The sequence below is a fragment of the Pinus tabuliformis genome, chromosome 3_1, assembly GCF_031772625.1.
Source record: "Pinus tabuliformis cultivar Carrire ecotype Pingquan chromosome 3_1, CPIR1, whole genome shotgun sequence".
Classification (NCBI taxonomy): Eukaryota; Viridiplantae; Streptophyta; class Pinopsida; order Pinales; family Pinaceae; genus Pinus; species Pinus tabuliformis.
In genome coordinates, this window is record NC_142301.1 from 412,950,661 (window position 1) to 413,022,749 (window position 72,089).

General features: G+C 40.2%; 1 protein-coding gene and 1 long non-coding RNA gene across 2 annotated transcripts; one reads left to right on the forward strand and one right to left on the reverse strand.

Annotated features, from left to right (window-relative positions):
- Positions 1–7,869: 7,869 nt before the first annotated feature.
- On the forward strand, positions 7,870–10,059 carry APPR6 (Tetratricopeptide repeat (TPR)-like superfamily protein). Its single transcript, XM_089411383.1, has one exon. The coding sequence runs from the start codon at positions 8,124–8,126 to the stop codon at positions 9,609–9,611; it is 1,488 nt and encodes a 495-aa protein (XP_089267509.1). The 5' UTR covers positions 7,870–8,123; the 3' UTR covers positions 9,612–10,059.
- Positions 10,060–10,164: 105 nt separating this feature from the next.
- LOC149187487 (uncharacterized) lies at positions 10,165–32,192 on the reverse strand. Its single transcript, XR_016255777.1, has 3 exons — positions 31,883–32,192; positions 31,640–31,752; positions 10,165–10,536 (listed from the first exon to the last, which is right to left on the reverse strand). It is a non-coding gene; the product is annotated as an uncharacterized LOC149187487 (long non-coding RNA).
- Positions 32,193–72,089: the final 39,897 nt, after the last annotated feature.

A 72,089-nucleotide genomic window follows, 5' to 3' on the forward strand; every position in this document is an offset into this window, starting at 1 on the left:
AAATTGGAAAATTACCAACAAAAGATGAAATCCATGTTTGACAAAAAGGCCAAGGATTGACCTCTTCAACTGGGATATTTAGTTCTCTGATGGGACGTCCGACGGGAAGAAAAAGGTAAACACAAAAATTTTGATTCCCTTTGGTTCGGCCCTTTCAAAATTTCAAAAGAAAAAGGAAATAATACGTACCTACTCGAAAATATGGAAGGTGAATCGTTGGAGCTACCAGTAAATGGTCAGTTCCTCAAACTCTATTTCCAGAATTAAAAGGTATTGTCTTGCACTCATTGTAAATACCGGTGTGTGTTATAATTATCATATGAAATTTCCAGTTTTCTGTTTAAAGTTCCATTCTCACAAATTTTTCACTTGTTTAAAAAGACTCCATGCCCAAAAAAGAGAAGTTCACAGTATGCAGGTTCTCAGCGCCTTGCTATCAAGGCATTGTCCCCATGTGGAGCCAATGTTGTCACCTTCTGAAAACAGAGTTCCAGTTGTACAAAGAGGACAAAATAAATGAGAATTTGCAGCCATCTTCCAAGCCACAAAATCTCTCAAAGCAAAATCAGACCCTCTCCACTGGATAGTGCTCAAAATAAACTTTCCAATGGTACATGGAAGTCCAATAATGGACTTCTCGATCAAAAGTTAGAGCATATTGAAGCTACCCTTTGAAAGCCATAAAACAAAGAGAAAATGACCAAGGGTAAGGCACATTGCAAAACGTACTCAGGGTTTCCAGCAGCAGCAGGGGAAGGCTATGAGATCAACGATCGTCGATATCGCAAATCATAGATCGGAGGTCCTGACAGTCAAGAGATATCGTCATATTGGCATATCAATGATCAGCTATCCTCAATATCGCATACCGATGATCAGGGGTTTCAGGGTCCAGGCATATTGGCGATCGGCAGGTCCAGGGCATCGCACATCGGCGAATCAGCGCACCAGCAGGGTTACAACTCCAAAAAGTTGTGATATCGTGATTTGCAATATGTGAGTGGTAAAGCACTGGGAAGGCCAAAAACAATTTTACAAAGGATGGCAACGAAAAACCAAGGGCAGGCACGCCCTTTCTCTCTCCTCTGGGGGGCCACGTGACAGAGCACTATTAGTCCCGATAAATCCATGTGGCGCTAACGTCATCATGATGTGGTAGTACGGAAGACACGTGTCATGTTGATCTGGCATTTTCAGGGACCTATGGGGGCTTATCCGGGTGACACGTGTCATCAAGAAGTGACACATGGTAGTGATGACATCATCAATCGGCCATCAACCATCAACGAAACAACGCACCACTCTGTAGTGAAGCCTCCGATTGCGATCCTTCGATACAGGGACTAGTTACAATGCAATATATCAAAGAATCGACCCTTGTCCCAGCTAAAGGAATTTTAGCTCCAAAAGGCTTAGGCCTTGAGTCTGCACGTTTCTACCATGCAATTTTCACCTAAGTCCCCGGGGCTAAGGAGATCATTGATCACAAATTTATGAATCTTGTTCAGTTTAAAGTTCCCGAACTGCCTGATCCCTGATACACTTGCATGGTTGTTTCACAAGGCACGATTGGTTTCGTTGGTTTAATAAAGGATGTAAGAAGTGACAGATGAGTTGGCAGTAGTGTTATGAATCTGTTAGGGCCATTACAAGTGATCGCTCCCACCTCCTGAAAGAGAAGAAGCAAAATTGTTAAGACCGAAAGCGATAGGGAACCAACCGAGAGAGCATGAGTTGTGATTTAGTAAAAACCTATTTGGACCAGAGGCTAACAAAGAAGAGTGGCGTGGAGATATTTATAGGACCATCATTTCAGTTCACTTGTGAATTCTATTTTGTTGTTTTTGATTGATATTGTTATGTTGTTTTATTTCCAATAAAGGTATCTTTTTGTTGTAATAATTAGAGGTGACATAGCTAGCATGCGGAGATAGCTAGTCATGTAGGCATCTGGAAGTTCAACTTGAGAAATTTTGTAATTTTCCTGTTCTCCCTCTCCTTATAAAAGGGATGAAGAAACACTTAGAAAAGGTTCTTAATTCTTAAGAATAACCACATGTTATTTCTGAGACTTTGTCATTTCTAGATTTGCGTCCTTTTGAATATTAATGAAATGGAGGTGATTCCAACCTTCAACTACTACAGTATGTTATCCCTCTGTTAAATTCCATTATGTTCATATTTCCTCTCTAATTTCATGTAATTGTAGTTGCCAAAAATGTTTAATATGTTCTTACAGATTCATTTGTGTTCACTGGTTAATGCACATGCATGTATGTAGCTTTGAGATTGTATCTTTAAATTGTGCTCCATGAATCATTGCATCCAATTCTCCTTCATCCATTACGTCTACCTGTAATTTAGATAAGTGTAGAACTCTTGACGCTCCAAGCTCTATGTGATGAATGTAGAATTCTTGAGGTTTCAAGCTCTATATGATGAGTTATTCTATCTCACTTCCTTCTTTCATTTCTTTGCTAAAGTTGATTAAACTGTAGGTCCTCGAATTATTCGGCCTCCACTAGTTCATACATATATTCATGTGAGTTGTATATGTGAAAGAGCACCAGAAATACATGGCTTATGTCCTTGGATGAATGAACCAACCCATGTTGTTTATTGTATGTATTTACATGTGTATAAAATGTATATGATGTCTCCGGTTTCTTGAAGATCATATGAGACACATAAAATCTAGATGTTACTAGGTACTGGTCTTGTAAGAAATTTGAGGATGTCTCTGGAAGTGACAACAGTAACCATCGAAGAATAACCCAATGTTTGCTTAGGTTGGGTTGAACCAGGTTTGATTCTTTAATGCACACCATCAAAACCCTCAATCACTGGCCCTTTCGGCAACAACCTGCAAGCAAGTCGCAGTCTCACCCGAAGTGACTATGGGAGGTTGCAGAACCAGGATTCTACAACATTGAGGGATACTGTGATGCGGCAATTTTATATTTTCTTATGATTTAATACTTATAAACTACTTCACATTCATGAGCTACTTCGCACTTATATATTACTTCACACAATTACATTCATCACTTAAACATATTATAAACATCCATAAACTTCACAACGCTGAAATAAAGTGTAGATAATAAGCGAAACAACGCGTGAAGACACAAATTTTACTATGGTTCATCCCAATGTGGGACTACATCCACAAGCACTATTTCTTATAATAGATAATTTGATATAACAAACAGTACTTGGCCTGTGCACTCAACTTCAGGCAGTCCACACACTTAGCTGCAGAATTAGGCCTTCTCGCACTCAGCTACAAAGCCTCACCTTCTTACCCAAACCACAACTCACAAAGATACAATCATTCAATACATAACATGTTTCTTCAAGACTATCTCCTTCTTTATTATTCATCCCTATATATACTATTACATTGAGGGATTACATTGCTACATTACCATGGACCTAATACCATGGTTTCTAAAATACAAGGGACTATGGTCCAAAACCCTTCAACTTTTACAATATAGTATTCTTTTAAAAAAAGGGAGGGGATTTGCCACGAAGCCCTTATACTACGCGGTGAGTTTTCTGTGCTGTCCATTTTGTGCTCCACTCCTCTGCTGCACGATCCACTTCGCACTCTGGAGCATCCTTTCTACTGCGTGCTCGACCCACAAAATTTAGATTCCTTGCCCAAAATCTCACCAAGTTGGGCTACGCCCAATAGGCCCCCAAAACTCACATGTCACTCGTCCCAAGTCACTCAGTTGCTTTGCCTCTGATCTTGTCTGAATTGTTGTTGTATGCCTTGTTGAATTGTTGCAGAATCTCTTCCAGGTTCTTTTCCTCTTTGCACACTTCTTTCAACAATGCTTATGGGACATGTTCTGCAACCTTCTTTGTCAATTATGTCTCCCTTTGTTGAAGTTGTTGAGTCTTCTCACCCACTACCTATGATAGCTGGAGGGCCTCATCCTGGCAAGGCTGAGTCCTTTCTATCAAACTTTGCTCCTCCTTCTTCAACTCTTCAATTTCATTTTGTAGCTACTTCAACTCATTAATTTTTGCGAGCCTCTATGAGATTGGCAAAGTTTTCGCAACTTCCAGACTCTCCTCTAATTGATGCTACTTTTGATGCATTTCCTCCTACAGTTTCTGAACATTTGGATCTTCCTGCAGCGAAGTCCAAATTTGCATCCTCTCATCCAACAATTTTCCACAGTCTGCCAATGCTAAGGAGATGCTGGCCATCCCATTCTTTAAGTCAATCTCCTTCTGCTTGCATACTTCTGGTGCCATGGCTGGCAACAAATTTAATTGCAGCTCACTGATATTTGCCTCATATGAAAACTGTACACCTATGATTTCTTCTTAGATTCTTTGAATGCAAGGCTGAGCTTTGCGACATTATCTTCCATGGATTCCTCCTTGCGAACATCGATGTCTAGAACTTCCCTGAAAGTGGCTTCGATCACCTCTTTCAGTCTCTGCTGTTGTAGCTCTGCTTGTTCCTTGTCCTTGATGGCCCGGTCGAGATGTTTCTTTAGTGGAGTGTGCTCTTGTTCTATTTGAATAAGTGCAAGGTGCATTGTTCACACTCCTTGAGCTCATTTGTGATACCTTGGTACAATTCATGTAGGACTGGAGTGGGTAGTGTTGCCATGCTCATATTGACATTGTCCCAACCTTTTGCCTGTTGCTTGACTTTGGCGTAGTTGAACTGTAGAGCTCCGACATGTATCTGCATTATCCTCATCCCAAATGTTGTTTCTATTAGTCTTTCTCGATGGAGTCCTTGACCTATCTGCGCTAGTGGTTTGGATGTTTGTACTCAAATCTTCAACTCTGCAATACTCTGCTGCACACTTGTGATAAGCTTGCCATAGCAATCTTCCACCCTATTCTAAGATTACGTTGTTATCTCTTGGACCTTGTCTTTGATTTGATCTAGGTCACCTTCAGTGAGAACCATTGGTGTGATTTCATTTGTTTTATTTGCCTTATGCTTCTTTCTACTCTTAATGGTAGCTTCGCCTTGGCTCTTTCTTTTCTCAGCGACAGTTTTCTTTGTTTCTGCCTTTTCTGTCTCCTTACTTGTATCCTCGCCTCCTTGAGGTTCCTCATGGTGTTCTTGATCATAGTGTTATTCTTCATGGTGCTCTTCTTCCTCTTCCTCTACTTCCTACTCCTTGTCTTTTCCACTGGCTTTGTCATGCTGCGAAGTGTCCAACTCTTCTTCTTCTGCCGCGTCGTCTCCTGCTTCCTCCAGCGGAGTCATCCATTCTATAGGCCATGTATGTACTACTTATACCAGATCATCCTCTTTTACCATATATGGCAATGCCTACCATTTCTTCGTCATGTCTTTGCACGCCTGTATGTACAATTTATGAAAATCTGCCTTGAATCTCTCCATAGGGTTGTACTGTTTGTGTAAAATTGGCAAAAGGCATGGATGCTGGTTTACTAACATGTGTAGATCCATTTGATATAATATGAAGAGTATTCTATTCTCCTGTTCTTGTGATGCTTGAGTGGTATGCCACAACCAAGCATACCTCATGTCTCACATACATCTGCTTCTATAGAAGGAACTACGTATCCTCTGACTCCTTCAATGCCAACAATGCTATGATCAAAATCGGCCATGTGTAGTGAAAAAATGTACCTTTCTCCTGGACCTCGCGGTAGTCATCCAGGAATTCCTTGCATAAATATCTAGTCCAATTAAACAAGACTCCATTTGCACACTGTGTGGCTAAAAACACTACTGACGTGGGAACTTCATTTGCGCGACACTTCTTCATGCTCAGATCTATTATTTACACCTATAGGTTGCATATTTACTAAGTGTTTGACAAAATGTCTGTCATGGTTAGGCTTGGTTAGGTCAAGCCCTTGATCAAGTTTTGTGTTAGAGGCTTTGCCTTGGTGTCATTTATTGTCTTGGAAAGTCTCATCAAGTTCTAGGCATTGGTTTGGAGACTAGCCCTTAAAAGTGGCTTAAATATTGTAGTCTTTGGCACAGAACTGGCTGAAAAAGACTATAGTCTCTCCCTTATAGGCATTGTGGGAGTGACTATAGGGTTCTAGTCGCATGCATGCCTTGTCATGGGAGTGACTTTGGGTTTAGTTCATTGAAATGCTAGGTTAACTCAAGGGTTGGGCACCTGGAGTGGTGGATTAGCTCTTGGGGGTCCTAAAGCACTTGAGGGAGGTCTATAAGGTCTTGTTTTGTCGACTCCATTTCCTTAAGGTTACCTAGGAGGTTGAGTCTTATCATAGTGGCCTCTAATCGCATGTTTACCCTGACTGACCAGTTGCTTGGGAAGATGTGGGAGGAGGGTGTTACAAATTCATTATTGCCATAGCAATAACCTGCTAAATTAATTAATGGTCAGAAGAATTAGTTCCAGTTGCTGCAATATAATTTCAGTAGTGAAAATTTCACATTGGTCCAAGCTCCGAGGCCAATTCTAAAATGAACTGCTTTGTTTCTTAGCAACTTTATCAACCCCCCTCCTCCACAGATATTCCTTTGAGTTGCCCCATCAAAAAAACCTACAGGAAGATCTTGTGGGGTATTTGGATATCAAACTCTTCTTTGGACTTTACCATTCCGAAGAGGGAGATATTCGCCGAAGCTAGAAATGATCTTAGAGGATTCTAGAATGATGCAAATACTTTCATGTCTGAAGATGACACTATTCCTAAGCAACCGTATGCCCAAAGCAACAAAGATAGGTAACACACAAAGATGTTTATATTTCTTTGCCTAGAAATGTAGCAGTTCTTCAAAGGTGATCCATAACACCTTTTCTCTAATGTCTAGGACCTGTAGAACAATAGACCAAATTTCCTAAGAAAAAATGCATTTCATGAATAGGTGGTCAATAATTTCTTCATTCTATCTACACAGGACACACTCACTTGGTCCCATAAAACCTCTTTTTTGCAAATTTTTTGAGGTCAAAGTTTTATTGTGAAGGACTAGCCAAACAAAGCATTTTATCTTGTTGGGAAAGTGCCCTTTCCAAATGAGATTATTCCACCATCTAGAGTTTGAAACTACCTCAGAAAGTGCATTTGCTTTATAGGCAAGGCAAGCTTTTACTTTTCTGGACAAGGAGTCCCAGCTCTAGACCAACATGTCCTTGGAATGATTTAATCTCACCCCATTGAGATTTATTTCATTAATGAAGAAATTCCATTCCATCGCTAATGAACCAACCAGTCCAAGCTTAGTAATTTGTGGAGGACAATGAGGAATCCACTCTTTTAACATTGTAAAAGTAGAAAAGACCCTTGGAATGTAAGAGTTGAACCAATTCAAATGATAACTTATATACACAGGGACTGCTTATAAAGAGGTCCTTACCGAGGACTATTTGACTATTTGCTTTCCATCCCCATCTTTCCATGCTAACTAGTTGAAAAAGATGGGGAAAGAGGCAATGAGAGTTTTCAAGACTATGAAACCTTACCTTTTTTTGACAAGTTTTTTGAAATAACTTCTAAGCCCATCTACCACCAACGCCCTATTTAAATACTTCCCTTTACTAACTTGACTCCAAAAACCCTAACCAAATAGTGCTCTCCATAGATTTCTCATTCCAAAACTTTTGCAAACCAGGCCAGATTTTTAAATCCCCATCCTCCGAATCTTGTTGTAACATATAGAGAGGACCGGTTAGCTAAATGAAACCCTTCTTTATTGTTTTTACGCTGAACATCGTTTGCTTGATAAATGTGAAGGATAGCAATGGGGATCTTGGCTAAAGACAACCAATAAAAAAATATTTTTTAACACCGATTTAACTAATATCATTACCACGTGACAGCCACAAGTTTATCTGTTGCTCCACTTTTCTTGTAAATGTTTGAAAACGCACCTATAATCGAACTCATGAAGTACTCAAGACCCAATACCTTCTAAATTGAAATCACAACCATGTACCTGGACCTTTGTTATGGTTATGGGTATTAACCCATAATGTCATATTTGAAAGTTCTAAGTTATTGGACTCTGTAATGCCTTTCACTGCAAAATCTTCATCAACGGCGATGGATCCAATCTAATTCACAGTCTGCTAAACCACATTATTCGGTCGTTTGTGTTGAAGTTCTTCTAGGAACAATGGACGGTGGATATGTCTACGCGTAATGTCCACCAACAATTTGTGGCAATGTTGAAATTTCTATCAGCGAAAACTTCTACTCAAAAATGGCGGAGACTCCTTCACTCATCGGCCCAAACCCGGACCCCAGGCGGAGATAAATTACAGGCCGCGAGCCTGAAAAAGATATGCAAAATCCTCATGTCTTCACCGACGGCCGACGTCTCAGAGGTCCTCCAGAAATCGAAGGTGGAAGCGTCGCCAAAATTAGTAGAAGAAGTGCTGAAGAGATTCGAAAACGCAGGGATGCAGGCTTATAGATTCTTCGAATGGGCTGGAAAACAGCAGGGTTACGCGCACAGCGTAGAGGCTTATCACATTATCATCGATTCTCTGGGCAAAATTAGGCAGTACGGACTCATGTGGACAGTGGTTAATCTAATGAAAATAAAGGGAGTTTTGACGAAGGAAGCATTTGCTGTAATCATTCGAAGGTACGCCAATGTAAAGAAAGTCAAAGAGGCCGTTTACACTTTCGACACCATGGAGAAATTTGGAGTGCCGGCTGATTTAGAGGCATTTAATAGCCTCCTCAGCGCTCTGTGCAAGTGCAAGAATGTGCGTAAGGCTCAGGAGATTTTCGACCGGATGAAGGTAAGATTTAAACCCGATTTGAAAACTTACAGTATTTTGCTGCAAGGATGGGGCAACGAGCCTAATTTGACTAAAGCCAGGGCTATATTTAACGAAATGAGTGATCGTGGTTGTGAACCGGATATGGTGGCGTATGCCTTGCTTATGAATGCTCTTTGCAAGGGGGGTCAAGTGGAAGAGGCCCTTGCCCTAATTGACACTATGAAGACCAGGGGTTCGAATCCCAACACCTACATATACAGCATTCTGATTCATACTTATGGTGCTGAGAAGCGCATTGACGATGCTGTGGGGGCTTTCACCGCCATGGAGGAGAGTGGCTGTGAACCCGATACCCCTACTTACAATGCCCTGATCGGTGCCTTTTGTAATGTTAGGAAATTTAATGAAGCTTATACGGTTTTGGATGAGATGGTGAGAAAAAGAATTGGCCCTAATGCCAAAACCTACAATGTTATCTTGCATCACCTTATATCTCTTGGGGAGATCGAAGAGGCTTACTGCGTTTTTCGTAGGATGGTCAAGGAACACTGCGATCCAGACATCGACACATACACGATGATGATCAAGATGTTCTGTGCAGAGAACAAGGTGGACATGGCTTTGAAGGTGTGGAAGCATATGGGTGGGAAGCGGTTCTGTCCAACCATGCACACGTTCTCCGTGCTTATAAACGGGTTGTGTGAAAGGGACCGGATGAATGAGGCTTGCGCATATTTTGAAGAGATGGTCGAGAAGGGAATCCGGCCTTCGGCCGCAACCTACAACAGGTTGAGACGTGGGCTTATGAAAGTGGGTAGAGAGGATATACTTGAAGATCTTTCGGAGAAAATGAAGGAATTGACAAAGGAACCTCGGGAGGATTGAGATTGGATGCATATTGCTGCATACTGAAAATAGGTTCCTTGAGGTGAACTTCATACGAGGGAGTTGCATGAAGCCCTGACGTATTACTATTTTTAACTCCAAAAGTTTGTTGTTTGCAAAGGTGGGCCTGTAAGCTTCCTTGCACATGCTGCTCAGTTTTTCATTTTTTCCGAAGGAATGCTGATTTTTATATGCCAAAGCAAGCTTGTCTTACCAATAAGCTATATTGCAGATTCGCTAGCAACTCGCCCTTGTTGTAAATCAGAGTGTAAAAATTGCGGCGATGATTAAAATTGCAGACCTTTATTTCCATTATAAAGGATTAGTGCAATTAAAAAAAGGATTTGTGTTATCCTTGAATTCTGTCATTGTATTACACTGAAATCTGATCCGCAAACACAGATGTTAATTATAAACACTATTTTTGCCGTTAGGATTTATTTTTAAATTGCACTTTATGGACTTCATTAAATTTAGTATCGCCTGAATTGCTTTTGCATTCTAGCTTCCAGCAATCTTTTTAATCTTTTGAATGCAATACTTCCTTTGACTTTAATGTACTCAGAATATATACATAGTGTTTCACAATACAAAAACAGGGCCACACATGTATCTGTGACAAGCATTATAAAAACTTGAAATAAGGCTAGCGTCCATCAATCTTGAACATTTGGTAGTGTCGTGTATTTGCGGAACTAGTATGTTCTGCAGCATGGCTACTCAGATACAAGACTTCTTCATTATCAAACGTTTCGGAGGCAGCATCATTGGTGAGTCTAAACTGTTCTTTATTTATTATAGTAGTGTTTGTGAGGTGATCTAGTAGCTGTGAACTCCTTGATGTGTGCTCTGTAGACAGAATGTACCTCTTTCACAACTTGTAATAATCTGCAACAGGAAACAGCTACATGTACCACGAAATTGGCTGTTAAGAGTTACCACAATTTAGCATGAGATGGAAAATGGTGTTGCAATGTTGCATAGATAAGATAGCATAAGATAAGATAATTTTATTAATGTCCAACAAATGACCATAAAAGTAGGTCAATGGGACTAAAAGTACAACCAATGTGAATAAAGTGCGGGAGTCTGAAAGCATCCGATATCAATGTTAAACGTAAAAAGAGGTGAAATAAGGAAGCAATTTGCTAAGCTATTATTAGCTAACAATCTAACAAAGATACAATAGTATAAGTAAGTGATACAGTAGAAAGGCTAGATATTGGAGATCCTAGGGCTGAGTGAGTAAGAGAGAGGATGTCAAGAAATGCTGGACATGATGGCTAAGGCTCAGGGTGTGGGGGGCATTGAGACACTGGCTCACTGTTGGGTTTGTTGATTGTTCTGAAGGGGCTGATGTAGTGGTGGATGATGTTCTCCAGGGAGTGACTGCGGTTGAGGGGACTCGATTGTATGATCTTGAAAAGAGTGTTGGAATGAGGAAGCTCTGCTCTCCTACCATCCAAGGTTGAAAGAAAGAAATGCTAGACGGAACCTTTGGTGACTTAACTGAATCTAGGGTGTAGTTCTATGGGCCAGAGTATTCAAAACTGGAACTAGTGACTGTACCGGTCCACCTATTAAAATGGTTTTCGATCTGGAATCGGAAAAACCAGACTTGTCAGGTCCCAATAAACTGATCTTTAAAAAAATACATGAAATAATTAATTTTTAATGAAAAAAAACTATTTTTAAGATTTAAAACCATGATTCCAGACCAATAGAGACAAAATATACAATGTTTGCTCATCGATATACCTTGTAAAGGTGAATATATCAAAATGGCACCAAGTGCAATGCATATCAGCAAAAACTTACATAATTAACGAGGCTCTAAATGGCCTTTAGAGCAAAAAACAATGCTACAGGATATGGGGCCATTGGCCTGCAACAAGTTTATATATCAGTGATCAACATGATCACTCCTTATCACAATCGAACTCATCGCCACCACTAGACATGGGATCATTAACATGAGCTACATAAACATCATCTGGCTCATAGTCTAAGGACTTCTCATACTCCTCCACAACCTCAGTAGTAGTAGTAGTAGCAACAAAACTAGACATCAAAACTAGAAATCATTGTTCAACATGATCACTCATGAAACTCATCATTGATTCAACAATATTAGAAATGCGATCATCATCAAGAGCTACATAAACATCATCTAGCTCAATGTCTTTTGACTTGGATTGCTCAACCTTATAATATGATAGAAATTGCAAAAGTTTAACATGCCTAACCAATGATTGTGGTTTAAGTAAAGGGTTCATCTCCTCAACCTTATAATATGGTAGAAAAAGATTACCATGCCTAATCAATTATTTTCCTTTCAGTGAAGTGTTAGGGTTGTTGGAGTAAATTTGACTTGGTCAAGTTACCCATGGTTTCAGGGTCTAGGTATACGTGCACCCATGGTTTTATCCATGGTATTCATCTTCAATGTAGTCTATTTAAAGGCCAATCAAACTCATGTTAAATTGTCTTAGTGGCCACTGAGAACAAACAATGGTGTCTTTAGACACCACCATCTCTTGGTGCTTTGTGATCTTAACAATTGGTTTCAGAGCTGTGATAATGAAGAATGATGCACATGAAAGACAGAGTCAATTTGGCGAGTGCAAATGAGGTTGAAATGGCAGATTAAATTATGGATTGAGCAAAATATAGAAGCCAAGAGAGTGGTCATATGGATGAAAAAGGAATGAAGATGGAGATGAAGTAAATGGTGTCGATGTTCAATGAATGAGCCAGTGTGTAATGTGTGAGCATTCTAAGGGTTTTGGTCCAAGGCATTTCCCTAGGAAGTTGTAAGACCTGATGTTCAGTCATACATGTTGAGCGAGAGTACACATAGATGTAAGGCCTTAAGAGCTTGCTCAAGCATACATGCATGCAAGTGGCGCAAGGAGTCATCAAGTTGTGGAATGGACCACTCGAAGAGGTACCGGGGTGGTAGGTGTACTGGTATCTTGGCTTGAGGGGGGAATGTGAAAACTCAAGTGAGATGGTGTTAAAATTGGCAACTAGGGCCAAACTCCATGTGGGTCATCTTATTTATGGCAACTGATATTTTTCTTGGATCCCTCTCATCGAGAGGTGTATGATTGATCTAAAGATCATCTGATTCTAATAAGTATTCATGGAATTATGAATTTATTTGTGTTATAAGTCAATTCGTCAAGGTCGGCCAACAACCAAAGAAACCCTACATGTGCTCAACGCTTTAGTATAAAAGGAGATGACTTGAGAGTCATTTCTCACACACACTTCTATCTTGATTTCTTTCCACTTGTTTTGTGTTTTAGTGGAAGAGAAATCTAGGAGTGGAAGCCCTAGACATTGGAGGAAAAGAGGCTGCCCTAGATGTAGATGGAAGGCAACCCTAGACGCAGATGGAAGACAACCCTAGACACATACTAAAGGCTGCCCTAATGCAGACCTAAAGGTTGCCCTAAAGGCTGGTCTAATCCAACCCTAAACGATGATTTAATCTAGACCTAAATGCTGGTCTAATTCAGCCCTAACCGCAGTGAAACAAGAGAGTCTTAGCCGCAACATGAAGGGTCAAGGGGACAGCGTGTAGGCTGCCCTAGATAGCGTGAAGGGCTGTGTGGACAACAAGGTCTTAGCCGCTGTATATAGGGTCAAAGGGACAACGTGGAGGTTGCCCTAGACAGCGTGAAGCGCTGTATGCACAACAAATTCTCAAGGGAGGTAAGTGCACTCTTTTCAAGGATTGTTACAGAGTTTAGAGGTGGTTGTTAGGTGTACTATTGATGCCCTAAGCAGAGTTGCTGAACTGCAATAGTGCACCAGCATTCAAGTATAAGTATGAGGATAATTTGATGATGAGAGTGTTGCTAGAAGAATCAGTGTAAGCATGTACAGCTTGGCAAGCATGGCTAGACAACATGGTAAGCATAGCAAGCTGTGATGGGACAACAACTGTGACATGGCAGCAAAGGTACATGGTGCTGCAAACTCATTGGACAACACAATGATGGGACAACAACATATTGGGACAATAGCATGTTAGGACAGCAGCATGTTGGGACAATAGCATGTTGGGACAGCACAATGATTAGGACAACTATGACATTGTGCAACAGTGGCACAATAGGACAGCAGCAACAACAAGTACATGGTGGCAAGCATGGTGCTGCTAACACATTGGGACAACTTGGCTATGATGCTTGTTGGAGCATAACAGTGGGACAACAGTATGGCACATGGGACAACAGTGCAACATAAGGTGCAACAGTATGATGTGTACAACATGAGGTCCAACATTGTAATGATGGGTGCAGCATGGTGCAGCACGGTGAGGTGCAACATGATGACGAGATGCAACACAATGATAGGTGAAGGAGTCACCTTGGAGAATCAGTTGAAGCAGCATGTCTTCAACTGATCTCATGTATCATCTTCTTAGAGATGATCTATGCTCTTATCTAGATAAGTCAAAGTGTTGACTTCTGTTGTAAATGTACTATCTCTCTCTCTCTCTCTGCTGAACTATTGAAGAACATATAAGAAGAATTGATCAAGGGTTTCCCCACATTGGGGTTTGTCCCTGGCTAGTGCCACATCTTATGTCCTCTTGTCTTGGCTTGTCTTCTACGATTTATGTTTATGTTCTATCTGTAGTTTACTTTAATGCTGATGTGATTGCTAATCTGGAAAAGATATTGAGCTAACTGTGAAAATTGAAATAAATTGCTCTAAGCATAGAACATACCTAAAATTAACATAGTATCAGAGCTAAGGTGAAGACAAAGCCCAAGCAAGAGTGAAAGAGCAATCATCGAAGATAGTTGGGAAAGGACAAAAGGATCAATGGATTCCTCATCCCTTTTCAAATTCACCAAGGGTGAAGTCGAACAGTGAACATTGTCAGAATGGCGCAGCAGAAGCTTCTGATGGCCTACCTAAAGACTGTTGACACCTAATCCTTGTGATTGGGTGAATTTATGTAAATAGATAAATTAGAAATATGAACAGTTATCGGGAGATGAATTGAATAGTCTCTCCCTCATGTATATAATGAAGACCTACCTGATGGAATAATACATATGAATCATTTTTGCCTTATGGAGTTACTGCCTGGTCTGACATGGTATCAGAGCCAGCTCCCAAAATAGTTGTAACTCCACTGTCTACTGCTCTCTGTCCACTGTCTACTGTGCCCTCTGTCCTCTCTGTCTACTGCGCAGTGTGTTCATAGTCTGTTCACTGTTCTTACTGCCTAAATTCAGAAAGCGTTGAGAGAGGGATGGCTTCTGGAATATTTTTTGAAGACGTTTCGGTGGAATAGCTCTTGCTGCATTTTGTTCTGGTTTCAAAGGACGGTTCTCTTGCTGCGTGGCCCCAAGAGCCATCGTGAGGCTGTCATCGATGTTGCAGTAAATCGCAGTGAAATTTTCCTACCTGGAAATGTTTTAGCGATTTAAAAGTGCATATGAGATTAGCAGCGATTGTGAAGAACGCTGCTCCGCTGATTTGAACGCTGCTCCGGTGGAGAACGCTGCTCCTGTTTTGAAGAACGCTGGTATATATATATGTTGAGTGTTTTTTGGCTATACGCTGTTTTTGGCATATGCGTTGAATGCTGTGTGATTTACGCTGCCTGAATATGATATTACGCTACCTATAATATGAATTAACACTGCACCGAGAGCTTTTAAGGCCCGATTTTCGTGGTAACCTCGCAGACCTTGCAAATCCTCCATAACGAGCTGACATTGTGCGAGCTCTATGATGAGAGCGGTCAGAGATAATCTGCGAATGGCTCCAATGGTGATTAAAAAAACTGTATTTTTGTGTCAAAGCTGAGATGGTTTCGTACTAGGGTTATAATGGTTTTGTAGGACTTCAGTCATATAATGAGCTTGTCCTATCAGAGCCTTCACGTGGCCTGGTTCTGTATTAAGTAATGCGCCTGGGTTTTAAAGTTGGCAATTCTAAATTTTTCATGAGGAAACGCGGACATACAAATATTTAAACGTCCAGACTTCAATCTTGAGCGAGGCTTACGACAGGGCTTGCAAATACCCAAATTCAGTCATGCACAAAGCCTATGTATAAATAGAAATGAGTAGTCAGTCCTGTCTTGTCTACTTGTCTCATTAATTTTCGATTTATGTATAAATAAGACGTCAAAGCTAGACCAATAAAGGACTAATGAATGAGTCTGAATACAACAAATCTCTGGTCTGCATTTGATACAGTTTTCTCAGCAGAAGTATTTTTTTATCAGTAGAAGTAATTTTTACAGAATGCATTCAATCATATCCATGGTGGGAATAGTTCTCACTGGCAAGGAGAACTATCCTGAATGGTTCTGGATGATAAAACACACCCTCATTTTCAATGAGTTGTGGAAAGGAGTGTGTGTTGGAGACGGAGACAATGAACCAGTACAGCCTACCTCAGACAAAGAACTCGTTATTTGGGAAAACAAGAACAACAAAGCTTATGCATTAATCGCATCATTTGTAAATGAAGAGGTGAGTCGCCATATTTCATCATATTCAACTGCCTTTGAAGCCTTACAAACGCTGAAATAACTCTATGACTCACATTTTGCACTTGAAGTTGTTCAACTCATGATTAAACTCTTCACTCTTGAACTGCAAAATAATGATCCTCTTGCTCTTGCATCTGAAGTAAAGTCTATAATGCATGATATCAAATCCACTAAGGTTGAATTGGATATTCCTCTTATTGCTTTTCTCAAGGCACTTTATCCTACTTACTCCAATTATCTTGAATCATTGCAAGCAAATTGAAATCTCAAAGATATAATCTTTGACTTTCTTGTGAAAAAGTTTGCTGAAAGAGAGAAAGCTTTTGGAAAGAAGACAATCCATATCTTTTGAAGAGGCTGTGTGCCTTGCTCATAAAGAAAAGCATCCTGCTCAAGATTCTACAAGAGGAAGAGGTGGTTGAAGAGGAAGATATTTCAGAGGCAAGGGGGGCAAACATTCTCAAGGAGAAAACATTTGCATTGCATACGTTGCAAAAGAAATGGATCACATGATGCCTCTACATGCAAGCTACCATGGGACAAAATTGAGTAGAAAAGAAACCAACAAAAAGGTAAAACTGATGATACAGACAAAGGTAAAGCACCCAAATCCGCTCACTATGTTGTGGCACAATGTAACATTGGAGTAAATGAAGATTTATTTAATGCTTCACCTGCTTCTTGGAAAAATGATTGGTTGCTTGATTCAGGAGCAACCTGCCACATGACTCATAGAAAAGATTTTTTTGAAGATTTCACTGACAATGTTGATGGAGCAGTATACTTTGCAGACCAATCAAAAATCAAGCCATCAGGGCTTGGCACAATCAGGCTTAAACTTCCTGGTCTTCTAGACTTTCTTCTGCATCATGTTCTATATCTCCCACAGTTGAAGAGAAACTTGTTGTCCTTGGTCCACATCCGCCAGCAAGGTCACTCCATTCATATGTTTGATGGCAAGCTTGAGGTAAGAAAAGCATCTGACCACTCACTTGTCAATGTGTCATGAGGGGAATAGAAGAAGAAAGGCTTCTCAAGCTGCAAGGAACCTCTGCTCATGCACAACATTTCTCATACAATTCTCATCATGAAGAAGGTACACTTCCATCAAGTTTATTATGGCATGCTAGATTTGGACATTTGAACTATGACAGCCTCCGCTTGTTGAAGAAAAATGGTGTTGCTGGTTTGCCTACAATTCCTAGGAAACTTAAGCAATGTGATGCTTGCATTCTAGGAAAGCATAACAAACAGTCTTTTCATGATTCACATTCAAGAGCACATAGAAAACTTGAACTCATTCATTCAGATTTATGTGGTCCAATGCCTGTTCCTTCTGCAAATGGAAATAAATATATCATGACATTTATTGATGACTACACCAGAATGTGTTGGGTTTATTTATTGAAGAACAAATCTGATGCTTTTCAAACATTCAAGAATTTTCATAAATGGATTGAAAATGATGCACAATCTCATATTGGGTCTATTCACACTGATAATGGAAAAGAATATACATCAAATGAATTTGAAAACTATCTTCGCCAACATGGGATCAAACATCAAACAACTGTGCCTTATAATCCCCAACAGAATGGTGTAGCTGAAAGAATGAATAGGACAATCTTAAATATGGTACGATCCATGCTCTTCTTAAAAAATGTAAAGATAATGTTTTGGGCTGATGCTGTTCTATGTGCTGCATATATAAAGAATAGATGTCCATCTAATGCTATAAGAAACAAGACTCCATATGAAATGTGGTATGGACATGTTCTTTCGGTAAAGCATCTCAGGGTCTTTGGTTCCACCTGTTATGCCTTGATACCAAAGGTACATAGAAACAGACTTGGTGCTAGAAGTCGTAAGTGTATCTTCCTGGGGTACTCAAACACCGCCAAAGCATACCGTCTCTATGATGAAGTAAATAAAAAGTTTGTTGTAGCTAGAGATGTAATTTTTCTTGAATCATCCAAAACTGACAATGTTGTTGAGCGGCAACTTGATCGCTTGGATAGATTCGCAAAAGCAAAATCATTTCAAGAATTTGATAATCAGATTCCACATCTTGAAGGGGGGATTCCTATACTAGATCAACATGTGGAATCTTCTTCTGAAGAACACTCTCCCCCGCATGAAACTCCAACAACGGATGATGCTTTAAGTGATGTGATTGATAGAATTGGGAGACTCAATCTTGATTCAGTGCCAACTTAATCAACGGAGCAGCCTGGACCATCTGAGAAAGGTCCCCCAAAGTGGCTGACAAAGACACTTGAAAGTGTTCATCCTGATGAAGTTGGAAAGACAGGAACTAGAAATTCAAACCGGCAAAATGGAGGTGATGTAGATGACTCTAATTCACCTGTTGATATGGATGTTTCTAATGATTGTGAATTGAACTTGTCTACAGATTTTGAACCAACTTCCTTCAAAGAAGTTGCTTCTCATGATGAATGGAAAGAAGCAATGGAAAAGGAGTATGATGCCCTCATAAAGAATGACACTTGGAAGAGGAGTATGATGTCTTCATAAAGAACGACACTTGGAAGCTGGTTGATCCTCCACTAGGAACCAAACCAATTGGCTACAAGAACAAGTATAAAGCTGATGGCTCACTTGACAAACACAAAGTTAGGCTTGTGGCAAAAGGTTTTGCACAGAAGGAAGGGGTCGATTATGAGGAAACTTTTGCCCCCATAGCAAAATGGGCTACCATCCGGACACTCTTTGCACTAGCAGCTCAGAACGGTTGGAAAGTCCACCAAATGGATGTAAAAACTGCTTTCTTAAATGGAGATCTAAAAGAGAATGTTTTTATGTCCCAGCCTGAAGGATTTGCTGCGAAAGGACATGAACATAAAGTATGCAATTGCAAACTGGTAAAGTCCTTGTATGGCCTCAAACAAGCGACGCAAGCCTGGTATGAAAAACTAACTGAGCATCTTCTGAAACTCAATTTCAAACATTATGATCTTGATGATGCAACTTTATTTGTCAAGAAAGTTGGCAAAACAATTTTATATTTTGTGGTATATGTAGATGATCTTTTGATGACAAGGAACAACGAAAGCTACATTGCATCCATAAAGAAGGAATTGGGGAAAAGTTTTGAAATGACTGATTTGGACTATGTTCATTACTATCTTGGCATTGAAGTAACCCAACATCCGAAGTCCATATTTCTTTCTCAAAAGAAATACATTGGAGATCTGTTGAACAGGTTTGGCGTGACACAATGCAATCCTCTTACTACTCCAATGGAACAAAACTTAAAGCTCACATCTATTGAAGGAAAAGAATTTGAGGATGCAACAAAGTATAGACAACTTGTAGGAAGTCTCAACTACCTAACTACTACCAGACCAGACATTTCGTTTGTTGTTGGAATCCTCTCTAGGTTTATGCAAAAGCCTTGTGGGGGACATTGGTCTGCTGCAAAAAGAGTTCTAAGGTACTTGAAGGGAACTCAAGACTTTGGAATCAAGTATACACAGGTGGACAACTTCAGCTTGATTGGATACTCTGATTCAGAGTTCGATGGAGACAAAGAAACTGGGGTATCAACATCAGGATATGCTATGAGTCTTGGATCAGGAGCTGTCTCCTGGAGATCACGCAAACAATCAGTTCCAACAGATTCCACAACAGAAGCAGAATATGTGGCAGCAGCTGAAGCAACAAAAGAAATTGTGTGGCTCAGGAAAATTCTTGAAGATTTGCAGGTAAAACAAGTACAATCAACTCCACTCATGATTGACAATACCTTTGCAGTAAAGTTGGCCAAGAACCCAAAGTTCCATGATCGAACGAAGCACATCAATACTAAATATCATCTGATTCGACATCATGTTGAGGCCAAAACAATCCATCTCCGTCATTGTTCCACAAATGAGCAAATTGCAGGCATCTTCACCAAAGCGCTTGGAAGAGAAAAGCTTGAACGATTCAGAATGATGCTTGGACTCACCAACATACCTTCAGATTAAGGGGGGGAATGTTGACACCTAATACTTGTGATTGGGTGAATTTATGTAAATAGATAAATTAGAAATATGAACAGTTGTCGGGAGATGAACTGAACAGTCTCTTCCTCATGTATATAATGAAGACCTATCTGATGGAATAAATTATAATACATACGAATCATTTTTGCCTTATGGAGTTACTGCCTGGTTTGACAAAGACCACTTCATTAGGAAGTCCGGATCTAAGGGTGGAAAGAAAGACAGATGCCTTGTTTGTAATAAGTTCATCCACTATGCAAAGGAGTGTTCGAATGGCAAGGACACATCTCTTGATGAAGATAACAATCATTCCAAGGACATCTTCAATAATCGAGGGAATGACAGGTAATCTCGGAAAGGGTGTGGGGAATATTACCTCTCAATTGAATGAGGGTAATTTGATTCATAGAATCTCTTTTATGTAACTGATCGCAAGAAGAACTCGGTTTCCATTTCGGCAATGGAAGTTAAAGGTTTCAGGGTGGAATTCATCGATGGAAAGGTACGTGTTTGAAAATAGAATTTTCTAAGCTGCTTTTACTCATGGGTTCAGGGTTGAAAATTTGTATCAAGTTGCAGAATGGTCCATTGGGGACCATGTTAGTTGTCACATCTCATCTATAGCACTGGGGGTCTACTTATTTTGAGGCCCTATCCGGTGTGAGTGAGATGGTGATATGGATGCCTGAATTCAAGAAGAGCATGAAGGTACATGTCCGAGATGTATGAAGGAAAATCTTACAAGGGACCATTTCCCTCATGTAACAGGTCCACAGGTTTGGAACAACCCGAGGGGTTTGAGATTTCTGATCGGGAATCTCATGTGTGTAGATGGAAGAAAGCCCGCTATGGCTTGAAGCAAAACACCTCAGGAATAGTATGAGAGGATTGATAGCTGTTTGATGAAGCTAAGATTCACTAGGAGTGTAGCTGATCCAAACCATTGCTTGAAGGTTGCGGATGATAAACCTCTCATACCGACACTTTCTAAGGACGATCTATTTCTAATAGGTGCAGACCCTCTCATTTGCAGAAGTAAGAGGGAGTTGGATTCCAGATGTGGAATGGTAAACTGTAAGCCCGTGACTGCCTCGAGGATCTTAACTTTTAGAAGTTATATGGTAGTGATGACGGACCAGATTTGGGAATGCCTCCGAGTTTCATAAACTCATTTGCGTTAATGTTCTTGGTGAAATTCCGTCCAGACATATGTTTTGCAGTTAGCTTGATGAGCTCATATATGGTTGAGCCTCACTGGATTGGTGCCAAGAATCTTCTGAGATATCTTCGGGGCACAATCTCTCATGGATTGAGATACACTGCCGGAAATGTGAAACTGCATGATTATTCGAATGCTGACTGGGCAGGCAGTGTGGAGGATCACAAGAGCACTTATTAGTGCTGGTGCTCTTTGGATTCTGCTTCGATATCATGGATGAGCAGGAAGCAGAAGTTGGTTACTATAAGCACTGCTGAAACCGAATACATAGCTACGAGTATGATCTCGTGTGAAGTTGCCTGGTTGTGGAAGCTCTTCAGCAAGTTGTTGGTACACATGATGGATACCATTGTGATCCTCTGTGTCAACCAGGGGGATTCGAGTGTTGAGGAATCCCGTATTCTATGATTTCTCCAACAGATAGACATCAGATACTACCTTATCTGGGATATGGTACGTCGATGAACGAGGAGGCTCCATCGCATTGAGACTGATGTACAGGTTGCAGACATTTTGTCAAAGCCCCAGGGAAAGGTCAAATTTGTGGCTTTCCCGAACGACTTGGAGTTGTTGAGAGACCCTCTTATGAGGGTCTTGCATGTTGCATGCATTGAGCTCTGGGAGCTCCGGGGGGCTTGGGGTACTTATTGGAGCAACCAGCGACCATAGGGCGACTCACCCTCCCAGAATGGTGCCTTGTGTACAGGGTGAATGGCTCAGCCTTCCCCTGTGATACCCCGAGGAAACTTAGGGACATGATGAATGGTTCTCTTGTAGAGGCATCCTACCCATGTAGTCTGAGACTTATGGGAAGTACCTCCCATCTGGCCAATGAGCAGGGAAATGGGGTTAGGGACCGTAGTAGTACTATTGATGGACGCATCGTTGTATCTACCATACTCCCTATGCTAGGATGACCTCCATTGATCTGGGATCAATGAAACTGATCTGGGATCAGTATGAGTGGTTTGAGACTCTCTTGTGATATTGATTTGGGATCAGTAGGAATGGTTTGAGACACTCTCTTGTGATATTGACCTGGGATCAGTAAAATTGACTTCAGGTCGGTAGAGAATGGTATGAGACATTCTCGATCAATTCTTCTTCTTCATGGTTCAGCAGAGCAGAGCAGTGCAGGGCATTGATGGCAGAGATAGTACAGTCGGACATATGGATCAGTGGATAGAGTTCTCCCTAGTTGAGAGGGAGTGTTAAAATTGGCAACTAGGGCCAAACTCCATGTGGGTCATCTTATTTATGGCAGCTGATATTTTTCTTGGATCCCTCTCATCGAGAGGTGTAGGATTGATCTAAAGATCATTCGATTTCGATAAGTATTCATGGAGTTATGAATTTATTTGTGTTATAAGTCAATTCGTCAAGGTCGGCTAGCAACCAAATAAACCCCACATGTGCTCAACTTTTTAGTATAAAAGGAGATGACTTGAGAGTCATTTCTCACACACACTTCTATCTTGATTTCTCTTCACTTGTCTTGGGTTTTAGTGGAAGAGAAATCTAGGAGTGGAAGCCCTAGACGTTGGAGGAAAAGAGGCAGCCCTAGATGCAGATGGAAGGAATCCCTAGACGCAGATGGAAGGTAGCCCTAGACACAGACTAAACGCTGCCCTAACGAAGACCTAAAGGCTGCCCTAAACGCTGGTTTAATCCAGCCCTAAAAGATGATCTAATCCAGCCCTAAACATTGGTCTAATTCAGCCTTAACCGCAGTCAAACAAGAGAGACTTAACCGTAGCATGAATGGTCAAAGGGACAATATGTAGGTTGCCCTAGATAGCGTGAAGGGCTGTGTGGACAACAAGGTCTTAGCCGTCGTATAAAGGGTCAAAGGGACAGCGTGGAGGCTACCCTAGACGGCGTGAAGCGTTGTATGCACAACAACTTCTCAAGGGAGGTAAGCCACACTCTTTTCAAGGACTGTTGCAGAGTTTAGAGGTGGTTGTTAGGGTGCTATTGATGCCCTAACGAGAGTTGCTGAACTACAACAGTGCACCAACATTCAAGTATAAGTATGAGGATAATTTGATGATGAGAGTGTTGCTAGAGGAATCAGTGTAAGCATGTACAGCTTGGCAAGCATGGCTGGACAACATGGCAAGCATAACAAGGTGTGATGGGACAGTAGCTGTGACATGGCAACAAAGGTACATAGTGCTGCAAACTCATTGGACAACACAATGATGGGACAACAACATATTGGGACAACAACATGTTGGGACAGCAACATGTTAGAATAGTAGCATGTAGGGACAACACAATGATTATGACAACTATGACATTGTGCAACAGTGTCACAATAGGACAACAACAACAACAAGTACATGGTGGCAAGCATGGTGCTGCTAACACATTGGGACAACTTGTTTATGATGCTTGTTGGAGCATAACAGTGGGACAACAGTATGGCACATGGGACAACAGTGCAGCAGTATGATATGTACAACATGAGATCCAGCATTGTAATGTTGGGTGCAACATGGTGCAACGCGGTGAGGTGCAGCATGACGAGATGCAACACAATGATAGGTGGAGGAGTCACCTTGGAGAATTAGTTGAAGCAACATGTCTTCAATTGATGTCATGTATCATCTTCTTAGAGATGATCTATGCTCTTATCTAGATAAGTCAAATGTTGACTTCTGTTGTAAATGTACTATCTCTCTCTCTCTCTACTGAACTATTGAAGAACATATAAGAAGAATTGATTAAGGGTTTTTCCACATTGGGGTTTGTCCCTGGCTAGCACCACATCTTGTGTCCTCTTGTCTTGGCTTGTCTTTTGCGATTTATGTTTATGTTCTATCTGCAGTTTATTTTAATGTTGATGTGATTGCTAATCTGGGAAAGATATTGAGCTAACTGTGAAAATTGAAATAAATTGCTCTAAGCATAGAACATACCTAAAATTAACAGATGGTTAATGATCGGGACCAGGTCAATCTCCTGGAGTCAAGTTTAAGGGGGGGATTGTTAGGGTTGTTCGAGTAAACTTGACTCGGTCAAGTTACCCAAGGTTTTTGGCTCCAGGTATATGAGCACCCATGGTTTTTCCCATGGTATTCATCTTCAACGTAGTCTATTTGAAGGCCGATCAAACTCATGTTAAATTTTTTTAGTGGCCACTTAGAACAAACAATAGTGTCTTTAGACACCACCATCTCTCTCGGTGCTCTGTAATCCTAACATGAAGGGTACATTTTTGTTAATGCCATGGTAGAGAAGTTCAACAAGCAATACCCACCAACATCAATGAAGTTCAACAATCAATGTCACCAACATCAATGTACTTAAAGGGCTTCATGCTCTTGATCAAATGCCAATCTCATACCCTCACGCATAATAAAATCAATTGGAAACATTGCAATCCTTTAAATCTTGAAATCCTCAAAACCATTTACTCTATTGGATTTTGATTGATATCTAAAAATCTTGTTTCTCCATATGAAATCCAATGAGGTTGAAACCACTCTCAAACATCCTGAGTCATTTCATGGTAATGTTAAAAATTAAAGCAAAAGGATGAAAATGAAGGATAAAGGAAATGTCATTTTTACTTTAAGAATTTAACATTTCCATTGATTGCTAGCATTGCTAGGGTTGAGATGTGTGAGGCAAATGATAAGGGAGGCATGGCTTGGAGGGGCTGTTTTTGGAAGGAAATAGCCCCTAGTTTCCCTCAAAACTGCTCAAAAAAGTGAAAAACAACTCATGTGGGGTCCGTGACTGAGTTGGTAATGAACTGGCCGGTTTATGACAAAACCGACTGGTTTATGGGAAAACTGGCCGGTTTATGAGAAAATTGGCTGGTTTATAGTAGGTTAATGGAAAACTCTAGCCCGCAAATCAACCTAACCCTTTTTTTCAACCAGTTCATCCCCTTAAGTTCAGTTAATGAACCTGCTGGTTTGACTGGCTTTTGGTTCAACCGGCCGGTTTTGAAACTATGCTATGGGCTGTAGGTTCCCTTCTCTAGGTCTGTCTATGTTTATGTTGGTGCATGGCTTGTGGCTTGGTTTGACACCTTCTCACAAGTTTTGAAGATGTTAGTTTTCCACTTGTGGGGAGGTTGAGAAGAGGTGCAAGGCCTCACTATTCTATGATTTGAAGTATCTCGGTACTCTACCAATTGCTGGTTGCTTTGATTTGTCTGGGCAACTTGAAAATGGAGGTGATCCACCTAGTGGTCTTAAGATGGGGAGGGGAAAGCAAAAGTTGAGATTTGTGGTAGAGTATTCTCTTATGAATAGAGATACGAATCTCTGGTCGTGATACTGAAAGAAAGTGGGGAGGCAATCCTCTAAATATTGATATAGGCAATAGTAATGACCACTAATTGTCTGGTAAAAGGGGCACCTGGAAAGGAGATGCATCCATCTTAGGCTTCTGTAAGTGACACATTTGACAAATCTAGTTTGGTCAAGATGTGGTGGTCAGTCCTTATTTAGAGTATGTTGGAGCCCACCTGAAACTAACCAAGGGGGAAATGGAGTGAATGCATCCAATGTCTTTATGTGTATTGGACAATGATGCTGTTCCAAAAATCCAAGAATTGCTCAAAATAGAAAGGCAGCTTAGATCCTAGTCTCTTCGAAGATGTTGTCCAAGTGACTTGGGTGTATGGTTTGCAAATGTCCTCTCTGGTGGACTAACTCAGCTTTTTTTAGTTGATGGGAGGTGACTTAGTGTGTTTAAAGAATCCCTGAATGGGGTAAACAGAATGGGGAGATGACTGGAAAAGTTGAGATACCTTTGAGTAGCAGATTCAAGCATGTCTTATGGGGTAGGTTAAGGCTGTGGCCTTAGAAGAGCAGAGAACTAGGTAGGGGTACCTCTTTCTCTTGAAGGTTGAGTCCACAAAAGGCTTAACCTTGTGTAGAAATGAGGCTAGAGGAAATATAACCTCAAGGTGAGAAGGATGGGCTTTGAACTCAGCTTGAACAATGGGTCAGGGAATTGTACGTCTGAGTAGGTTTTGTACTCTCTCGTTTAGGCCTAATAGATCTGCAACAAGCTTGGTCCGTACATCTCTGAACCACAGAGGATTGTAGGTATGATGATAGTATCCAAGAATTGCAGCTTGGAGGTAAAGGAAAAATAAGACCATCGTTTATACGACATGCCAAGGGGAAAGATTCTCTCAAGCAACTTCTCAATTGAAGTAGTTTATATTGTAGTGTACCACTTGATCCATTAAGGCTACGAAAAACATCACACTTGCAGAGGTTTGGAGTGGTAAAAAACTATATATAAATCACCTTAGAAGCTTTGTTTGGTATGCATAAGCATGCCCTAAAATATTAAAAGGGTAGTTAAAAGAAAAAAAGGTGCTTCTTTTAGGGTACAGTGGAGAGTCCAGGGCATTTTGTCTCTTTGATTTAGAAGAGAGAGACGTATTACTATAATAGTCAATATGGATGTTTTTATTGAAGATAATATGCAAAAAGAATCATATCAGATTATTGAACTACGGTTTGTATAAGACAAAGATGACACTAAAGAGGTTGTAGAACAACGGAGGTGAGAATTCAAGAAGGCCTTCACATAATATAAATGTTGCTTTGTGACCATAGTTTTAATCTTACATGAGCCTACTTCATTTGATTGACATGGAAATCAAGAGTGGGAAAAGACAACATAGGAGGAATGTAATGTTGTATAGAGGCAGCGCAAAACCTTGGTGCATTCTAGTCTGATGAGCGTTATACATATTTTAAACATTTTAAGCAGTTTCATGCTGATGTGCACTGGGTGGCAGCACATTTTGCTCAAAGAATAGGAGGAAGTGTCTCCAATAAAATATAGAGCGATGAGCAAGTGGATGGATCTTGTTCACCTTGAGTTTCTCAACTCTTTGTGCTTCACTTTCCAAATTCCAGATGGCATGCCTTACTACTTTCTCTTATAAAAGCTAAAGATAGAATGAAAAGACAGTGTATTCCCAGTGTATCTAGGTTTAAACCCAAAACTCTGTGACTCAAAGACATCTAATCCTATAATCAAGCCTAAAACCTAGGCTCTTCTGTACTTGTAACAGACATAAAGCACTCACAAACACTCACAATTTGAATGGGCACAACTGTCATATTCCAGACCCTAGGTGATATGATTGCTGACATAATATTTACATCATTGGTTTATTCAACCTACAGAATCCAGCATTAACCAGCATGATATAGAACCTTTTCACACAATCATATCAAGCGTAAGAATTCTACAAGACTACAATGGTCTACAATGGTCTTTCCTGTTATCACATAACAGGGATAACGATACATTGAAGCAGTTTGTAACTTTGTATCTCATTCCTAGCCTTTGTTCTTACCCTGCTAAAAATGTAAAGAAGACAAGGAGGTAACCATCCATGCTGTATCTGATGCCATATAACATCCACCATTTACCTGCACGAAAATATGCTTATACCACGTTTCATGGTTGTAGCTTTGAAACAATTGGCTTTGCCTGACTATAAGTGTGTAGCAGTACTGTTGTACTACTTGAAAATACCCACGGCAACATGATATCCTTGTTATTGTAATGCTTTTCATTTTATCGAAACAATAAAGCCTTGTAAACAATATTAGAAATCCACATCGTTAAATGCCACCTATTTGTCATGCCAATTTCTTATTTCCACTTCCACTATTTTTGATTTTTGTCATCTGTCAAGGAGGAAAATGGATAACTAACTTCATTGTCGACATTAGAAAATTTTTTTTTTTTTGGTAGTATAGGAAATTGCTAATGTCATCTCGCTTTTTGATGGCTTGGCTTTATTTTAGATGTAACTTATTATACACAAACACACACACACACACACACACATATATATATATGAAATTCTACTTTATCTACATGAAGTCCAATGAGGTTGGAACCACTCTCAAACATCTTGAAACAGTTAAGGTAATGTTAAAAATTTAAGTAAAAGTTTGATAGAAAAGATAAGATAAAGGATAATCTCAACTTTCCTATGGATCCAATGCCCCTCTCGGGCACTTAGGTGGACCTGGAAACTTCCAAAAAAGTGCATGAAACATCACTGGAAATGGCGGAAACAACTTGAGAACACCATCAGTTGTACCGTACGGCATTTCTAGATTTGGAAACACAGTATGGTATGATTGGTGATGTTTCTAAGCTGTTTTATACCCATTTTGGCGTTTCCAGGCATTATGGGTATCGGGACATGCACAAGTAGGTGTTTCCTTATATATATATATATATATCTCAGATGTTTTATTGCGTATTATATCATGCCAGTGAACTGGTAAAAAGCTTTACATACTTATTTGCATAGATTTTGAGGATTTTCAAAACATCCTTCTTATAATGGCATACTTAATTACAGACTGAAAGGATACTATAAACTGTAGTTGGTTGTACTTGGTCCTAGCCTTATTTCCAAAAAGATATATACTACTAATAGGTTCTTCCTATATCGGAACAACAAAGAAACTTTTAGAGTGAACAAAAGTGTTAGTGATGCCCGAGCCACATAAAAAGCTGGAAAGGAAGGCTTATGTGTATCAGGCTTTGCTTCTTTTCAAGCTTGGAATGTGCTTCCTTCTCTCACTATCCTTGGAAGAGGTTCTCCATCTTTAGAGAACAATTTGGCCTTAATAACGGTCATATAATCTTGTATTTACCTTGTGATGGCTCTGCCACTTCCTGGGTTTATTGAAAGACATGAGTTGTGTTGTGCTGTCACTTCCTGAAACCTTATTGCCTCTGGCTACGAACATAGAGATTGGAAGAGTTTGAAAGAGTGTCAATAGAGGCTCCAACAAACCAACACTCTGCAGCAATGCACCTTAAAAGCTTTTCAAATATGCCTGTGATTAGGTACCACGTGATGTTCTCTGGATACTTATATTTGCAAATAATATGGTTATGGTTGCTGAGGTGTCTCAATTCACATTCTCCTAACCTCTATAGTTATGGCTATTGACGTGTCTCGATTCACATTCGCTCAACCCCAAGAGATATGAGTTGAAAGACACATTAGGGGTTGCCACTTGGGAAGCAAACCTAAGGAGTTCAGGGATTTGACATTTTTGTTGGGTGTTCTTGTTTCTTGAAAAGCAGGGTTTGTTGAGGTTGGGGGATTTGAATGAAAATGGTCCCCCTAATTTCTAATTCCCTGGCCTCCCGATGGGGTAGAACTCACCAAGATTGAAGATGCAAAGAACCAGTGAGCAAATATGAACTCTTGTGTACTTCGATCTTTGGGTGAGTAGGATGGTAGGACCTAGGTTGTAGAAAGTGTGGGACATGACAAGAAAGAAGATGCATCTCCGAGGGATTAGTTTTTTACTAAGTAGGACCATTGAAGGCATCGAGGAAGAAGGGGAGGTGACCAATTGAGTTTTGAAGACACTGCCTCACCAGTGGGTAGAACCTTCGAGAATGAGGTTATTGAAGTTATACAGTCCACGAGGAAACCATCCTAGTGTTTGGGTTCCTGATGAGGGGGATGCACTGGTCGCAAGGAAGACTAGGTCAAAACATCAACAACAACGTCGTTGGATTTTAGACCCCTGGTGTTTGTAGTCCTTTTGTGATATTGTATATCTATGAGAGGAGAACAGAGCATTCCACCCTTGATGGCTTCAGCCTTTTGGTGTGTGGGGTCGATTGGGGTAGCAGGGCATTGGAAGAAGCCCTACCCGCTCCCTTGCCCTTTAAACTTCTGATGAGTGGGCCATACTGGGGACGTCGGGGTTAAAAAAGTCGATAGGGAAAATTATGGACACATTTCTCTAGGCTTCTTCTGTTGTGGGTTTTCCATATCTTGTTTAACTTCAATTTTCTTGTCCCAAAAGTCTGGGAGGGGATGCACCCCTTGTCTAGGATTTTTTAACTGTGGCTTTTCCGCAACTTAATTCTTAGACTTCAACTTGCTATCGACTTGTTTTGACTTGCTTTGATTCAACTCTAACTGCCTTTACATCATTTATGTTTTCCATTGTGTTCCATAGTCTTTTCTATAGATTCTAAGCACGTTTCTACTGTCTCTACTAGGTCCCTGATTTTATTTTGGATTTGTTCCAGGGAAAGTGCAGGGATTCTCAGATTCTTCTCCCTATGCACAGATAGAGTGTGGGTCTCCATTGCACTCCTCAGTCCCATATGCTTGGCCATCATGTGAGAATGAGGGATGGAGATGACGAGTGCTGTTAAAGAGAAGAAAGGGTGGCCCTTTGCCATCTTCGTGATACCCCAAAACTTTTTACCCTTAAGATACATGAAAATTTGTATTTTCCAAGAATGTCTGAATCCATGTGATGTTATCATTTGTCATTCGTTATCCATAATTTCCTTGGGTTGGACTGATAACTTGGTACAGTCTATTTTCCTATCCTTTTATTTCTTTCACTTGGTCATCTTTTCAATTATATTAGACTTCTTGTCTACTCCTCTGTTAGCTAGCGAGTGCACTTGTTTTGGTTGATCTTCTAGTGTGGGTAAAATTGAATTTTTGATCCCTCGTGATCCCCTATCTCAGTTTGTTTTGCCTCTAAGGAACCAGTCTTGGTTTGATGCTTTTTTATTTAGGATGTAAGTTAGGACCTTTGAGCCTGCTTCCACCCCTACTAATTGGAAGTCATGAGATATGCATTGTTCGATTTATTCAACTAGGGGTATTATTTATGCCTGGTCATTTGATGCTTTGCCAATATATCTGGATTCTGAAGTATAAGAGGAGAATCTCTCCTGCTTGTTTCCAACTGCTCCTTCACTTGCAACTTTGCTTGGTTTTCTACTGGCACCTCCTGTAATGTGCCACCTCCTCTTAAAAATGCAATGTATTTCAGCTTCACTAGGCCAGTTTCAATTTGCCATAACTTATTTGTTTCTCAATGAAAAGTGGGTTTCCAATATTTGAAATTGAAGCTCTTGGAATGAACTTTCAAAGGAGCTGGTTTCCCCAACGAACTCTTCACCATTTGTCCACAGCAATTGCTGGAAATAAATGGATGTTTTTTTTGCCCCCTCTTATAGATTTCAAATCCAGCAGACTGTAGTTTTTATGCAGAGGGAGGATAAGCCTTACAGCAGCAACATTTTTCTCTCAATAGTACATTCTTATCTAAGTAGAAAGGCATATGAATGCTTTCAAATTCACGTCAAGAAAATGTAAAGAATTATGTGCATATATTTCTGATTTGGAAATTGAAGAAACCGTAGTCAAAACTGCTATTGCTTACTATAAATTATGGATACAAGCTTTCGACAGATAATTATATACCTATATTCATATTAAACACTGATTGTAGGGATGCAATTTGTCCTCCTAGCCATAGAAATCTGAAAATTACACCTCCATGCCAAAGTGCGAGGAAGTGACCAGGGAAAACAGTCCTAAAAACAACAACAATAGGGAAGCCAACTGAAAAATAAATAGAGAGTAGGCATTGCAATCAAACAAATGATAGAGAATCCAATCTCATTACAAGGAGGTCTTTTATTCATAAAAATATTCCATCGACACCTTGTGAGACATAGCCATTGGCAAGGAAGGAGTGAAGTTTGGCATATGCGGTAGCAGAAAATCCTCCCACGTAAAACATGGAGTGTGTGCTCCCTATATGCTTCTTGGCATGGCTTGGGACAGTCCACCCACAGCAGTTGCGGGTCTTCTCCCCATGTATTGCCGCACAACCCCGTCATAAACCAAAAAGCCACACTGAACTTGGTGGTGAAACTTCACACTAGATGCACAATATGTTGGCAGCAAAAGGCTCAAGTGTAGCCAAAATATGAGAGAGCCAATGAATGATGGAGATGTAAAATTCTGGACCCGAAGCTCTCTTTCCTCTCTTTACTGTAAGTCAGCAAGTGAGGTATATGTAGCTTGTCAGGAAAAGGAGCAAGGAGGGTGACATCCAACTACCAAAGCATATGCAATTAATGAACATTGTTAGTCATGTCAAGTGTAAGGTATATGGAAGATGGCAGCCAACTAGTAAAACCATGTTCAATAAATAGGCGTGGGCAGACATGGCTAATGCAAGGTACATGGAAGATGGCAGTCAACTAGTGAAGGCATGGGTAGTCATCCACTTGTCACATCACAAGGACCTCCTTCTTCTATGCCTCAAAGTAATTAACCCAAGACATGGCTAATGCAAGGTACATGGAAGATGGCAGCCAACTAGTGAAGGCATGGTAGTCATCCACTTGTCACATCACAAGGCCCTCTTTCTTCTATGTCTCAAAGTAATTAACCCACATCTACCTTTGCCTCTAGGCCTCCATTACAAAAGTGGAAATGTCACATACTATAAAAATATATATTAGCAAGCCAAATACAATATACAAGAAAATAATAACATATACCATGCATAGGTCTTAGCACAATTTTATTCCTTGAACAAATATAGGTACTGCTCATGCATAGCATCCTCCATTTCTCAAGTAACCTTGTTAGTTATGTGGTGTCTCCATTTGACATTTTCTTGCATGCTAGCTCGATTCCTATCATCATGAATTTCTTTTCAAGGAAGTAGAATGACTTTACTTGAAATTGCTCCACCAGTGCCACCTTGATCATAGGCCAATCAGGGATATGATTAAAATCACGTATATCTTTTTCTAGCAAAGAAACATGAAGACATAATGCACTCTAATGCTAGCAGGTAAGTAAAACTTGTATGCAACTAGTTCACTTTTGTTTAATTGTGTTGAGAGGTGCTCTCCAGCCCAGTATCGAAGAGATGGTGTAATGTCATGTCTTGTCTTGTTATATAAACACGTTGACTTGATCAAATTACATAAAATAAAAATAAAATAAAATAATAAAATTAATAATTGAATGTTATCAGACTTTGGAGTTTGACAATCCATGGTCTTTCCCATGTTATTCTTAACTAATGTTTTGCCCATGGTATTCTTTAGCCCTCAACATGAGTTATGCTAATTTAACTAAAAACTTTCTAAACTGAGGAAATTTATAATTAAGTTTATGAAACAATTGATTTATAACTCGAAAGTCATTGCCTATAAGCAACTATTGCAGGGCAGCCAGTGTAAGCAACTGTACATTTCCTTCAAACATTGAAGATAACCTCCTTGGCAGCAGAGCTTGATCTTGCAAAAAATGGTTGCTTACTTCAAAGTTATGGCAAGCCATGAGAATTAGGTTCCTTTTTCTTCCATCATTGTATTCGTGTTCAAATGGTAATTTCTTATCACATTTTATAAACCAGTAAAGTTTTTTTTGGCAACAAAAATGTTACATTAGGGCATATAACTCGTTCATTTTGAATCTTGCTCACTTTCAATCTTTTTTCTGCGTCAGGGCCACTTCATAATGGATGGTAATTTAATTAGAAAAGCAGAAAATTTTATCATGATGTTGTACTCTATTAAGAAAATACCATGAATGTAATATGAATGATTTAATATTTTAAACTTAGACTTGAATTTCAAACAATTGCCTATCTACTTTTATATTTTAGTAAAGGTAGACGCTGACTAAAATTACCTACCTATCTATTTATTAGAGAAATTTTGAGGTTTAAAATGGGTCTCTTAAGGAATATTATAAAATAATAGTGGAATAATAAAATAATTAGATTACATTATCAAATTTTAGAGGGAAAAAAAAAAAAAAACTATTTTTTCAATCTATTTTCAACTAATCTCTCTACGATTTTACTTAAATTTCGAGCGAGAGTATTTATTGGATGTAGAATTTAATTCCTCATCCAAGGAGTATCCATGTTGCATGCTTTTGATAGATTTTGCTACACGAAAAATGAGAAATACATGAAAACGTGATTGCAATTATGTTTTTCATATATTTTTTATTTTTCGTTTAGGAAGGCTCATCTAAAGTATGCAACATGGGTACTCTTTGCATGAATAATTAATTTTTGCATCCAATTGTAGGGAAAAAAATTGAAAATACGAGTTGAGAAAATAGTTTTTATTAATCTTTTTATTTTTTTTTTACTTCAAAAATGGTGAATCACCATGGATGATATCATCATTTTGAATCATATTGAGATTTTAAAGATGATTTTGGTTGTACATTTTTTTTGGGCCCATTTTAGACTTTAAAATTTCTCTAATGTTTTAGTTTTGAAATGAATGAGTATGAATAGTATATTTGTAGCGTGAATGGATAGAGTAACATCATGTCAACTAAGAAGTATCAGTTTTACTAAAACAAAATATATTGTATTTGTAAGGTGATTGGATTGTGTAGTATTATGTTATTTTAACTTATGATGTTTTTTTTATTTATCATAATTATGTAAGGATGCAGGGTGAATTTTAAGTTTTTTTTTTTGAAATTTCATTTGAAGTATATGCTAATTTAACTAAAAACTTTATAAACATTAAAGAAATTTTGAGGTTTAAAATGGGTCCCAAAACAAAAATGTACAACCAAAATAAACTTTATAAGAACCGATAAGATTCAAAATGATGATGTCAACCATGGGGGATGATTCACCATTTTTGGAGTAAAAATGTAGAAACATTAAAAAATATAAAAAACTACTTATTCAACTTATTTCTTTACAATTTTACTCAAAATTTGTGTTGGAGCACTTGTTGTATGCATAATTCAATTCTTTATCCATTTCGATAGACCTTGCTAGCAGGGTTCATCAAAAGTATGCAACATAGGTACCTTTGGATGATCATCCTTGAAATTTGAGTAAAACCATAAGGAGATAAGTTGAAAATACAAGATGACATTATTTATTTATTTCTAAAATTTGATGTTATAATTTAATTTAATTTTATAATTTCCACTATTATTTTATAATATTCCTTAGAAAACCCATTTTAATCTTTAAAATTTCTCTAACGTTTAGCAAATTTATAATTAAGTTTAGAAAATTTATAATTAAGTTTATGAAACATTTAGTTTATAATCTAAAAATCATTATCTATAAGCAATTATTGTAGAATGGTGAGTGTAAGTAACTATACATTTCTTGCGGATGATTAAGATAACCTCCTTGGCAGCAGAGCCTAATTTTGCAAAGCCTAATTTTGCAAAAAAATTGTTGCTTGCTTCAAAGTTATGGCAAGCCATGAGAATTAGGTTCCCTTTTATTCTATCATTTTATTCGTATTCAAATGGTAATTTCTAATCACATTTTATAAACCAGTGAAGGATCTTTTTACAACAAAAATCAGTTACTTTAGAGGAATATAACTCCTGAGTTTGAATCTTGCTTTCAATTTTTTTGATCTTTTTACAACAAAATCAGTTACTTTAGAGGAATATAACTCCTGAGTTTGAATCTTGCTTTCAATTTTTTTGAAAGCATCAGGGCCACTTCATATTGGATGGTATTTTAATTAAGAAAACTCACAATTTGATCTTGATGTTGAACTCTATCGAGAAAATACCATGAATGTAATATGAATTATTTAATATTTAAACTTAGATTTGAACTTCAAGCGCTTGCCTATCTAATCTTAGTAAAGGAAGATGTTCGACCAAAATCACCTGACCATCTACTTTTACTTTTAAATCTTAGTAAAGGTAGATGTTCTACTAAAATCACGTGACCATCTACTTTTATTTTCGAAAAGAATGAGTAGGATTAGCGTATTTGTAGCGTGAATGGATAGAGTAGCATTATGTCAACCGAAAAACACTGGTTTTATTAAGGGGACTGGATTACCCAGTGTTATGTTATTTTGTTGTACGGTAATTTTATTTTATTTTTTTTATAATTACCTCAGGATAATAGGTGAGTTTTAAGTATTTTTGGTTTAGGTGAGTTTTAAGGTTTTTTTGGTTCAAATTTCATTTGAAGTATTAAAGTGTTTTTATTTTTATTTTTATTTATTTATTTAGAATTTTGTAAAAATGTAAGGTTTTTAAAAAGAAGTTAAGGTTTTGGGTAATTTAAGATTTTGTGTTAGAAATTTACTATTTTTATGTTTTAAGTAAGATTTAAAGTTTTGTGTAGGAATTTTACTATTTTAATTTTTTTTAAATTATAAAATTCTAGATAAAGAACTTAAATTTTAATGTTTTTAATTGATATATGAAAAATGTGTTGAAAATGCAACAAGAAAATCTTAATTTAATTTTGTCTTTAAATTAAATTGGGAATAAAATTGTAGTTCCACATCTCATGACAACTCGTATTAGTTAACTAAGTTAATTTGATTTAGTTGGCTCAGTTAATTCGAGTTAAGGGAGTCATGTAGAGTTTCTCCAACATTATAGGAGCCTTGGTTGAACTTATTTTGACTTGCAATTGATTAATTCAGTTTAACTGAGTTAAAGCTAGTTAAAATAGTTCCAACTGTTGGAGGAACTAATGGGAGGTCTAGTAGTGTGGTGTTGCCTATAGTGTAGTGTGGCGCTGTTTGTAGTGATCAACCAATAAATTAATGATTCACTCATAAATAACTCATGCATGTCAGATTTGAGAGTTACCCAGTTGAGATTGGAGTTCAGAGACAATGTACTATCAGTTGTATAATCATTTGAATTGTATGGGTGGTGCATGCAGTTAGATGAAAGGTTATGATGGATTGCGTAATTCCTTTGAGGAATTTCCCTAATTAATAAGGGGATAATTCCCAAGGAAACAACACGAGGAAATATGGACTTGGGCAAGTAGAAAATTGGTTAAATATCGGCATGGGCTTGTCTAGGAAGCTGTGAGACAGATAGAGATAGTGTAGAGGTTGCTCGGGCTTGAGAAAAACATTGTAATCTCCTCATATTTTTTGACTAATGCAATATATAGATAGTAGGTGTTTTTTAGCTATGGCTTTTCCCAGGAAATCATTGTGTAATGTGTTGATTGAATTATTTCTCTTGTATGCTTCGTGATTTCGCGATCATTTAATTGTTTCCACTGATGAGTAGAGTAGATTCAAGTCTATTGTTTTAAAATATTACAATTAACAGTTTGAATCTACAAGGAATTTCTATATGGTATCGGAGCATAAATCACTCTAGAAGAGGAGAATACGAGTTTGTCTTTTGCAGGTGAAATTGAATTTGCAGTATCATACTTCAGAGCCAGTAGGATGTCGTTCTGCGGATTGAGACTCGAATATGCCCTTGAGGGTAGTTCTAACTATATTGCTTGAAAAGACATGACAAAGATAGTGTTGGAAGACAACAGTCTTAAGGAATTCATAGACAAAGATATTCCTAAGCCTCCAACAGTTGATGCTCAAGTTGTGGCAGAGTGGAGAAAATATGTTGCAAAGGCAAGAAGGATTATCCTAGAAGGAGTTCGAGATCATATTGTCTCGAACCTCCATAGTGAGGAGACTCCATATGAAATGTGGAAGGCCTTGACAGACTTGTTTCAAAACAACAGTGACCACAAGAAGCTGGCACTGAAGGACAAGCTCAGGGAAATCAAGATGGAGAAGGGTGACATAATGCCGAAGTACTTGACCAAGTTCACCTAATGTCGTGATGGGCTTGGAAGTGTCGGTGTTACAGGTGATGAAGATGATCTGATCAACCTATCACTTCTAGGCCTTCCCAAGAGCTGACACAACTACCAGGACTCAGAAAATGGGAGGGAGAAGCTACCAGGGTGGGAGCGTTTGTGGTATGATTTGGTGCAAGAAGAGATTCAACAGAACACCAGAGATGGATCCTCATCCAAGCATGATGATGAGAAGAACTGTGCTTTAGCTGGAAAGGCAAAGAAAGGGAAAGGGAAGTCATCCCATTCCAAATTAAATTCCAGTCAGGGCGACCAAAAGAGGGACATGTTGAAGATTAAATGTTTTCACTATCACGAGATGAGACACTATGCCACAAAGTGTCCACACAAGAAGGCCGACAAGAAGCCCTCAAGAGGAGCGGCAGATGAAGCTCTTGCTTCACAATTCGAATTGGATTTCACCCTCATTGCTTGCATGGTGACATCTGTGATGGGTAGTGTGTGGTATCTAGATAGTGGAGCCTCATTCCATATGATCGAAAACAAATAATTCTTCATTGACTTGCAGGAGAAGGGCCTCCAAATGCACATCGAAATGGGAGATGATGAGATGTATAATGTGATCGACATCAATACTGTTACCTTTCAGAGGGAGTCTGGTTCTCCTCTCACATTAAAAGATGTCATGTATGTTCCGGGTTTGAAAAAGAATTTGGTTTAAGTTGCCATGTTGGAGGACCGCGACTATGATGTGATATTTAGCAAAGGAAAGGCCTTCCTTCTTCACATAGCCTCATGACAAGTGAAGTGGATTGAGGTTTAGGTAAATAACCTCTACAAATTGGATGTAGAAGACTGTGCTGCTTTGAGCACAAAAGCAAAGAAGGTGCAAAGCCAAGACATTGGTGAATTGTGGCATATAAGATTGGGTCACTTGCACCACGGAGCTTTGAAGATCATGCAAAAAATTTCTATAGGAGTTCCCAAGGGTACACTAGAGCAGAGAGACACATGCAAATGGTGTACATTGATGAAGTACACCAAACCTACATTTCATGATAATGACAACTGAGTGCAAGAAATGCTTGAAAGAGTTCACTCAGACATGTGTGGACCATTCTCAACAGCCTCCATGGCTAGGCACATGTATTATGTAATATTTGTAGATGATTTTTCTCGTAAGACATGGATTTGCTTCATGCAAAAGCTAAATTTTGTGGATTTAAAGCTCTTGTTGAGAAGGACACTGACATGAAAGTTAAAGCTCTTAGGGACGACAACGATGGAGAATATGTGTTGAATGAATTCAAGAACTTCTGTGCATCAGAAGGCATTCAACGGGAGTTAATAGCACCCCATAACCCACAACAGAATGGGGTGGCTGAAAGGAAGAACAAAAGTATTGCGGGAGCTGCATGGGAAATGTTATATGATCATGGCATATCGTGGTAATTGTGGGTTGAAGCATGCAACACAACTGTATATGTGCAGAACATAATTCCCCATCGAATTCTCAAGATGAGTACACGAGAAGAAGGATTTTCAGGTAAGAAACTAGATCTAGGACACTTCATGATCTTTGGTTCATAGTTTTACTCTCATGTTACCAAGGATGCAAGGGAAAAGCTAGAATCAACAACTGAGTTAGGCATATTTGTAGGGTACACTGATACACCTCACAACTATCGGGTATATGTGCCATCTCACAGGATGACATGTTAATTTTCCAATTGTTCTATGCTATATCAATTACTTTAGCCCAATTCCAAACTTCAATTAGCAGTATTTCCAATTACAATTAGTATTTCCTTTCATCAACAATAATTGAATATAGAACAATGTATACAATGACAAAGAAGACAATCGATACATCAACAAAAGACACTGGATTTGGTTGAAGACCAGGGAAAAACCCCACTAGGGGAAAACCATTTGAAATTATTCTTTTATTAGATTTTCATAAAATGGTCAACATAGAGTACAATGAGCCCAATACAATATGATCATAAATACAACCCAACAACTTTAGAAACCAGTTTACAATGGCAGAATATATCAGAGGCAACTTGATTAAGACTTCAGACAACTTCATAAAACTTCAGATGATGGTCAGCTGTAGTCAAACCCCTGAACGCTCCCTTTAGGTTAGCATGCGAGTGTCTCTAGCTCCCAGATGCTACCTTAGCCTTAGCATGCACGTGTCTTTGGACGATATTTCCGTGCGGCCTGAACATAAAACCTAATTTTTGTGTGAAATTCATATCTGTGACTTCAGACCCCTGTACGACCTTTCCTCCATCGATCTTGTCGAACCAAATCATATAGAAGAGAAGAGGATGCTTTGATTTGATTATGTCCAAATGAGATTCTAGGTCACTTGTATTTATAGGCTTCTAGGGGTGTCCAACAATGTCCATTTGATGTTGAGGCTGCCCTGTCCAAGTGTGCATGAGAGTGAAGCTGACCTGTCTAAGTGTGCATGAGAGTGAAGCCGACCTAATCCAATATCCTGGGTGCACAAAATCAAAAACCAACTTCTGCTTGTCCGAACGAGGTGTTCTTTAGGTTGATTTTGGTCCTCTTGGAAAGAGGAACTCAATGTCATCATCATATCCATCAAATGAGCAGTCCAAAGTGGAATTTAAATGCAGTTGCATATTTTTTAACACTCCCTCTCAACTAGAGAGAATTCCACCTGTAAAACCTATCCATCGATCAATGTGTCATCCTGTCATCATGTGTAAAAATATGATCAAATATATCTACTGAAACATTATCGAATCTAAAGAAGAATAATCATGGGGAGAAAAATCTACCACCCTCTATCAACGGGCTACAACCAGGAATATCTGTTAGTGGGCTACTACTTAGAAATAAGTCACCAGGCTACTACCCAAAAATATGTCATGGGGGAGCTACAACTTAACCCATATCGAGAAATAGGTGATGTAGGGGAGATACTATTCAACCCATCTTATTACCTACCGATTTTCCCAACAATGACCCTTAAGAGTCATGTGGTAGAACACTTGCATCATAATACTAGCTTGGGCAAGATAACCAACTTACCAAAGGTAAGGATCTCACGCCCCCAAGCCTCCTCACCCGTTGTCCAGACAGGGAGGGACAATCCTAGCAAGCCCAGTTTGTAGGTATGATGCCAACTGGGGTATACTTGTCAAAGACCAAGATAGGGTGAGCTACTACTCCAAACTGTTGAAAATGCAACAAGATGATGGAGCTTAGTGAAAAGAAGTCGCCTTCACTAAGTGGGCTCGTAGGCCATTTTTGGCACAAAGTCTATTTTTAGACATATGGATCATGGTCTATGAGTTGCAGGATGCTATTTGTGGATGATTGGTCATGTTGGTAAAAATAGATGGACTTCTATTTTTAGACATATGGGTGGAGTCTATTTTTAGACTGCCAGGCTAAAAATAGAACAGTGAAATATTATTAGCTCTTAATAATATTTGGACTATAAACATTATCTTATCCTCTTGCAGCACTTCAGTTCGAGCTACGGATGTGGCACATGCAACTTCCAGAAAGAAATACGTTTTTCTTATGGGTTAGTTGAGCTATTGCATGATGGACTTCAATTAGAACTCAAGTGATTGAGTTTGGTGGAGTTGATGGAGTTGTGTTCAGTTTGACTAAGTTGAACTAGTTGTATTTAAGTCTAACTGCCAACTACACTAGTGATGAGTGATGTGAATTAATTATTAATTAATTCACTAATTATTAACTCATAAAGCAACTAAAGAATACATTAGTTAACTTAGTGCATGGACAGTTCAGTGGAGACAAATGTTAGAGGTGGGTGAAAGAGTGAGACTGCTATCAGTTGTGACTACAGCTGTGCATGACATTTGCACAATCAATGATTGAGATTGCCAATAAGGATTGCGCAGTACAAGTCAAGGAAAATGAGCTTGGATCATTCCTATTCTCACATTGGATTGCGCAGTAGAGGCAGGCAAACAACAGAGGAGATTTGAACCTGTGACTTGATTTAGATCTGAGCTAGTTTGTGTGTAGCAGGTGGAGATAGTACTGAGTACTTGTGAGGAGTATTTTACTATGTATTGTTACATGTTCTCTATCATTATAATATACAGATAGTTGAGGGTTTTCAGCTGTATGCTTTCCCCAGTACATACTGTGTTGATATGTGTGGTTGATGTTTCAATGTGCGCATGTGATTGTTTTTAATTCCACAAATTGATGATAAACGTAGAGGAGGTTATGTATTATGCATGCATTCCGCAAATAGTGTATAATTAGGATAATCTCTGTGAATAAGTGTTATATTATTCAAAATTTCTACACAAACCTGTGGGTAATAGATAGGGGTAATACCCTATTGTCCATAGTTCCCTCAACCCTAGGAGCCCTCTATCTCAATTCCTCATCTTGAGAGCTCAAACAGGGGGGAAGAGTATGACTCAATGTCCTCATCAGTGGTGCCTCTTATTAGGAGGGGTCACATCCATCAGTCCAAGCTACTCTCTAAAGACCAAGAAATTCCCTTTCGACAAAGCCTTGGTGAGAATATATGCAATCGTCTCATCTGTCGGTATTTGAGTCGATATGTGATGGAGTTAAACATATTCTATTTGCACCATGTCTCGAATAAAGTGATATCGGATCTCTATGTGCTTGGACTTGTCATGAATCACAATATTCTCTGCCAGACGGATCCCACTCTTGTTGTGACAATATATCAGTGTAGTGGCTAGGACCTACTCAAATAGCTCTCCAAAGAGCTTCCTCAACCCTCCTGCTTTGCAACTAGCCATGCTAGCAACAATATACTCTGCCTCTACGATACTCAATGCTACAAACTTCTGCTTCCTGCTCATCCAAGATATCATGGTAGATCTAATAATAAAACAACATCCTAACATACTCTTCTCATCGATACATTTCTTGCCCAGTCAACATCTGTGTATCCACGAAGTCGAATATCTCCAACAAAGTATCTCAAACCAAGTGTGATCGTCCCTTGCACATATCTCAAAATGTGTTTGGCAGTGGTCCAATGTGCATGGAGAGGATCAATCATGAATTGAATCAACGTGTTCTGTGCATATCATATGTATATACGGGTGTTCACAAGGAACATCAGAGCCCCAATCAATTGTCTATACTCGGATGGATTCGCCAAATCGGGTCTTGCAACTTCTCCACATAACTTATTGAAATTAATTTCCATCGGTGTGGGTAGAGACTTGCATTCTATCATTCCAAAATTTTCCAACAACTTCACAACATATTTTCCTTGTGAAAGGAAAATCTCACCAGGCCTTTGCCACACTTCAAGGCCTAGAAAATAGCTCATGCGTCCAAGGTCCTTCATCTCAAATTTAGATGATAGATACCTCTTACACTCGATCATCATAGGCTCACTACCTGTCAGGAATAGATCGTCAACATATAAAACCAAAATCAACGACATACCTTGGACTACCTTGAAGTAGAGGTTCGGATTGAAATTGCATCTTGTGAATCCCAACTTCACCAAATAAATGTCTACGTGGGAGTACCATGCTCTTGGGGCTTGCTTCAAATCATACAATGTATTCTTTAATCTACATATGTGTGTCTTTTGATCTTCTACTTCAAATCCCTGTGGTTGCTCAATGTATACTTGTTATAGACATTTTTGTGCCTTACAGCTATAAGCATGAAATGTCCATAATTCAAGGGATCCAAAGTCCCTAAAGATGTTGTTACAACTCCTAAAGGAACAAGGTCAACCAATGACAGCTTCTCCCAGAAGTTCTCCACCAAAAACCACTCAGAAACAGTCAATTCAGGATCAATTCAAGTGCTCCACTAGCTGCCTGCGTTGCAAAGCACCCAAATGCACTGGCTAGGTGCATTGCAACGCACTTGGATACACTACCCAGGTGCGCTGAGCGGGAAATGACAAATGGAAAGCTCATTCAACGAGGTGGAAAGACCATGGAAGCTTCCAGAATCTTCTCCAATGACACTTGCCTCAATGAATTCGACTAGTGATGAGTAAGAGGCTCTCAACCTCCAAGTGGAAGCAAGAACTGACAGAGAGAAGCCACAAGTCAAAACATAAGCTGACTCATCCTCTCTGCTTACATCTATATATGGATCCCTCATCCCAGAGATCCAGAGGCTGGAATTTTGTACTTTGCAGAGAATTGCTGTTGGTTTGAGATTGAGATTAGTACATTGGGTGATTTATGCTTTGTTGGAGGAGAGGAAGGGATTCCTTTGCTGGGAGGTAGGTGCTGGATCGGAACTCACTTGGTTGTATCTCCTCTTGGACTTTCTTATTCTATCAATAAACTATTTGAGTTTCTCCTACATGCTGTGTATCAATGATGTTTTGTTATGCTTACATGTTTAGCTTAATCTGATCTTGAGCTTTTTATGAATGTATATCTGTATCTTTGTGTAGTTTCTCTCTCTTGTGATCTTGAAGGAATTCGGTGAAGCTGGGCCGGTAAGGGAGCAGGGAGCTGGGAGCTATTGAAGGGAGGAGCAATTGGATCAATAAACTAGCAGAAGACACAGATTAGTCACATCCTTTCTCCTCATTTACATTTCATAAAGAAGAAATAGTCAAGTAGTTTTCCTTGTTTGTTGCTAAGGCACTATCACACCTTAGAGTGGGATAGGGGCATTCCGAATGGATACTTTTCCCAACAACAAATTGGCGACTCCGCTGGGGATCGTATCTAGTTAGTTTATTTGTGTTTCTATTGTTGTTCTTCTCATAAACTCAGGAGTGCCGAATCGAACTGCATTTGCCATTTACAAATGCAAAGTAGAGATCTGCTACTCTAGTCCATTCACTGGGCCTGTTTTTATGATCTGAACAGCTGATCCACAAGTGCTCTAACAGCCCTTTGTGATAGATCTTAGTCCTCCTTTAAATCATCCCTCTAATTGTACCTAATTGATAGCTTTTATCCGGCCAAAAACTGTAGATTAAACTGCAAACCGTGACCCAGAACCCAGAAACAACTCTCGTTTCTGCTTCAGCGCAGACTCTGTGAAGAGGTTCTGCATTTCAACGCAGGTCCCGTGAAGGCTACCTGCGCTGAAGTTCAGTTTCTCTGTGCTGGGGGTGCGCTGATCAGCCTTTGCCTTGTGCAGCTGTGGTTCCCTGCTTCCTTTTGCTCAGTTTTATCTATGTTTTTTGCAGCCTGTTATCAGTGTGTGTACCTATCTGAAACCCCTTTTCTTTGCCTCAATTCCGCCTCAGTTGTATAAAGAAACTGTATTTGTTCTTTGTGTATTTGTTACATCATTTGCAGTTTCCCATCACAAAAGTAAACTAGTCATACTGTCGCCCTTAGATCTAGACCTGTCGTAAGTGTCGTTTTGATCTTAGGAGTGAGTTTGTTTGCTGTTCACAGTTGATTACGCTTTTACTTTTGTCTTTTGGTTTGAATTTATGCATTTCCAGTGTCGAAACAAGTAAATCATAAAGTGTCGTAATCGTCTTTTTGATTGTGTTTTTCACTTGAAATCGAATTCAAATTTGTACAACAGCTTTCTTTTTAGGCATCAATATTAAGAAAGTGAAAACAAATACATGCATATGTGCATTTGCATTTTGACAGTTTGTATGTGTTGATTTAGGAAAAGTGCATTTACAGTGTGCTCTTTGCTCTTTGAAAAAAGATTGTGTCTTTCTTTTCCCCTTGTAGCTAGGATTTTCATTGTTGAAAAGAGATAAATGCTTGCTTATCATCTTTAGACTGCATTTAGGAATTGTATATACATCTCGTGGTGATCCAAAAAGGCAAACTTCTAAGAAAGATCAACCTATAATAAATTGAATGAACTTAACAACGCTTTGTAACTTAACGCACAACATAGAGGTCTAGGCTAGAGACGTGTTTCGGCGTCGTAAAACCTGGTCACTGGTCGCCTCACTGATGGTTGGGTGATTCCTCCTGAGAGACGATAAGTGCCAGTACGGATTGTGCTCCCACGTACCGTAGAGTATATGTTGGGAGACCCCTATAGGCATAAAACATTTATCCATAGGAAGCCGTGTCGGCCGCCCTACTGATCGCAATGCACTGAACACAGCATTCGGGAAGATTGACCGCCCGTACCTTAAAAAGTATTATGCGGTTTTGCGAAAAGTTTGGCACACCCTCTACCTAGAACTCCAGAGCAGTCCTTTTCGTTCCTTTTCAGACTCCTTAACGGAAAAGGTCCATCTGAGCACTTGTCACTTCAGGCTCATTAAAAATCGAAGGAGACTAGAGTCATCTTTCGCTTTTTCTCGACTCTTTAAAATTGAAAAAACAAAGTTGTGTCCAAAGCATCTAAAATTCATTTAATTCGGAAACATATTTCCCCTTTTGTATTTTAGTTGATCGAGTAATCCGCAATCGTGGAAGAAAGTCAATTGAAACCCCGTCATTCGCGGAGGCTTACGAGTCAACCGTCTTTGTCTCCGGAATCGAAAACAGTACGGACAAAGCGGACTCGTTTAACCGGTTCGAAATCTCCTATCAAAGTTAGAACAAGTGTTCCAACAACATCTGAGATTCCGGTTACTCCAAACATTTCTGGAAACCTTGCCTCTACAGAAGAAGTTCAACAGCCACAGAGGGACAGTGATATTGATCCTAGTCTGAGAGCAAACACTTGTGTTACTGAACCAGTTCCATCTGCAACCAGTTCAGAGAATCTTGCTCCTCAAACATCTATCGCTGTCGATTCAACCCCTTCTTCGGCACCAGAAATATTTTACGGACCTGACGGTCTTCCCCTTCCACCTGGTTTGATTGCGATAGAGGAAATTGTAGAAGATCTGCAAGCAAGTACTCCAACACATTTTGGAGTCGGGGTCACTCTTTTTCCTTCGACATCAGAAGTTAGTCTACCGCCAGTGGAAGTTCCTGTAGAATCGCTAGGTAATCTTTTGGATAGACTCAAAATGTCTGAACAACCGTCAACATCTAGGACTGTGTCGACTGACACAGCGACAGCAGAACTCCCTGCCGTCACTCCGACAATGTTTTTCGGCGTACCATCTGTCCCGACTAGCTCACAACCGCTAGAAGGAGTCCATCCAGGGACTATTTCGACAGTGTGGTCCGTTCCTGTTTGTTCCTCTGGAATAATATCCGGCAACTCTTATGTTGAGACTCGACAAATTGATCCATTTGGAGGTCAATTTGGGCAATCCAGTCCCCAAGGGCAGACCATCCCCTTGAGTTCCGGGTTACCACCGTATGGGGGGCAGTATGCCCTTTCATTACCCCCTCCGGGAGGATACCCATACGGGAGTTCACAACAGTATTCAGGTTATACTGGAGTTACGTCAAGTGGTTGGGTACCTATACTACCCCAACAACCAAGAGTTGTGTATTCTATGCAACAATGTGTACCTATGTCAAACATCCCGACAACACCAGCTATTGTAACAGTGTCACAAGTTCAAACGTTGCCTGTTGTATGTCAACCTCAGATTTCTCAGGTTGTAATGCAACAGCCCCTTGACTCTGTGACTCAACCACAATCGACAACTGGTGGGGCGACACAGGTCCAAATGGGTACAATTACCCCACACCTTGGTCCAACGGTTAGTATAGCGGAACAGAACATGGCTTCACAACCATGGCTGGTGCAATACCAACAACCACAATTCCAACAAGTGTACCAAGGTTCTGAGCAGCAAATCTTTGCAAACAGTGGACAGCCGTACATTCAAAACAGCCAAAATCAACCACTTTACAGTGGTCAAGTCCACCAACCGTATCAGTCATACCAGCTACAACTACATTATGCTGGTATGCAAAGGCCCACTGCTCAGGCAATGTTGTAGATCTAACCCAAGAATATTATAGATCTGATATAAAAATATGAGATAATGCAAATAACCCAGAAATAGGATGAAATGATTCTTTATTGTCAAAACCCTTAAGGTAGGGCAACACCATACATTCACTCCTTAAGGAAGGAGAACACTCCACAAGCCATATGCCTGTTCATACAAGAATACTTCTCTTCATATCTCTCCATGTGGAGTCTCTAGCCTCTATATAGGCCTCATACATACTAGACCATGCATCATTACCATGGTTTCCTCATACCATCAACTAATACCATGGGCCCTTTATATTAACTACTTGTGGTCCCTTACATGACATGGGTTAACCACCTTATTTATTACTATGGCCCATCCCATTATTACATTATTACCTTGGGTACCTCCCTTGGTACCCCATATTATCCCCCCTAGGTATATAACATTCCACCCTCCTAAGCATGTTTCGTCCTCGAAACATGGGAAGAACACAAATAATAAGATCTACTCAAAAGAGTAGTCCACTGATACCATGCACGTGCATCTAGCCATCCAAGAGAAAGGTGGACCCTCGATCTTGCTGGTGCCTCGCTCGCTTGAGATGGAAGTTGACCGTGGCAGCTTTTCTGTGTTGATGTGTAGTAGGTGGATCGTCTCTCCTTTCTATCCGTCATGTGACTACTTGGTTTCCATCTTGATGGTTGTCTTGCGGGGTGATGTGGGTGATGATATGTTGAAGTTTTAACCCATGATGGCTTTTGCTTGACTTCACCCTGCTGTGGTGCCCGTTGTGGTGTCTTCTTTTTCAATATGACTTCAACCACTGAGCCCTCCTCTGATGTATCATCACCTGTAACCTTTTCTTCTGCAGCCTCTGTTTGTGTTTGATTGTCGATCATCAAAGGCTCATCATCTGATATGTCAGTCCCTTGAACATCTTTTGCTTCAGCCTCCATGTGCTCTACCTGTTTATGGATGGAAATATCTTGTAATGTAATTTTCTTCTTTTTATACCATAGCTTCAGGAATTTCTTCTGCACATTAATATTGATAGTACCCACAGATTCCATCCAAGGATATCCCAAAACAACATCTATGTTATCCATATCTGAAGCATAAAAATCACCATGAAACACATACTTATCCATAGAAAGCTTCAAATCCTTATAAATTTGAACATCCTGATCATCAACCTGTGTATTTTCAATTTGTTTTGCTGGGACTTGCAATTTCTTTGTCAAGTTGATATTTATGAGATTTTGCTTGCAACTCGGATTGATAGACACAATGATTTTCTCTTTCTGAATCAATCCATGAACCTGCAATACAGAGATACCAGCCAAAAATAACCCTTTTGGTTCCTTGGTTTCCTTCTTTCCTGTAAAAATAAAAGCTTTGCTAGGCTGTGTGTCTGTCTGTGTGTGCTTATCCACAAGATTTGATTTACGGTCAAAGCGCTCTATAAGAGCTTTTTTGAAGGCATCCCAACTCTGAAAAGGTCCATTGCAACGCTGATGCCATTCCGCCCGTTGCCATCGTTCATTGTCCAGGTACATGGTCACCACACTAAGCTTAGTCCAATCATCTAGGATATGATTCAATCTGAAATACTGCTCCATTTGTGCTAGCCATGTTGACGTGTGAGAACCGTCAAATTTATACAAGTTCCTCGAACTCCGATCTAGGCCCCCCATCACAAAAATATTGGTGAAAAATTGAAATGGTCACAGATCCATCAATATTGCTCAGAATCTCTATTATAACCTGTTTTTAGAAATGGAACAACCACTCTGCATCTGCCCATGTGGTAGAAATCTTGATCCAGGCACTTGAAATTTAAGGTCTGTGCCGCTACTCTCCCACTGTCACCCAAAATTTCTGCAAAAAAAGCTGATTTTAATTCAGCGATATCTCCCTCATCCGGACTCCGATTCGACTGATTTTTTTTTTGAATTCATGTATTTTTTCACAAAGATTCCAGATCTACAATTAGATCTTGCATATCTGGCACCAAGACTTCTAGATCTGCGCCGCAAACTCGCTGTCCTGAAAATTGTCTGCAACCCCACTGATTTTTAAATCAGCGATATCTCCTTCATCCGGACTCTGATTCAACTGATTTTTTTTTTGAATTTGGGTATTTTTTCACAAGGAATACAGATATGTAATTAGATTCTGCAGATCTAGCACCAAAATGTACAGATCTGATCTGCAAATTCGCCACCCCAGAAACCATGCAAAAATGAAAAAAAAAAAATTCCACGGTTTGCCCAAGAAAGTGCTTTGATACCACTTGTTGTAGCTCTGATACCACTTGTTGTAGATCTAACCCAAGAATATTATAGATCTGATATAAAAATATGAGATAATGCAAATAACCCAGAAATAGGATGAAATGATTCTTTATTGTCAAAACCCTTAAGGTAGGGCAACACCATACATTCACTCCTTAAGGAAGGAGAACACTCCACAAGCCATATGCCTGTTCATACAATAATACTTCTCTTCATATCTCTCCATGTGGAGTCTCTAGCCTCTATATAGGCCTCATACATACTATACCATGCATCATTACCATGGTTTCCTCATACCATCAACTAATACCATGGGCCCTTTACATTAACTACTTGTGGTCCCTTACATGACATGGGTTAACCACCTTATTTATTACTATGGCCCATCCCATTATTACATTATTACCTTGGGTACCTCCCTTGGTACCCCATATTATCCCCCCTAGGTATATAACAGGCAATTCCATCGTACCCTGGGTATGCTTCACCTAACCTGAATCAACAGTTACCATTCGTGGCAACTTTAGAGTTACCCGATTTACACCGATTAACAAACGATCCAATTGCTTACGCCCCTTGGTGGCCAGCGATTCCTCATAAACTTCCATAAGATATTCCTAAATTTAATGGAAATCCAGGTGAAGACCCGTCGAATCACGTGATGACATTTCATCTATGGTGTTCATCAAACACCCTAAACGATGATTCGATAAGACTTCGCCTTTTTCAGAGGACGTTAACGGGTCCAGTGGCAAAATGGTATATTGAATTGCCTAGAGCTTCGTTCGACAATTTCAGTACCTTAGCCACGACTTTCTTAACCCATTTTCAATTATCGATAAGGTATGAAACGGGAACGGAAATCTTAACCAACTTCAAACAGACAACGGCCACTCACATATCTGATCATATACATGAGTGGCGACGTCGTCGTAGAATGGTAAAAATGTACGTTCCCGATCAGCTATTAGCTGAATGGTTTATCAAGTCATTACTTCCTGCCATCACGGAAGATGTGGCGAAGGGGGGAGTCGTAACGGAAGAGCAAGTTATCGCTCGTGCGCAATATCTAGACTTGGTCTATACTCAGTCTGGCACGCTCTACGACAAAATACCTGACGCCCCTAGACCGAAATTCTCAATTCCTCCTCCTCCTAAATCAAACAATGACTCTCACGCCGGCGATAGCGTGATTGGCACGACAAACGCGAAATCGACAAAGGCTACGTCCAAGAAGGCTCGTAAGATTTCAGATCAAAATGCAAAAGACGAAATTCTTGCTTCGGAAGTAAATGCCGTATCGACAGATAAGGGCAAAGAAACCAAACAACCAGGAAGCAAGAAGAAGCAAAGCAAAGGGAAGAAGAAGAAACAGGGGGAATCATCTCCTGAAAAAACTTCTTCAAACCCTCCTGGAAATAGGAAACAAAAATATCCATGTCAGATATGTGATGAGGATCATTGGACGAGAGAATGTCCATACAAAGCTGAGCTTAAAAGATTCTTTAAGAGTTCGCAAACTTCAGCTGTGTTAACTGATCCGTTTCCAAATCCAGGACAAAATCTGGTTGATAGTGGAAATGCTTCCCCGTCGCAGGTGCTAATGCTGTCGATTTCAAAACAGCAGAATGATGCTTTGATTTCGACAAGGAACAAAGATTACGGTAATCCGCAGCTGTCGAACGAAAAGGATAAAGATCAACCAAATAGTTCGACAACAACTTCGACAGAAGTTGTACCACCCATCATTCCTGAATTAACAATAAAACCCCCAAAGGGAGTAGTACACAAGTCGACGTTTAATCCTCGTGCTAGAGCAGCGCAACATTATAACATAGTGGAAGATTTGGCCCAATCGCCATCCGCTATGTCGACTCTTGAAGTACTACAAAATTGTCCATCCCAAAGGCAGGCTTCGTTATCGGCCATTGGTGGGGTTGACCCTAAGGATTCCAATCTTGTATCCTTCGATCACAAAGGATACGATCCTCAGTTACCAGCTCAACTAGCTTTTCTTATTCAAGTGAAAGCCCTCAACAAAACTGTTCATCGAACAATTATTGATGAGGGGGCATCTACATGTATTATGTTGATGAGTTGCTGGAAAACTTTAGGATCTCCAACCTTGTCGCGATCTTTGACGACGTTAAAAGCATTCGACGGAAGGACATATACCCCATATGGTATCCTAAATAACTTGAAGGTTGAACTAGGGGGTAAAACAATAGAAATAGATGTTGAAGTCATCGACGGGAATCTTGATTACAACATCCTACTAGGAAGACTGTGGATATATGCCATGGTAGCTGTTGTGTCGACCTATTTTAGAAAGATTGCATTTCCCTTCCAAGGGGGGATTACGATCGTCGACCAACAAAACTTCCTCCCCAATGGTTCACAAGTTACAGGAAGCATTCCCATGATCCATGGAAGCCCCCATTCGCTTCAGAATATAGGAGTAGGCCTACTAAAAGATCCTATACTAATGGGAACTTTCGCTTTTCCACCTCCAATTGATTTGGCAGAAATAGCGTTGATAGCAACCTGCAATATGATATCTTCCACGAAGATCTCAGAAAACGATATCAACATGGATCATGCAATGGTTTTGCCCCCAAGCCCAATAGAAATATTGTAGCAATCAATGTTTCTAGCATGGGAGGCAAACCCAAATCAATGCTCGTCAAGTGTTTGGGTAGATAGGTCTAGAGAATATGGAACCCCTTCAGATCCTTGGTCGCGAGTGCATGGAACCGACGAAGGAATTCTACAATCAATGATGATTGAAGGGGCCCCATGGAATGATCACCACCATCGTTCCCTTCTTCCTGATTATGAAGAAGATACTCAAGATGACCTTTATCATCCTTCAGTTTTTGAATTCCTATCAAATATTGTAAATACGGTGGATTCCGAGTGAAACTTATCCAATATTGAAGAGACTATAGCCATAAATATCTCGACTAAAACGGATGTTGTAGAGAATATTTATGTCGGCAAAGGTTGTTCTCCTTCAGAACTGGAAATATATAACACTCTTTTTCGCGAATTCAGAGATGTCTTTGCTTGGTCATATGACGAAATGCCAGGCATTGACTCGAGTATCGTTGAACACGAAATTAAGATGTATCCAGATGTCAAACCGGTACGACAACGGCTTAGGCAGGTGCACCCCAAGAAAGCCGCTGCCATTAAGGCAGAAGTTGAAAAACTTCTCCATGCTGGTTTCATCTACCCGGTTCCTCTAACCGATTGGGTATCGAATATTGTCCCTGTTATGAAGAAACAAGGGACAATTAGAGTGTGTGTCGATTATAGGGATGTAAATCAAGCTTGTTCGAAAGACAACTACCCTACACCCTTCATCGACCAGATAATTGATGAATGCGCCGGATGCGAAATCTTTTCATTCATGGATGGATTTTCCAGGTATAATCAAATAAATATCCGCCCACAGGACCAGTCAAAGACTGCATTCATTTGTCCGTGGGGCACATTCGCATATCGAAAATTACCCTTTGGTTTAAAGAACGCAGGGGCGACGTTTCAGAGGGCAATGAATTATGCCTTCCATGACATCAAGAACATCGTTCAACCATACCTCGATGACCTTCCGGCTCATTCGCGAAAGCGGACTGATCATCCGCAGCATTTAAGAGCGATATTTCTACATTGCCGACACTACAAGATACAACTAAATCCGCACAAATGTGTATTTTGCGTCGGTTCTGGTCGGTTACTTGGCTTTGTAGTCTCCAAGGATGGGATTCGTTTCGACCCTTGTAAGGTCCAGGCAATCATAAATTTGCCTCCACCTTCAAATTTGCTTCAGATTCAGAAACTCCAAGGGAAAGCAAACTTTCTGAGGAGGTTCATTCCAAATTACGCCGAACTTGCTAAAGGTTATATACGTCTTTTGAAAAAGGAGGTACCCTTCGTCTGGGATCAGGTTTCGCAAGCTTCCTTTGATGCGTTAAAATATTCCTTGATGAAAGCATCATTAATGTACGCCCCCGATTATCAAAGAGATTTTAACCTGTATCTGGCTGCAGCAGATACGACCATCGCAATGGTTTTAGTTCAAGAAGTCGATGGAATTGAACACCCTATATATTATTTAAGTAAAAACTTAAATGATACAGAAAGTAAATATTCTTATGTTGAAAATCTAGCGCTTGCAGCTGTTCAAGCGATACAAAGGTTTCGACACTATGTCCTCTTTCGGAAAACTACCATTCTGTCTGATTGCAACCCCATGACTTATATATTGTCGCGACAATTGCTGGGGGGCAAATATTCAAAATGGATAGCAATCCTTCAAGAGTTTGATCTAGAATTCGTAAAATCCAAATCAAAGAAAGCTCTAGTTTTCGCAGAATTATTATGCGATCTCCCATCGTCGTCCAACGATGAAACATCTGAAGAGTCAATCGTGGACAAGAATTTGTTTCTGATATCCAAAAGCAATGAGTGGTATGGAGATATAATAATTTATCTCCAAACCCAAAGGTTTAGGCCTAATACCTCTCACTCAGAACAGAAACGTATACGATACCAAGCAAAAGACTACATGATCGTCGGTGATACACTTTACCATCGTGGTGTCGATACAGTTCTGAGAAGGTGCCTCACCCATGAGGAGGCCGAGAAAGCTTTGAATGAGTGTCATTCAGGAGCTTGTGGGGGGCATCAATCGGGTTATGCTAAAGCACAAAAAATCTTACGAGCAGGATACTTCTGGCCAACCATGTTCAAGGATTGCATAACCGCAGTCAGAAGTTGCCATGCTTGTCAAATTTTTGATAGCAAAACCAGAAGAACACCCGCACCTCTACAACCAATAGTTGCTGTTGGGCCATTCGCCAAATGGGGCATCGATTTCATGACATGTAACCCCACCTCGACCGGGGGGCATGGGTATATCATAGTCGCAGTTGACTATTTTACCAAATGGGCCGAGGCGATGCCTACATTAGATAACACTGGTGAAACAGCTGCCCTTTTCTTTTTCAATCATGTAGTCGCCAGATTCAGTGTACCACAGGCTATAGTCACAGATCATGGATCGCATTTTTGCAATCACATGATGCTTGAATTAGCTTCCAAGCTAGGATTGTCTCACGACAACTCTACTCCGTATTATCCGCAAGCCAACGGACAAGTTGAAGCGATCAACAAGGTCCTAAAGCGTATGTTGCAAAGGATGATCAGAGTTCACAAAAGAAGGTGGCACCTAATCCTGTACTCAGCCTTGTGGGCTTACCGAACATCGGTAAGGAATGCAACCGGGTTCACACCCTTCCAACTGGTATATGGCCTGGAAGCAGTCTTACCAGTCCAGTGTGAAATCTCGTCTCTTAAACTCGCAATTGATCTCCTCCCCGGAACTTCAGAAGAAGAGGCCCGTTTCTTGGAATTAATCCAATTGGATGAAACCCGTCGTGATGCCGCTTTGGCTAACGAAGCCCATAAGAAACGAGTCAAGGCGCAGTTCGACAAAAATGTCAAACCCCGTGTCTTCTCAGAAGGTGACTTGGTCTTGCTTTACGACCAAGAATCCGATAAATTGGGAGCAGGTAAATTTAATTCTTTATGGATGGGCCCCTATATTGTTAAACGAGTGTTAGCGAAAGGAGCCTACGAGTTAATGGATTATGATGGAATTCCACTGGCGCAACCCCGTAATGGGTTGTACCTCAAGCGTTACTATGCTTAAATAGTAACCAATATGCTTTTGTTGTATTTTGTTTTCGCTAAAGTGTTCATTTTGGTTGAGTAATCCACCTTTTTACATTTATTGCAGATGTCAAACCTTTTGGAGACATGTGTTGGATATGCCGACGGAGCGAGTCGTAGTTCGCGGAACCTGTCCTTCGCAGCCTGGGCCATTTTTGATCCAAGCGGCGAGTTAATAAGTTTCAGAGGTGTATGTATCGGTCGATCAACGAATAACATTGCTGAGTATAGTGCGTTGATAGAACTTCTCTGTGATGCCATCACCCATGGTATACACCGACTAATCGTCAGGCTAGACTCACAACTCGTAATACTACAACTCAATGGTATATATTCCGTCTGAAATCCAGCTATTTATCGCATGTTCCTAAGAGTTAAGATTTTGGAAAGACAATTTGATTTTATTCAATACCAACATATTTCCAGAAACTTAAACACATTAACCGACTCATTAGCAAACTATGTGTTAAATAGACATTTGCGACATTTATAAAAAGGAACATTATCAATGTTTTACATGTGGATCATATAACTCAACCAAAATAAAACCCGAAAATCAAAATATATATATAGCTGTTTATGGTTTACATATAATGTTCTGTAACCAAGACAAAATTGGTCACATGACCCAAAAACTCAAAATACTAGGGGGCACCCTAGTCTAATGATGCTCGTGATAGCACGTCACAGCTTGTGCGATCATGCGTAAGAGACGGGTCCATCGTCTAGGCACACCAGTAGTATGCCGCTGCAACTGTAAAGGTAACTCGTCGATCCTCACATCTGGAATACCGAGAGTAAGGCTCTCAACCTGTTCCTGCACAGCTGTGAGGGTCTCGACCACATCAAGGCCACGAAGGATAACCCTCCCGGCGGTCTCTCCTGCTGGGGCAGCGGCCGACACTCTCAGACGGACTACTGGACGAACAGGACCATCATCTGCATGAACACAAGAGTTTGATTAAAAGTCTTGATAAAATAAAGCACAAGGACATTATAAATAAAAACAGTAAACAGTGACATGGTCAAAGATTTTACCAATAGCGCCCCACTGCTCGCCATCCGGTAGTACTAAATCCGGATCACCCCGGAAATCCATGCCAGCATATGGATACTCGGCATAAGCCATCTCCTGCCGATCGAACCACCTGAAGAAGGTATCGGAAAAAGAAATATGAGACTGACCAGCATGCCTAGACATGTGGTCAACCCATCTCTGCATGCGTGGTTCAGTAGGAGAAGGTATGTCGAGTGCAATGTACTGCGGCTGCATCAGTGGTATTTTCTCCAAGGCAAAGGCGGTCAAAATAGAACCAAACCCAAAGTTCTTCAACTTCCCATCCTTTATCTTGGTCAACTGGCTTTTCATCACCAGAAGTACTGCATCACACCAGTTGAATATTTTCGGTTGGAGACACTCCAAGGCATGCTGCATATAGGACCTGTTGGCTACATGAAGAGATGCACTCCCGGCCATCCTACCAAAAGTGAACAGGATAGACCTGAGGGACCTGTCAGCAACGTCTCGGATGATGATCTTGCCGTTTTTACTCGGCTGAGATCCTTCCCTGCAATACTGGCGGACATAATCTCTCACAGAGTCACTCCCTCGGGCAGAACCTGACAAAGAAATGGGGGCACCCCGCCGCGACAAGCCAGTGAAGAAGTAAATATCTACTGCAGTCAAGGGGATGGATTTGCCCCTAATCTGGAAAACTTGGTTGATAGGATCCCAAGCATTGAGCAAATACTACAAAAGGTTGATCTGCTGTCTTATGCTAGAGATGCGGAAGAACTTCAGCAAACCACAGTTCCGCAGCGCGTTCACTGTAACAGGATCATGTAGGGCAATCATGTCCTCTTCTTCATGCTCTCGTTCTCACCATGTAAGGTTCATTTTTCTCCAATATCTCTGCAAAAACAAACATGAGAGGAGTTAGATCCTGGTTTTGATGAGAAACAGGCAAAAATTTTCATCAAAAACTATGCAACAAAATCCTTTTCTGTGCCCAGCGCACCTACACAGTGTTCCACCTGCGTTGAAGGTCAAACTGCCTTCATACTGCTTGACATTCGGCGCAGGTTTCGAGTGCCCAAGGTGCGCTGATGGCAGAGCGACCCCATCAAACCCCAGGTGCTCAAAAAAGCAAGGAAAGAAGCACAGAATGCAGAAAGGAAACCATGAAATGAAAGAGCTCAAGTTTAGCTCCTACCTGGTCCAGACGGTGCCGAGAATCGTCCACAGAATCTCCTGAAATCAGCTGATGAAAATCAAGAGGAAAGAGGCACCTCCAAAGCTCCAACAAACCAAGTTCAAATGAAATGGTAAAATGAGAGGTAAAAACACTTTTTATTGCTTTTTACGTAGTTCAAAGTGAAATATTAGTGTTTTAATCTCATTTTCAAGCAAATGTTATTCATTTCTAACTAGTTTGATGCAGCAATTGAGGGTACAGTACTATCTTTGAAAAGGCAAAGCTATTTATGGTAAGAATCAAAACTAGACCATGTTATTGAGCAGTTTTAGCACATAGTTCATGCTCGTTAAAAAATAAACATAAGATCGAGCAAATGTTTCAACCCGTGTTTAAGCTCGTTAAAAAATGAACTACCCTCCGGTAAATAACCACCGTGAATGTAACATTATCAGCCATTAAAGCCTTGGTCGTGTTTGCACCGTCACCTTCACTTTTCCATTGGCCAATCATTCACCTCCATTTGATTGTTTACCCATTTTGAGGAACAGCTGCGAAGAGTGATTTCACTAGCCATCCTTGTGACACTGCCGTGCTTGGAAAATTCCAACCCTTACCTGGAATCAGCTGCTACCCATTTCATCACTCGTTCCTCAAAAGACGAGTCTTCTTTAAGTTCTTTTCATCTAACTCGTAAAATATGAAAAGATTGCCGAGTTTTGGCCTTCCAGCTCGTTAAAGCAACCGGAAGAGATATCCCTCCTCTAGATTTTAATCCTTTTGGACCTGAGGGATTATTGCACAAAAAGATCGAGCGCTTGTTTTGTTCGGCTCGTTAAAACTATCGAAAATTCATGCCTTCTGTATTGTTTTATACTTTTTCGGACCTAAGGGATTAGATGACGAAAAAGGACTTTCGGAGTTAACTTTACGTACCTTTTCAGACTCTCTAAAAATGAAAAGGACCGAGTTATCTTTGTCGTTAGACTCGTTAAAAACATTAATAGCGACAAACTTGTCTTTAGACGAGAACGAGTTTCACTATCGCTAGGCTCGTTAAAACATAGCGATGGGTTTGCTCGAAGGGAAAATTATAGAACAAGCATATGTTATCCTCCTCAAGCTTGACAAAAATAAAGAGGTACTAGTCAGCAATGACTAGGGAAAAATTGGGAAGAAACTCAAAGAACTTTTATTGGTAGCAAGTCGCTCTTGAACATGACACTTCCGCTCCGTGCCTGAGTCGGGTTGGGTTGTTTCATTCACCGGTCACATCGCCATGGTCTCGCCATACCATCCACCTTTGGGGTAAATGCTACCAATCCATCACACAAGTGTCGCCGATATGTTCAAGAGAAGTCATCCAGAGAAGTCAACCGTGTCCCATCCACTACCATACATTATACTTCATTCTTTCATGACCGCCACCCTGAACCCTATATCATCAGATCGTTTTCACCTCCATCAAAATCATTTGCTCCGTTCCGTGTCACTGATGTGGGATACATCAAGGCCCTCCTTTGACGGATCGCTTCTTGTCGACATCAGCTCATTATCCAAGAGGTTGATCTAGGAACACCCCCTTCAGTACTTTGAAGCTTGCATGCCTCAATGGCAAGTTTCTCACTTCCGGCGACAGGTATACATCAATGACCTTTGACCGAAAGATTTTGCGTGGTGTTCGACGCCAAGTCCTTTATTCACACCACGTAAATTATACTGCAGTACCTTGAGGGTCATTATCATTATCGGTGATTCCTCTCGCACTTGTTAACAGTTTACATCATTGACTGGTAATCAAGCGATGTCTTTCCATGTTCGACTTCAAAATATTTCTCACATGGATCGACTTGTACTTAAAGTGAAGATCAGATGAGATTGAAGACCCCGGATCTAGTTTCATCCATCCGGGCTGCGATATATATTCAGGAAAAATAAAGACATTGACATGTACAGCATTGCAGAACAGACAATCATCCTACCAAAGGGATGATGATTTCAGCAGGATCATCAGTCTACCATCAGACAATTGTCTGTCCTATGTACACAAAAATGAATTTATAAAGCTGAGCATGGGAATGCCCGCCTCAGCTAGATCATGAAAATAATATGAAGAATAATGTATTGTATTGTATCTTATTACAGGTCTCCTCCCAGCATTGAATGAACTTCGGATCCTCCTAATAAAGCATTTCACCCGATAAACGCCCTCATACTTTAGGGGGCAACTGTTATAGACATTTTTGTGCCTTACAGCTATAAGCATGAAATGTCCATAATTCAAGGGATCCAAAGTCCCCAAAGATGTTTTTACAACTCCTAAAGGAACAAGGTCAACCAATGACAGCTTCTCCCAGAAGTTCTCCACCAAAAACCACTCAGAAACAGTCAATTCAGGATCAATTCAAGTGCTCCACTAGCTGCCTGCGTTGCAAAGCACCCAAATGCACTGGCTAGGTGCGTTGCAACGCACTTGGATACACTACCCAGGTGCGCTGAGCGGAAATGACAAATAGCAAGCTCATTCAACGAGGTGGAAAGACCATGGAAGCTTCTAGAATCTTCTCCAATGACACTTGCCTCAATGAATTCGACTAGTGATGAGTAAGAGGCTCTCAACCTCCAAGTGGAAGCAAGAACTGACAGAGAAAAGCCACAAGTCAAAACATAAGCTGACTCATCCTCTCTGCTTACATCTATATATGGATCCCTCATCCCAGAGATCCAGAGGCTGGAATTTTGTACTTTGCAGAGAATTGTTGTTGCTTTGAGATTGAGATTAGTACATTGGGTGATTTATGCTTTGTTGCAGGAGAGGAAGGGATTCCTTTGCTGGGAGGTAGATGCTGGATCAGAACTCACTTGGTTGTATCTCCTCTTGGACTTTCTTATTCTATCAATAAACTATTTGAGTTTCTCCTACATGCTGTGTATCAATGATGTTTTGTTATGCTTACATGTTTAGCTTAATCTGATCTTGAGCTTTTTATGAATGTATATCTGTATCTTTGTGTAGTTTCTCTCTCTTGTGATCTTGCAGGAATTCGGTGAAGCTGGGCCGGTAAGGGAGCAGGGAGCTGGGAGCTATTGAAGAGAGGAGCAATTGGATCAACAAACTAGCGGAAGACACAGGTTAGTCACATCCTTTCTCCTCATTTACATTTCATAAAGAAGAAATAGTCAAGTAGTTTTCCTTGTTTGTTGCTAAGGCACTATCACACCTTAGAGTGGGATAGGGGCATTCCGAATGGATACTTTTCCCAACAACAATACTTCTTCTTGTAACATGCCATGGAGGAATGTGGCCTTTACATCCATTTGATGAAGGGTCCATCTTTGACTTGCGGCAAGGGAAACTATCGAATGAATGGTTGTATATCTAGCCACAAGTGAAAATATATCATCATAATGGTCTCCCTCTTTTTGGAAGAATCTTTGAGCCACGAACCTCACATTGTATTTTTCAGTGCTTCCATCAATTCCATGCTTGATATTGAATATCCACTTCGAAGTTACCACGGATTTCCCCTTCGGTCTTGGCACAACATCCCATACATCATTCTTCATAATAGATTCATATTCCCCAGCCAGAGCATCTTTCCAAACTTTCTCTTTTACGACTTCTTCAAATGTGGAAGGTTCAACCTGAATCATAGTGCTCATGGCTGCACCATATCCATGATACTTGCATGGCTTCTTCCTTTCTCTAAAAAATCTTCAGACGGGCACATGACTATCAACATCTTGAAGAGTGTCATAGAGCCAAAGTGGTCTCTTCCTAATAGGAGGATTACTATGAGGAGAATCTAAGGGATCCATGGGCTCCATGGGATCATCAAAAATATCAGTCCTGGATTCGGGAATGGGCGGGCCATCCAAGATATCCATATCACCATTCTTCTTGGGAGGAGGAGGCAAATGAAGGTCTCTTTCTTTTCCAAGTGCGACATTTTCATCGAATGTAACATCCTTGCTAATTTCGATCTTATTTTTATGATGAATATATATTCTAAATGCTTTAGAATTTTCACAATACCCAACAAACGTACCTTTTCTTTTTGTAACTTCCAATTTGTTCCTTTTTGTCCTTCAGCACATGGAAATATATGGGACATCAAAATATGTGGAGATGAATAATGTTAGGCTTCACACTTGTAAATACTTCTTCGAGAGTTTTTTTTTCCAAAGCTTGATGATGCACCCTATTTTGAACATATATGGAAACATGTGAAGCTTCGGCCCAAATAAATTTAGGCAACTTTTGATCATGGAGAATCGCTCAAGTGGCTTCTACTATAGACCTGTTCTTCCTTTCAGCTAGACCATTTTGTTCGGGAGTATATGGCACACTTGTTTCCTTCTTGACACCTTCCTTTTTGCAAAAGTCAATGAATTCATTTGACATGTATTCTCCATCGTTATCGAACTTGAATGTTTTGATCTTATTCCCTATTTGATTTTCAACCAATGCTTTGAACTCAAATGTTTCGAAGGCTTCATCCTTATGCTTCAAATATTATATCCATGTCTTCCTTGATAAATCATCAATGAATGTGATGTAGTAGAGATATCCACTAATAGAGTTGACGAGCATCGATCCACATATGTCAGAATGAATGAGATAGAGGATGTCAGTGGTCTTGTTTTCACTAGAGGGAAATGGTCCCCTTGTCATTTTTCCACTAGCACATCCCAAACATACTCCATCATGTTGAGATTGAACCTTTGGAATCCCTGAGACCAAGTTCTCCAATTTTGGAAGAGCATCATAATGAAGATGAGCCAACCTTCGGTGCCATAATTCGCTTAGATGATTTGTATTATGAACCAATGCTAGTAGTGGTCTTCCAATGACCCTGTAGAGTCCTTCATATCTTGTTCCCAAAGTGAATGCATCTCTCATAAGTGATCCAATAGGCCAAGTAAGAACCTTTCCTTTGATGAAAGAAACCCTCATCCCTTTGTCTTCCAAAGCGGATATTGATACCAAATTCTTCTTTAACCCAGGCACATACATTACATCATGTAGTACAATAGATTCCCCAAAATTCAAATGAAATTTGATGGATCCAAAACCTTTAATGGGATGAGTGGAGTTGTCTCCAAGAATGATTTTCAATTTTGACTCTCTCTACTAAATTAGAGAGAACTTCCTTGTGACCAGAGAAGTGATGAGTGCCCCCACGATCAACCAACCAATTATCCCATGAATCCAGAGGAGATGAACTTGTAAGAGTGAAATAAGAATATATTCAGATTGATTCACAACATTACTTTCATACCTAGGGAATTTTGACTTTTTGTGTGGATGAAACTCTTCTTCATGGTCACTTAGAGCATCTTTTCTCCTTCTACCATTTCTTCCATTGCGGTCATCCTTCAATCATCTCTCCTTCTTTGATCATTGAACCCGTTATTGTTGCTTCTAGTATTATAACGTGGTCCATTGTTCTTCTCTAGGCACTCTCAAGCATAATACCCTTTCTTACTATAATTGTAGCATTCAATGTTCACATATTTCTTTCTTCTATCAGAATTTAGAGGATGAGGCTTTCTTGAATTTGATGGAACTCCTTTCCCTTTCTTCTTCTTCTTGTCATGAGTGATGTATGCAATGGGTTCTCCTTCTTTGTGCTTTTGAATCCTTCCTCTTACTATCATCCTTGACTCTTCTTGAGTGAGAATTCCAACAATTTCATCAAATGAAGCAAGGAAATTAGTGTTTCTTATAGTAGTGATGAATGTTTCCCAAATAGGAGGAAGACCTCTTAGAGTCACGAACACCAGTTCCCTGTCAGACACAACTTATCCAACTCTTTGCAATTGATCTCTAATACGAGAGATCCTCATTATCTAGGATTGTATGGACTCTCCTTTATTAATCTTGATGTATTTGAGTTGATATTTCAAGGTGAGGATTTCATTCAAATTGTTGACCTCATACATGCCGAATACCTTATCATACATGTCTTTAGATCTTGTCAAGTTTCCAACATATTAAAGTAGATTATCTTGTAATCCATCAACTATAATTTGTTTTGCTTTCAACTCACCTTTCTTGTGCTTGTTCTTGGCAGCAACGGATGCATTCTCCGGAGGCTCAGGCACATTTCCTTGAATGTAGTTAAAAACATCATTTTTATCAGCTATGATCTCCAACCTAACTTTCCATGTAGAAAAATTAGATGAGTCACCCAACTTCTCATCACTCTTGAAGTAGGAAGTCATCTTGACTTTTACTAAATCAATTCTTTCAACTTTCCAAAGATGAGTGCTTCAAGGCTTGCCTCCTTTTGGGCTTGTCCTTCATCTTAGCTTTGAAACCATGTTAATTTTCAAATTGTTCTATGTTGCATCAATTACTTTAGCCCAATTCCAAACTTCAATTAGCAGTATTTCCAATCACAATAGTCTTTCTATTCATCAACAATAATTGAAGATAGAACAATATATGCAATGACAAATAAGACAATTGACACATCAAAAAGAGACACCAGATTTGGTTGAAGACTAGGGAAAAACCCCACTAGGGGGAAAACCCTTTGAAATTATTCTTTTATTAGATTTTCATAAAATTTTCAGAAGAGAGTACGATGAGCCCAATACAATATGATTAGAAATACAACCCAACAACTTCAGAAACCAGTTTACAGTGGCATAATATATCAAGGCAACTTGATTCAGACTTCAGACAACTTCAAAAAACTTCAAATGATGGTCAACTATAGTCAAACCCCTAGATGCTCCCTTCAGGATAGCATCTGAGCGTTTGTAGCTCCCAGACGCTTCCTTGGCCTTAGCATGCGTGCGTTTGTGGATGAGATTTCCCTGTGCTATGCATGCGTCTGGAATATAAACCCTAATTTTTGTGCGAACTTTAGATCTGTGACTTTGGACCCCTGTATGACCTTTCCTTCATCGATCTTGTCGAACCAAATCAGATAAAAGAGAAGAAGATGCTTTGATGTGATGATGTCCAAATGAGATTCTAGGTCACTTGTATTTATAGGCTTGTAGGGGTGTCCAAAAATGTCCATTTGATGTTGAGGCCAACTTGTCTGATCCAGATGGGTATTTTTGGCCACCCACCTATTCCACTTGGACCCTCACCATTGTTTCTTTCAATTTTTCAGTTTCCTTAATTGTAGCACAATTTACTATTTTTGGCAGTTTTTCGGGTCTTGAACTTCCAGATCCATTGTGAGGCCCTAAACGACGTTTTTTGGCAATATTTTCAGGAGTTTTAGTCCTCAGAGAGATATTTCCGATGAGGTATCATATATGTCAAACAAAGATAATATGACCAAGTTACGACCCCCGAAAGTTGGCTACTGAACCCCAATGGGGCCCATAAACTCTTGGTGTTACATCTCCTCGGGTTAGGGTTTTCTCTTATTTCTCAATACTAAAAAGGCCCTTGAGCCTCATTGTAACTCAGTTTAGAGGTATGTAGCTGCCACATCTCTTCTCAGAGATAAGCTACCATCGCTCGAGCTATCTTATTTCCATTCTGTTTGTAAGCATAGTTCAATATTTTTATATTAATGAAATGAAGTGTTTTTTTGCTGCATCTCTGTGTTTATGATTATATCTGTAAGTTGTATCATTCCTATTTAAGTTCAAATCAGTGGTATCAGAGTGGTCTTCTCTTTCTCTGTTTTTCTTTGCATGTCCCCAATGAGGTCAGGGTGTAAGGAGTCAGGGCTTGATTTGGTTACACCATTGTAGGATCAGTCTTGCAAAACTCGACGACCTCCCATGGTGGAAGAAAAGAAAGATGAGGGGTAGGAGATCCTTTCAAAATGTTGCTCGAGGAAGCCCTTAAGTGATAGAGGGACACGATGATGAATAAATTTTCCCAGATCCTTCGACGACTACCCAAAGGCGATGCATCTTCACCTAGCGACCACTCTGTAGGCGCTACTCCTTTTAAGGTACAAGTTAACTTTGATATTCTCATATTTGAAGGCCTAATAGATGCAGCCACTGTAGCTAAATGGTTAAATCTGTTGGAAGGATACTTTTCAGTTCATGACTTTTTCAATCGGGAAAATATTAATTTTTCACTTCTCAAAGCCACCTCACACGTCAAGGACTGGTGGGAAACCTACTGTGAACAAAAGGACGAGAGTAAAACCTCATTGTTTTCAGTTGCACCCACTTGGAATTCTTTTTGAGATGCCATCAAGGAACAATATTACCTTGTCGGGAGCTATGAATATAAATACATAAACTGGAATACACTATGACAGGGAAGGGACCAAGATATGCCAGAGTTCACAAATACTTTCCATACCCTTCGCACGAAGCTGGGTATCAAGGAAACTGAACAAAATTTGGTGCTCAAGTACGCGACTACCTACACAAGTACATCCATGATGAGATGGAGTTCCTAGACATCTCCTCACTTGCCACAACGTATTGGTATGCTGTAAATATTGAGCAGAAGTTTAAACAGATGAAGTGGGACTTTGGATCTGTGAATCCAAAGCAAGGAAAATGCACCCCCAAACCACAGAACAAAGAACTAAGCCAAGGCAGGGCTACCCAGGACAAACCACCGAAGCTGCAAGCAAAGAAAAACACCACGAAGACGAAGAAGGACACGGGAAAATGGTGTGAGTTCCATAAGAGCTCCACTCACAATACAAGTGAGTGTCGGGCCAAGCAGTCACTGGTGGCTGAGTTAAAGGCTTCCAAATCAGACACTGGTTCTAACTCTGAATCAGAACTCGATAAGGGAACTGACAAAGGGAAGCAAATCATTGATGCGAAGCCCAGTGCCACCGTGGCCACCACAAATATCTAGAAAATTGAGCTTGAAGATCTAGAGGAGGGGGAATACCTCTTCCACTCACAGATGTGGGTGAAGGGTTCTTCGTTGCAGTTTATTTTCGACAACGGGAGCCAAAAGAACCTCATTTCAGCAGATGTCATGAAGTGGCTGGGCCTAAAGACCACAACAAATCCATAACTGTACACCATCATGTGGCTTCACCAAGGATGAGATCTTTGCATCAGCCAACAATGCCGCCTTCCCTACAACATCAAGCCCTCCACGTATGAGGTACTGTGTGACGTTGCTTCTCTTGAAGTTTCTTATGTATTGTTAGGACAACCATACTTTGGAAGCGACATGTTGTACATGAGTCTAGAACTCATTCTGTGATTATTTCTTTGGCTAATAAGTTGTACATGATACTAGAGGTAGCCCCACCTATTGCCATCTCTTTGATCACTGCAAAGAAATGCAGTAAGATCATTTCCCAAACCAAGAAATTTGTTTTTCTTATGATTCATCCCCAAGGCAAGAAGAAGGTTGTGGCCACGGCTTCCAGGCAGGGCTCCTCTGCACAATAGCCGTAGATGGGCAAGGTCATGGAGGAGTACAAGGATATTTTTACCTCACCCACAGGGGTACCTTTGCACTGTCAGGTCAAGCACTCCAATGATTTGACCCTAGACGCGCCGCTGCCCAATGGACCGATCTATCGATGCTCTGTTCTTGAGAACGATGAGATCAAGAGGTAGATTCAGGAACTACTGCAGAAAGGGCACATCAGGCCAAGCTCATCACTCTGTGGGAGCCCAATTGTATTGGTACAAAAGAAGGATGAGACCTGGTGGCTCTGTATTGACTATCGAGCACTGAACAAGATCACTACCCGGAATAGGTACCCAACCTCGCGAATTGATGACCTTCTGGACTAGCTCAAGGGGCGAAAATATTTCAGCAATATTGACTTGAAGTCAGGTTATCACCAGGTGCCTATCAAACCCTCCGATGTGTGGAAGAGTGCCTTCAAATCCAAGGAGGGAATTTTCAAATGATTGGTCATGCCGTTTGGATTAACGAATGCCCCTACAATCTTCATGAGACTGATGGACAAAATATTCTGACCCTTCACCAATGAATTTGTGGTGGTGTATTTAGATGACATCTTAATCTTCAGCCAGAGTTGGGAAGAGCACCTCCACCATATTCAACAGGTCCTTCAAACCCTTTGACAACACAAGCTGTGTGCTAACTTGGAGAAATGCACCTTTGGCCTAACCCAAGTTCAATATCTGGGGTACATCATTGATGAGAAGGGTGTACATGTGGACCCATCCAAGATACAAGTCATTCGGTATTGGCCAGCCCAACCACTCTCACAGAGCTTCGCAGTTTTTTAGGTCTTGCCAGTTTATATTGTAGGTTCGTGTTGGGGTTCTCTCATATCACTTAGCCTTTAAGTCAAGTCACCAAGGGCGGAGCGAAAACAAATTTCTTTTGGTTGGAAACCCAACATCAAACATTCTCTGAGTTGAAGAATTGCCTCTGTTCGGCACTAGTGCTCACATTACCAAACTTGCAACAACCATTTGAGATTGAGACAGATGCCTCTGACTATGCTATTGGTGCATTTATTACTTAGCATGGACATCCAGTGGCTTACCATAGTGAGACACTTTCAGACACAGTTTGAAAGTACCCCACTTATGACAAAGAAACATATTCCATTGTGTAGACCTGTTGTCAATGGAAGCATTATATTCCGGGGAAGGAAATGGTCATCCACATAGACCACCGACCTCTACAGTTTATAGAGACATAAAGGAAGTTGCAAAACAATCGCCATCAGAAATGGTCCACCTATCTGCAACAATTCTATCTGAACGTTAAGTATAAGAAAGGTAGGACCAATAATGTCACTGATTGCCTCAGCCGACCATCGGTCATGGCACTAATCACTATGCTCGACTCCTGTGGGAATGAGACATCGGGGTGGCCACATATTTACAAGAGCGATCTAGAATTCGACAACATATACCAGACACTCCTCGAAGGGAAGAAAGTACTAAATTTTCACCTTCAGGATGCACTGTTATGCCACTTGGGACATAGCTGTGTTCCTTCAAGTGAGCGTGCCAAGATGATTTGGGAGGCGCACTACAGTGGATCGCTAGACATTTTGGAGCAGAGAAAACAATGGTGGTATTGCAGAAATATTTTTGTTGGCTGAAACTTTGTCAAGATGTTGGGAAGTACATTATATCCTACATCGCCTGCGCCATTGCCAAACCAACCATTAAGAAACAAGACTCGTGTACTCCTCTCCCTACTCCTAGTCAGCCTTGGGAATCTGTCTCCATGGATTATATGTCGGGCCTTCCTTCTACTAAGCACGACAATGATTGCGTTTTCATGGTCTTCGATAGATTCTCTAAGATGGCCATCATGGAAGCCTGCAAGAAGAGTATCACAACAGAGGCCACTGCTAAGCTCTTCTTTGAGCGAGTATAGGTACACTTTGGGATCCCACAGTGCATTATCTCTGATTGAGACAACAAATTCATAAGTGCATTTTGGTCAAGTCTCTAGTCGATGCTGGATACAAAACTTACCAAGTCCATGACTTATCCCCAAACTGATGGCCAAACAGAGGTTGCTAACAGGAAGATCATACACATTCTGCACATGTACAACTCAAAGCATCCATGCACATGGGATGAAAGTCTCCCCTCTGTCCAAAAAAACTACACCAAAGCTCTCCACATCTCAACAGGCCATAGCCCCTTTCAAGGAGGGTTGTGATTTCAACCATTATGCGCCATTGATGTGGCCATACCATTTGCATCCACTCAGGTATATTCGGCGCACATGTAGTCCGAAGTTGAAAGACCTAACAACTTCATTGAGTGCATTCAACACATCTACCAACAGGTCCAAAATATATTGGACATAGCTAATGCTAAGTACAAGCAATGCCATGATTATCATAGAGTGCCACACAAGTTCTAGGTGGGCGACAAAGTTTGGCTACATTTGTAGAAGGAGAGCCTTGCTGGACCCCACCACAAGCTTTGCCCGCTCCAATATGGGCCATAAACCATCACCAAGGCCATCAGTGATAATTCCTTCAAGCTCAAAATCCCACTGTTCCTTGGTCTGCACCTAGTGTTCAATGTAGATCGCCTTCGACCATACTTTCCACCATTGTTGGACACATCTGACATTGCAAAACAAATCACACCAACAGAGCTCAATCTAGACTGCATGGAATAGGCCACAACTGATCAGATCATGGACACATAGATCAAGAACACTTAGAAATAGAGGATACAACTATATCGAGTTGTCAAAGCAGGCCAACTCCACCAAGAAAATTCTCACCAGGGAGCAAGTTCAACAGAAGTTTCCTCATCTCATGGAGGAAATCAACACAATGGGGACCATTGCTTCCTAAGGGGGGAGGACTGATCCAAGTGGATATTTGTAGCTACCCACCTATTCCACTTGGAACCTCACCATTGTTTCTTTAAGTTTTTTAGTTCCCTTAATTGTAGCACAATTTACTATTTTTGGCAGTTTTCGGGTCCTGAACTTTGGGAGCCGTTTTGAGGCCCTAAACGATGTTTTTTTTGGAAAAATTTGTCCATTTATTGTTGTGGTAATTATTTTAGAAGTTGTATTCCTCAGAGAGATATTTCCAACGAGGTTTCATATGCATCAAACAATGATAATATGACCAAGTTATAACCCCGAGAAGTTGGATGCCCAACTAACCCCAACGGGGCCCATAAACTCTTGGTGTTACATCTCTTCGGGTTAGGGTTTTGGTTGTTTAGGGTTTTCTCTTATTGTTCAATAATAAAAAGGCCCTTGAGCCTCATTGTATTCAGTTCAGAGGCATGTAACTACCACATCTCTTCTCAGAGATAAGCTACCATCTCCTGAGCTATATTATTTCCATTATGTTTGTAAGCATAGTTCAATATTTTTCTATTAATTAAATGAAGTGTTTTTCTGGTTATATCTGTAAGCTGTAGCGTCCTCGTTTAAGTTCATATCACTATCCAAGTGTGCATGAGAGTGAAGCCGACCTGATCCAATATCCATGAGTGGATGCACAAAATAAAAAAACGAGTTTCTGCTTGTGAGAACGAGGTGATATTTAGGTTGATTTTGGTTCTCTAAAAAATAGGAACTCAATTCCATCATCATCTCCATCAAATTAGTAGTCCAAAGTGGAATCTGACCACAGTTTCATATTTTTTAACATGACAATGGTTCGTGGAGATGTGAAGTTCGATGAAGAGAAGGCCATGAGATGTTCCCTTGAGAGGGAGTTTCAATTTCATGGAGAAGAGGAAATTTTATCTCCAAAAGAAGAACCTCAGGATGACGTGCAGCTGACACATGTAGAGGAGTAGAGAGTGGAAGCACCCACTCATGCAGAGACTTCCAGAGATGGAAGAAAGCACATCAGAGAGGTTGACATATTGATGCATGATGCTAGAGAGAATGTGGGAGCACCCACATCACAACACAGGCATAGGAGGTCACAATATCGGTACAATGGATACATGGCTCTAATGAGTGAGAGTGTAGAGATTAAGCCATCCTCATTCGAGGAAGCAGTGCAGAAACCAGTATGGGTTGATGCCATGGTTGAGGAGTATGACTCCATTATCAGAAACAATGTTTGGGAAGTGGTCCTAAGACCAAAAGACAAGTCAGTGGTGAGTTCCAGATGGATTTACAAGGTAAAGCAAGCAACATATGGGAGTGTGGAGAAACAAAAGGCCAGATTTGTGGCTAGAGGGTTCTCTCAGGTGGAGGGAATTGATTACGAGGAGACCTTTTCTCCAGTAGAAAGGTAATCTTTAATTAGATCTATTGTAGCACTTTCAGCGCATATGGGATGGAAGATACATCAGTTGGATGTGAACGCAACATTCCTCAATGGTGTGATTGAGGAAGAGGTGTACATTGAGCATCTGGAAGGATTTGAGACCTTCAACAGAGAGTCACATGTGTGCAGACTCAAGCGAGCTCTGTATAGATTGAAACATGCACCCCGTGCTTGGTACATCAGGTTTGGAAACCATTTCACAAGGTTGGGCTTCACTAAAAGTAAAGAAGATGCGAACCTTTACCATATTGTGGTTGAAGGTAAATTGTTGATTATAGTATTATATGTTGATGATTTAATTATAACAGGTGATGAGAAGCTGGTAAAATATTGCAAAGAGGATCTTGCAAGAGAATTCGAGATGAAGGACCTAGGGCTCATGCATTATTTCCTTGGTATGTAAGTATGGCAAGGAGATGAGGAATTGTTTGTCACTTAAGGCAAGTATGCCAATGAGATACTAAAGAAGTTCCACATGGAGAGCAACAAACCCATGGAGACTCCTCTAATAGGAAATTGGAGGAAAGAAGATGCTACTTTAGGTGAAGTATTGGAGGCTACTATTTACAGGAAGCTTG

Bases quoted from the DNA above. Each gene is read 5' to 3' on its own strand.
- APPR6 (XM_089411383.1), top strand. From the start codon at position 8,124: ATGTCTACGCGTAATGTCCACCAACAATTTGTGGCAATGTTGAAATTT.